Source organism: Aphis gossypii, unplaced genomic scaffold, assembly GCF_020184175.1.
Source record: "Aphis gossypii isolate Hap1 unplaced genomic scaffold, ASM2018417v2 Contig00460_ERROPOS81933+, whole genome shotgun sequence".
Classification (NCBI taxonomy): domain Eukaryota; kingdom Metazoa; phylum Arthropoda; class Insecta; order Hemiptera; family Aphididae; genus Aphis; species Aphis gossypii.
This window is the reverse complement of record NW_026083117.1, coordinates 1-64,669: the sequence shown is the minus strand read 5'-3', so window position 1 is coordinate 64,669 and position 64,669 is coordinate 1. Positions and strand designations below refer to the sequence as shown.

At 28.9% G+C, this 64,669-nt stretch overlaps 7 protein-coding genes, 1 long non-coding RNA gene and 1 pseudogene across 8 annotated transcripts; 3 read left to right on the top strand and 6 right to left on the bottom strand.

The window, feature by feature from the left end:
- Window positions 1-3,915: 3,915 nt before the first annotated feature.
- LOC126554297 (uncharacterized) lies at window positions 3,916-4,864 on the bottom strand. Its single transcript, XM_050209382.1, has 2 exons — window positions 4,097-4,864; window positions 3,916-3,963 (listed from the first exon to the last, which is right to left on the bottom strand). The coding sequence occupies exons 1-2, from the start codon at window positions 4,862-4,864 to the stop codon at window positions 3,916-3,918; spliced, it is 816 nt and encodes a 271-aa protein (XP_050065339.1).
- Window positions 4,865-18,784: 13,920 nt separating this feature from the next.
- On the bottom strand, window positions 18,785-19,537 carry LOC126554291 (uncharacterized; annotated as a pseudogene).
- Window positions 19,538-23,795: 4,258 nt separating this feature from the next.
- LOC126554293 (death-associated inhibitor of apoptosis 1-like) lies at window positions 23,796-25,112 on the top strand. The gene is made up of 2 exons (XM_050209377.1): window positions 23,796-24,157; window positions 25,013-25,112. Exons 1-2 carry the CDS (start codon window positions 23,815-23,817, stop codon window positions 25,042-25,044), a joined length of 375 nt encoding a protein of 124 aa, XP_050065334.1. The 5' UTR covers window positions 23,796-23,814; the 3' UTR covers window positions 25,045-25,112.
- Window positions 25,113-25,799: 687 nt separating this feature from the next.
- Window positions 25,800-26,527, bottom strand: LOC126554296 (uncharacterized). Its single transcript, XR_007606641.1, has 3 exons — window positions 26,294-26,527; window positions 26,057-26,149; window positions 25,800-25,965 (listed from the first exon to the last, which is right to left on the bottom strand). It is a non-coding gene; the product is annotated as an uncharacterized LOC126554296 (long non-coding RNA).
- Window positions 26,528-33,460: 6,933 nt separating this feature from the next.
- On the bottom strand, window positions 33,461-34,653 carry LOC126554294 (uncharacterized). Its single transcript, XM_050209379.1, has one exon. The coding sequence runs from the start codon at window positions 34,601-34,603 to the stop codon at window positions 33,470-33,472; it is 1,134 nt and encodes a 377-aa protein (XP_050065336.1). The 5' UTR covers window positions 34,604-34,653; the 3' UTR covers window positions 33,461-33,469.
- A 3,296-nt stretch (window positions 34,654-37,949) lies between these two features.
- Window positions 37,950-39,467, top strand: LOC126554292 (putative nuclease HARBI1). Its single transcript, XM_050209376.1, has 5 exons — window positions 37,950-38,139; window positions 38,199-38,337; window positions 38,414-38,733; window positions 38,826-39,000; window positions 39,156-39,467. The coding sequence occupies exons 1-5, from the start codon at window positions 37,985-37,987 to the stop codon at window positions 39,447-39,449; spliced, it is 1,083 nt and encodes a 360-aa protein (XP_050065333.1). The 5' UTR covers window positions 37,950-37,984; the 3' UTR covers window positions 39,450-39,467.
- Window positions 39,468-52,135: 12,668 nt separating this feature from the next.
- On the top strand, window positions 52,136-55,801 carry LOC114126207 (putative nuclease HARBI1). The gene is made up of 4 exons (XM_050209381.1): window positions 52,136-52,139; window positions 54,653-54,730; window positions 54,918-55,145; window positions 55,227-55,801. The coding sequence occupies exons 1-4, from the start codon at window positions 52,136-52,138 to the stop codon at window positions 55,799-55,801; spliced, it is 885 nt and encodes a 294-aa protein (XP_050065338.1).
- A 1,179-nt stretch (window positions 55,802-56,980) lies between these two features.
- LOC126554295 (uncharacterized) lies at window positions 56,981-58,628 on the bottom strand. Its single transcript, XM_050209380.1, has 4 exons — window positions 58,023-58,628; window positions 57,587-57,713; window positions 57,271-57,453; window positions 56,981-57,201 (listed from the first exon to the last, which is right to left on the bottom strand). Exons 1-4 carry the CDS (start codon window positions 58,626-58,628, stop codon window positions 56,981-56,983), a joined length of 1,137 nt encoding a protein of 378 aa, XP_050065337.1.
- A 33-nt stretch (window positions 58,629-58,661) lies between these two features.
- LOC126554290 (zinc finger MYM-type protein 5-like) lies at window positions 58,662-60,349 on the bottom strand. The gene is made up of 4 exons (XM_050209375.1): window positions 60,295-60,349; window positions 59,899-60,000; window positions 59,645-59,713; window positions 58,662-59,491 (listed from the first exon to the last, which is right to left on the bottom strand). Exons 1-4 carry the CDS (start codon window positions 60,347-60,349, stop codon window positions 58,662-58,664), a joined length of 1,056 nt encoding a protein of 351 aa, XP_050065332.1.
- Between the last annotated feature and the right edge of the window lie 4,320 nt (window positions 60,350-64,669).

Genomic DNA, 64,669 nt, shown 5'->3' with positions numbered 1-64,669 from the left:
AGTCAAATGGAGGTGGAGGAGGACCAGGAGGACCGGTTAATTTCTTTTGAATAAAAAAAAAAAAAAAAATCGTTTTAGTTTTTTTTTTTTTTTACATCCTACCTATCTACCTACATTCATCATGGATCATTAAAAAAAAAAAAAATTCTACCTATAAAAATTACAAAATTTTATAGTACCTGTTCTTATTATACGTTGACTAGTTGGTTGTGAATGAGTTGCTGGTTGAAGCAGGCAGATATGCTAGCCAGCATAACGTATGCAGACATGCACTAATAAATAAATACACTTTTTTAAATCTGCTTCCTCAGGGTTATAGGACCTGAAAATGTAGGTGAATTATGTTAATTAGTAAGTCAAAGACAAATGTGTCAAAAATTGTAACTCTCAGTGTATACCAATAAAGTTCTCACCGAAAAGAGTATAAAATTGTTAATAATACTTACCTATACATTGTGCTATTTCAATTATTGCATTGAAATGTCTAGTCCATAGTAAAGTTGCCCATAATCACATCGGTTGGAGTAGGAAATTTTTATTTTATTGGCCAAAATATATTTTATTTCGACAAAACAATTTCAATGAAAAAAAAAATAATAATAATAAAATAAAAAAATCACACGTGCAGGCTACAATTAATATTCGATTCACAACCAGATTACCAGAAACCACTATTAAACAAATTAAAATTTAAAAAGTAAACATACCTTGACGAAATGAGAGGTATTATAGGTTATTATATTAAATATAATATAATATTATAAGTCTATGAATATACCATTACAATTAACTAAATATTTTGATTTTTGATAATCACAATGTAGGTACACTATAAAAATAATTTGAGCATAGCGACTGTCAGTGAAATATTCAAATATCACGTACCTATAATATATAAACTTACTATAAATGTATAATAATATAACATTATTTTCGAAAATTTTAAATTACATATTGGTACCACTGTATAGATTATAATGTTCAAACCACGAATTAAAATATACTGGATACCCAACGAGAGGTGATAAGGAGCTCCCAAAGTGACTTTTCATGTACAAAGGACTACTAGCGCTTCAAGGGAATTCAAAATATACTAATGTCGTTGTAATCAGGAATTGAATTATATAATATATATATTTCCTAGAAGTTTTATTAATTAATTTAATTCGTGGAATTTAAACGTTGACGGTAAATTATCTTGAAAAAAGTCGCCACTAATATGATTACAAGTGCTAGGTGTAGTTTGCAACAGCTGTTTTAGCGAGTCAATTTGGGTCCCAGAAAAATGGTTGTTTGTATAGGTCGTTGGGTATCCACTATATTTTAATTCGAGGTTCAAACCACGGACTAAGCTGATATTATCCATGAACTCAACGTTTATAGATTATTCAAAATTTGAACTTCAAATGCTAATAAAAAAATAATTGTGCCTATAAGAAGATAATCCATGGATTGAACACTCAAGATGGAATCCGAAATGTGTTTTTGTATTATTATCAAAAGGAAACCATTTTGTTGAAAATGTAGTAAAAAAATATGGTAAGATTATCGATATTTGTGATTGTGATTGTGGATCTAGGTCATATGATACTGTTGTTTAGTTCATTTAATAAATAATTTTTTTAACTTTTTATATTTCAATAAAAAAAAAGCGGGCAAGTGGGTACCGTTCTGCTGTACATTAGGGGGTGAGGTTGACCTCGGACAAGGGTAGGTTAAATTTGAATGCAATGATAGGTATCATTGTATACGAAAAACGATTCTGAACGAAGATATTTGTCAGCCTAGGATATAATTTCCAGTGGTTGGTGAAAAAGGTGGTTTATGTTTATGGCCTGAATACACTAAAATTTAAGTTTTTTTATAATTATTGTAAGCTAACCTTATGAAAAATCTTGTATTAAATTTTCTACTCTTAGCTACCTATACAAACATTTTTATGAAATATACCTACAAAATAATTTGCAAATATTCGTCAAAATTTGAACTTCAAATGTTAATAAAAAAAATTGTGCCTATGTATTCTTATATTTTTTTAATCACTATAAGAATAACATATGAGGAACTTTGTATAAAATATTCAAGTATTTTGATAGGGCCAAAAAAATGTTTTCAGAAAAATTAAAAATTTCAGTTGTCTATAAATAGCTCAAAAAAACTCAAAATATTTTGAAAATTAAACCATATAAAGAAAATGCCAATCTTAATAACTGGTAAGATTTTCAAGTATATACGACTTATACTTTTTGAATAATAACAAAAATCAAGAATCGTTTGAGGCTAAACCGTTATTTAACGCGGTTTTGTAAAAATTTAAATTTCAAACACTCATAAAAATTTTTTGTCTGAATCCGGTAGAGTTTTTTTTACAGATATCTGAAGAAAAATTTATGGAGAACCTTGTACCAAATTTTCAAAACTTAGTTATAAAAGAAAAAAAATTTATGATTTTTCAACTTCAAAATTACTTGCAAATTTTCGCGTTTTCGACAGATTTCGTAAAAATTTGAACTATAAACACTTATAAAAAAAATTGTAACTAACGATTTTTAATTTTTTTAGCTCCAATAAAAACAACTCATAAGGAACCTTGTATTAAATTTTCAAAACTTTTTGGCATCCAACAATTTTTTATCGACACTTTAAAAAAAATTTCTCAAAAAAATCGAAAATTCAGTGGTCTATAAATAACTCAAAAAAAGCCAAAATTTTTTGAAAATTTAACTATATACAGATATCACAGACATTAACATTTGGTGAAAATTTCAAGTATTTTCAGCGATTAGTTTTTGAATTACAACCATAAAAAAAAATTGATTTGGTCGAAAACTGGATTTGCGTAAAAATTCCCGTTTTTCCGTCATTTTTTTTTTGTTTTTCTCGATTTTTTTGAAAACTGTTGGAAAATGTTAACTTTTTACCTCTATAATGCATCAAGGATATTCACTTTTACATCGGAAACCACCCCCATAGTTTGAAATTGGAGCATTATTTCGACTAGTTATGCTGTACACAGACACAAAAACAAAAAAAAAAAAAAAACACACATCATTGTAAAATCAATACATTCTTCACTTCGTTCAGAATCTAAAACCGCCTCGCGTCATCAGAGTTCCGAAAACGGGGGGCTCTTTAACTTTAATCCCGGTGTTGGCGGTTAGAACGATACGCGGTATTAGATCGGACGTCGGCACATCTGTGCATTTAGGCAAAGGCGTATATCTAAGGCCGTATAAAAGCGCGGGCTCGTATACTATAGAACGGAAATCTAGCGTCATTACACCGCGGACTAACAAACGAAAAAAAAAAATGGGCGACGCGAAAAAAACAAAATAATAAATCTCGAAAAATTAAATCTAATAAAAAGTCACCGAAATCAAAAAACTAACTCTGCCCAATCGTGCCCTTTACGATTTTGAAATTAGCGAATACACTAAACGCCTACTGTCTAGTTATTCACGATCGAGTGATGCTATACAATCCGTTTACCGGAGAAGTTCGGAAACTATAATATTTACTATTTATTAAAATGCATTCGACCCTTGTACGGTATATCTGTATTCACATTTTACCATAGAATGCATACGACACTTATATCGTAATATAACTATATAATATATATTATACATCCAATATTGAATATTTGTAATTATGTTTTTGTAATAAATGGAATAATAAAAAAAAATACATAACTTTTTTTTTTTTCTAAAATATAATATAATATGTAAGGAACAGTGCATTGTACAAATCTTATTTTATAACTATATTATGCTTATGACTAAAATAATAGCACCCTATACAAAACAGATGGTGCATATATATATATATTATATATATATATATATTTGTATATCATAATACATGTGTTTAATCTTAATATTATTCGGGATGTGGAGGTCAGACATATGGGCGTCGTTAATATGTGTACATGGCCGGCCCCTCGTTTTCGTGGAATCCAACAAGCTGTGAAAAATAATAAACGTATAAATGCATGTTATAAGATATATTTGTATACATAATATTACATATTTTATCGTAATAAGAAATAATATTATATTATTACATATATTTTAATACTGTACTGTATAATAATCACCTCTTCAATGTCACCGGCCCCGTCATTGCTCGGGATGTAATCTATTCCGTTATTTTGAATATTAGTCGCCCAACACATCGCCAACTGTTTGTTCGCATACAATTTTATCTGATTTACTAAACTATTCTCGCTATTCGGGAATATATTCAACGCGTGAAGATCGGGGTGGATATTGTGGGTGGCTGTTGAAATTTCTTCTGCGGTCGATGATTTATCGGCATAAACATAAGTACTTAGATAAGTAGCTATTTGATCGATCTGAACCATAACTGCACATCGCGTGACGTTAGATTTGCGAGAGATCGATTCGCCGATGGCCCATTGCATTTCGTGTATTCTTAATAGATCACTCCCGCTCAACACCATGCGACATCCTTGTTGTAAGTGCGATTCGACGGCTAGCATCCTTTCACCGCTATAAGTAGTTCTGGACAGCGTGTTATTTTCGTCTTTGAGAAAAAGTCTATTGCGGCTTTTAACCGTCGGGTCAGATATATTCGAGAGAATGTACGGCATTAGTGAGAAAATTCGTTGCAGAAAAACACTTGTTATGCATACATGTCGCGATGGCGTTATAATCTGTACGGTCACGTTGAAAACGTTCGCGGCGTCAAGTCCGATGTTTATGGATTTCCGTCCCGCAAAGTCTATGACGAAAGTTGTGGAGTCGATTAAATCGTTAGGCGGTTGCACTATTAACGAATGTTGTATATTTTTTCTCGCGCGTTTGCCGCAAGCCACAGAGATAGTTTCAATTTTGTCTGTCATATTTTGTCCTTTAGAATGAAACTCACTTTTTACACGTTAAGCTAATAGAGTGTTACTGATTTGTTTAAAATAATTATTGTACTTAGCTGGCCCGAAAATTCACGTAATTATTTAAACTTAACCTATTCACGAAATACGGTGCAAGTGGCGGGGGGATAACGTTATAACATGGAGATATCGTACGGATGCGAGGCGAAAAAACCGCGTCAGCCCCATGTACGGATAGATGGCGCCACCATCGAAGATAACATGATAGCGTGATAACACATATCGTATTTAGCAGCTGATACGGGGCAGAAGAACCGCGTCAGCCAAATGTTCGGACAGATGGCGCCACCGTCGACGACGTCGATAATAGGACATGATAATAGTGTGATGGGCGGAGCGACGGTGACGCGGTATGGGCGGCGGTGCTCAGATTACGTAGTGTATATGGTGCGGGAGGGGGAGGGGGTGGCGCAGTATGGGCGGCGGTGGCCCGATGACGTGGTGGATAGGACTGGTTGGTGAGGATAGGGGGTGGCGCGATGACGTAGTGTATATGGGGCGTGAGGGGAGGGGTGGCGCTGGGTGGCGCAGGGTGGCGCAATATAGGTGGGGGTGGTGAAGCGGGGGGGACCCAGTACCGGCTATTTCACCCTACTAATATCATAAAATAAAATATATACTTAAATGAAATAATATAACGTAAACTGATGTGGGAAAATATATTTATTGTATCATCGAAGTGTATAACAATAATACTTTATAAAAGAAATGTGTATACATATATTACAACTATTTTATTTATAACAATTTCTATAAAACTTATTATAATATAATCGTAAAATCTTATGGTATATTCTATTACACTGAAAATATTGACAATGTTTAAAATTATTATATATTTTTCTACTATCATCGAAATCCGATTTATCTTATATATTAGTCTTACTAGTGTAATATATTAGTGAAGTATACTGAGGAATATACAACAAATGAACTGACATTTGATAACCAAATTTTCAACATTAAATATGTTTCCAGTTAAACATTTATCTCATTTTTGATGATTATATTTGTATGGTCTATTAAGGACTCTACAACATATTAAAATATAATAAAATATAATAATATATAATTAGTTTAACGAAAAAATAACTATAATAATATAATTATACTAAAATAGATTTTGAATGAACCTAATAAAGTTTTTATTAGTATTTTTTAGTATTTTCACCTAAGTTTTTAAATATTCGTTATTTCGTTATCAACTCGAATGTCAATAAAATGCTTATTGATGTTGTAAACATATAGTATATCTAAATATCAGTAACCTATCGCGAATTATACCTTAAAACTGTTTATTTATAGATATGAATATATAATATATGTATATACTTATATAGTATAGGAAATAAATAATTTTATGTTATTTGATTATAAGATATATGGGTAGAAGCTAATTTAACATATAATATTATCTTCTCTATTACAATTGATTTGATACTATAACTGATATTCTCGCTGACGATAACATTAATATTGTATTCATTGCGTTATTCATTTATTTACTATAACATGTTATTAACACTATGATGTAAAGGTTGTGAGGCCGTTGTTGTTTTCGTCATCCTAATGATGGAAAGTAGACCGCTTCTAATGAGAGAGAGTTTTTAATGCCTTTTAATGAAAACGATACGTTGTTGACCATTTCCATACACCTTCAGGTTCATGTATATTTGTATAGCTAATAATTCGAGTAGGGTATTTTCAATCATATAAATACGGGCTATATCAGTATATTCGATATCACTCGTCTACTACTCGCAATCGATACAAGTGCTCTAAGTACGACTGTTGTAAGGATAAATACGAAAAGAACGACGACGACGACAACGATAACGACGATAAAAGCGAGAAAGGAGATCGTGACGTTTTTTTCAAGCAGATATATAGTTAAATAATTCTAAGTGAGTAATATTTTTTTTTTCCTATTCGATCCTAAACATAATATATATCATATCGTAGACATATAATGAACACATATGAGTATAATAATAATATGAAAGACGTATATTAAATGTGTAATTCATTTTCAGGACATCTATCATGGAAGGATTCAAGAAACAGCTGATCGTACAATCGAGCGTCCGTTTCATGTCGGTGGGCGATTTGACCGTGGGCCGGACATACCCAATAACGAAGATGTGCAATCAAGAAACGCAGTACGGTAGGACTGTGAGGTGTACCCTCGACAACAGTCTAGATGGTTTCATCGAAGTTTTCCTTCCATGATCAATAGTCATCAGCGACGAGCAAGAGGCGTTGTATAATATAGATGGGAATCAGACGCTAAGTCTGGTTTTCAACGGGCGACGGGGCAGATCGTTTGACATCAGCTTTAAGTGATATATAAATACAATGTATATTATTATTTATTCTATCATATTGTATTTTCACTACAATAAATCATCGAGTCTTATAATTTAATCCAAAATGTTTTATATTTATTAAAAAATATAAATTAAAATATTTATATTTATAATATATTTATTAATTATATTATATTTTAAATATTTATTAAAAATCTTAGTGAAATTAACGTATCCTATGTATTAATTATAGTACATACCTAGTCTCATATACATAAGTGGTATTACTACGTATTTAGTGAGGCATTCACATCCGACATATTATCCCCCATCAGATATTTCCATGGTAATATTGTGATATGTAGGAAAAGACACGTGTGCATGTATGTGTAATAGACATTATGAATTAATGTAATCTTCAGAGTCTTTACAAGTTTGGGGGGTATGACGTGCCAGCTATCTCAACCCACTGCGTGTGACACCGTACCGAGCCGAGCCGAGCTGTATTCCGATTCATGTCGGGCTACGCTAAACTGAGTCGATACCCCACTCTCCCCGTACAGGTATAAGTTATGTCGAGCAGTGGCCAGCTGACTCGACCCGAGCTGTGTCGGGGTTATGTCGGGGTATGCTAAAGTGAGTCGATACCCTCCACCTAGTATAGGTCAGTGTTGGGAATGTTAACTAGAGATAATTCCCACTATGTGCAACTTAATTTCCCTTTTCCCACAAAAATTTCCCTGCTCTGACTCAATTGTAAAAAAAAATTGAATTTACATGGATAGCTGATAATAACAATCACAATTGTTTATAAAGTTTATTATCTTTATGATAATACAGATAGTACGATTAAATATAATTATAATATAATAATATATTTTTCAGGAAATTTATAGTTAGTGCTAACTTCTAATAAAGATTATTATTATTCAAGTATAATTTTGGTATAGACTGAGTAGATAATTAATAAAGTCTGTCGTATTTTTAATGACCAAATATGTGTTTTATTTAAGTACAATTACAACAAATGTCAATTTTCAATTTATACATACTATTTATACATGGTAATATTGTGCAAATCTGTATGTGATTTAGTTATTTTGAAATCTGCAGATGAAATATTTTTATCTTGAAATGATGATCTGATCACAGTAACAGCATTTAATGTGTCATCAGATATACGGTTCCTTTTTTTGGTTTTGACATCGTTGACAACAGAAAATATCCTTTCCGCTTCTGCGTTACTATGTGGTAATGTCAATACCATTTTTGCCAGTTTAGAAATATTTAAAAAATTTTTTGTATCACTTGTAAAATCATTTACTTGTCCAATATTATGCCACATTTCATTAATGCTCATGTTTTTTTAAATTATTAATTTCTTCCTTGTTAAAAAAATATGACAATTCTCTCCACTCTTCAATTAGTTTAGTTGGACTTATATAATTTTCAAAAATATTTGAGAGAACTGGAAAATGTTTAACTCAGCTACGGTTGCTTACGTCTAAAGCTATAGATGAATCCAAAAATGTTATTTCTTTAAACATGTTATTATTTAATGGTAGTCTAATGCTTATTTCTTTGGCAGCTTTTATATAAAATTTAAGACATTGAGTTCTTACTTCAGAGACAATTGAGTCAGGTAAATTTTTTATCTCCATTTCACATTCTGCTCCAAAGAAAACCTCACTTTCAGGCAGTAAATTGTTAGGATCAGAATATACTAATTTAGATAAATCGTCTCTTAGTAATGATGGTTTAATAAAGTTTTGACATAGTAGTTTTAAAAGTTTAGTTGTGTTACTATACAAGTCCTGAATTATTATTGATCTTGTTTGAAACATGGCATTATAAGAATTGAAGTATTGTAATGAATACTTCAAAAATAAGAAATAGGATTTAATAACTTGATTTCTTAACATATCCAAAATTATTTCAGCACTTTTAAGATGGTCTTCTGTTACAGCAAGTGTAAAGTAGTGTGTAAGATTTACCCAACATTCCAGCATTCTAACAACACACTGATGTAACGCTAACCATCTTGTGTTTGCTAATTTTAATATTTTTTTCTTGTGACCATCAAAAAATTCCTGGATTTCTAATAATATTACTGTACGTTTAGCACTACCAGAAACGTATGAAGATACCAATCTTAATAAATCTTCTGGTGAACGAGGCAACTGTTGTGTAGCCTGCAGCAAGTGCAGCAATTAATATTAATATAATTTTCCTATATTACTCATTATATTATTGTTAATGGTTATGTCATTTAAACATCGCTCTATATTATATTCTATTTTAGAATATGTAAGTAAAATTATAACACTCAAAATTTAGTTGGCTATAAAATACTTATACTTTATTTGATATGAAACACGTATTTAAAAGGTGTATAATATTTTCTTTAACATATATTAATTATGCTCTTCGAGCTACAAATAAAAAAACATTTAACATGAATAACACATATATTATACTGTCCCGTAATATATGACACAAATCGGATACAGTAAGCTCGCGATGTATTTCTCGAGTGTGCAGGCGTTAATATCCACAAGTGATATTCCAGACACACTGCGAGAAATAGTGATCGTGCAAATAGTAAAAACTCACGGTTCCTGGAGATGGTGGCGGTGTCGTCGTGAAAATACCGTACTGTAGGCGGATGACGGCGGCAACACTTGCTAACGGCGATGATTTGACTGCGGCAATACTCCTTAACGGCGTGCACGGCTCGTTAAGAGTGTTTTTTTACGATGACGGCGAATTGACTGGACGGCGGCGAACTAACTTGATGACGGCGCGGATAGTCGGAAACTATAATCCGAATGCTGCCTGTAGTTACCAGGTCGACAGTTTATGTGTGAGGTCCAATATTGATTTACAATATTCCTGAGCAGGGATAAACTGTACGATCTGGCTTTCGAGTGCAGTAGTCGGACTGGATACCTTTCTGGTCGTCTGGGCGGTTATATTTATCACCTAGTATGGCGGTAGTGATAATGCAGAAGGCTCGATGGCACTTTCATGTTTTTCGGTGTTTTATATGTCTTCATTTGTCTTGGATCACGCTTGTGCGGTCTCATATTATTATATAGGTATTAATATATCTTTTGGTATTAATTATTATTATTTTACATATAATAATTAATACAAATTATACCTGACAAAGATATCTTTAATACGGGGGTCGTCAAAAGCGCGATCTATTGACGACATTATGTATCTCAAGCGGCCGGAATACTGATTACGACGACGCGCTCCGCGTGAAAATGTAAACATCGCGTATTGATATCTCGTTACAAATACATAGATGATTATGATTTAATAGTTCTGTATAGTGTAAGGTAAAAGATAAAATTTATAATAAAAATAATCAGAGGTCGTCAATGTTTCAGCAGTCATTAAAGGTTAATTAAAGTGAGACACTCACTTTTTATAATAACATTTTCAAGAGTTTTAACCAGTGCTAAACATTATTTCGATGAATAATATAATATTCATTTATTAATTAAATATATTTTTCTCTTAGGGATATATTATTATTTATTATCTTATTTTTTCGTATATTATATAACTCCAGTAGATGAAAGGAGTAGCTTGAAGAACAGTATGATTCCTTTGAGTGAAATCGGGTCTCTTATATATGATACATTTTCCGCATCCACATAGCTATAAAACGTATGATAAATATTTATTTTCCATACGTTGGAATGGAAAGTGATGTCCTACACATAAATAGCCTTTCCTAATGACTTTTAGTTGAAAGAGAAATAATATATAACTAATAACAACAAGGTGTTATAGAAATGTCAAGTTGTTATAATATTAATACTGCGGGTGATAATATATAACATAGATATGTGATAATCTTAATCGTTTTGTTTACCATAACTTTTAAATCGTTGTAGAGTTAATAGCTGTATTGAAATGTTATAGATGAAGAATGAAATTATACGTGACACTTTCATTTTTCACTTCTATAAAAGATAAATAAGTAATTATTGATGAGGTCTCATTATGTTGTATATTATATTATTAATCGGTTACTAACTCTCAATCAACTAAAATTAACTAATACACTGTTTCAAAACGAATGTATTCTACACATGATTTTAAATATCAGTAAACTTTTAACTAAATCGTATCGAGTATATTGAATTCGACTACTTATAATTTTCGGGGGGGGGGGCATGTAGTGGATAGGAATGGAGGGGAGGGGCATGGCCGGGCAGGTAATGGAATGGTGGGGAGGGGCAAGGCCGGGAACGGCATGGAGGGGCATGGCACGCGCACGATAGGGAGGGCGGGGTACCTGGATCTCCTGGATTTGTGGGGGATACAGAACCGACTAAAACATACTACTATCCAAGTATGCCGTATGACACAGAAAATCGATTGCAAAACTTCGTTCCAAAAAAGTATTTGAAACATTGAAATTAAATTGTACGTACGGTGACGACAAACGACGATGTCCAACGTTAACACTAATTGCATGCCCTTTAGAAAACATTCCGATACAAAAAGATACATTTAATTGTGGAGTTTATGTAATATATTACGCATTTACAATTATGGACAGCTCTAAGTTTAGTTTAGAGTTTGATCCTAACATTCACAGAGCATATTTAAAGACCTATCTCTTGGAAAATTCTGAAGACATGACAAACATATGCCTATACTGTAACTGTCACTCAGATAAACATCGTTGTCATCAGGAAGATGAATGCGTAGAATGGGTGTCGTGTTCTTTGTGTTGTCGCTGGATAGCCATCAGTTGCATTCTTAAAGAAGACAGAATTGTTAATTACGAAATTAATGATTTCTTCTGTTTGTTGTGTCAAAAATTATAAAATTAAAATATATTAAACATAGACTTCAATAAGTTGAACAAGTTCAACTTAGGTTAACTACCAATTTGTATAATAGTTGTCTATTTTAATAATTATAGTTAAAATGTCTGGAAATAACTATTTCGTCATACTAAAGGGCATTAAAAAATTATTTAACTAAATTTATTATTCAAAAGTATCACTATTTGTAGAGCTAAATGATTACTACAACATAAATAATTAATTAATGTTTGGTATTAGGAAGTAGTATGTGTGAATGTAAGACAAGATCACTTAAACAATTATGAAATATTTAATAATAACTATAAAAACATGTTACTATATTTAAAACAATAAACCAACTAGGTATCTAATAATATTATTATAAAAATATTTTGATAACTTAATAAGATATTTTTGCATGCTAAGAAAATATTTTACACGACACATAGATACCTAGTAGTATGTAAAAAAAAATAGCAATATTTTGTCAAGATGTAATTAAAAAATTAATAATTGTTTCTAATAGTAAACGAAAAAAATATATTTACAGAATAACCACAAGGCAGTAGGTACCTTAAATCATGTTTAAATTACTTTTCATTAAAAAATGCCCGGTTTAATTTAATTTTTAGTAGCTAGTCTTGTTACAATAACTTGTAAAATATTTTAATCCCAAGACTCATATACATAGGTATGTTAATCACTAGACATAATTTTAATACACAATTTGTAACCACACCAGTCATGCATTTCATACATCTGCATAACTGACAGTCCGCAGTCTGATATTTCAAAGTGGGACGTCATTAAGTGTTTTGATTTGTTTAATTTATATTCAATGAATAAAAATATACTCACTCAACATTTCAACGATGATCAATCCAATATAAAAGGTACAATCAATATGATCATCATGTTGTTGACCTCTCCGGAACAAAATTTTGATGAAATTAAATTTCTGAAATAAAGGTATAATTAGAATAATTTTTAGAAACTAGTTTCCATAGATAATCCAAATCAGTATTTAAAAAGATAAACTTTTTTACCATGTGTATCTGTTCATTAACACCTAAAGTTATAGTTTTTTCCGGGCAGTTATTCATTATTCTATAATGAAGTAATCAATGATTTAATTGAGTTGTATTTAAATTAAATTAAAACACTACATAATGGCATATCAAGATACTAGTTGTGCATGACATACATTTAGTATAAAGTTAGCAATAAGAACAAATTTTGCAAACTGTTTTAGTTGAATTGATTAATATTCCAACTTTGTCACTAGTCAACAACTCTGAAGACATACTCGCATCGCAATCATCTTTTCTATGAATATAAATAAAAACAAAAAGTGATTAAAAAACTATTGCTGTTCAATGTTACCTATATTAATTTTTACATACCTAGACATAGTGTAGATATAGCATGTGGACGTAACATGTTTTCCAAATCATTAAGAAACATTATATTTTTCTCCCTCAAAATGTTTTCCACACAACATATCAGCTGGTAGTTTGTAATCAAATTGCAAACCTAAAAGTGTAACAAAAAAAATAGGTAATTTATACTAAGAAACACAATTGACTTAGACAGATATATAAAAATACTAGATAGACGACTCCCTATTCTTACAATGTAAAAATTATGAAGCCTACAAAATGGTGGAAATTCTCTTATCTAAGAGGTTTTAGCTACCCTGTGATAGGTTGAGTTAAAACAATACCTAGTTCTGACTCAGGCAGGAGAAGGAAAATATATATAAAAAAAAAACTAAACGAACCAACACTTCTTTAGAAAAATGTTTGAAAACGTAATTTTTTTAAACAAATAAATAATACACAATGACAAGTGTTTAAACGGTCGATCGCGCGGCGAGACAAATTAAACGTCGTACGAGAGAATAAAAGTCGCGTGACAAAGGTTATGTTCAGGCGAACGAGTGGACAGTAGTGCGTCGAGTCGGATCGCGAAAACAGGAGTGAGTACTCGAGGCGAGCAAAAAGAGCTTGGAGCCCGTAACGGCGAAAACGTTAGCGCGCGAGGCGGGAAAAAAAGCTAAGATGGCGCGTCGTCATGCGATCAAAGACGATACAAAAAAAATACACAACAGAATACAATATAAACGTTTATAACATATACAATATAAATAAATCGACGTTAGGAACGGAAGACAAAATAGTGGCGACAATAATACGGCGGACGCGCTAGCGTAAGTGATGATAACACGTCGTAATCACCACAAGGTGAATGTTTACAAAATATATATTATGATAAAGTGATAAACCGTAATAATGTTATGGCGGGAAACAAAACTATTAAAAATGTATTATTAATATATAATTATAATAAATATAATTATTATCTTAAATTCTATTATTATTTTAGTTAATTAATAATAACATTAATACTATTATTTATTATAATAAACGAGAAATACAATGCAGATAAACATGTTTAATAAAAAAGTTTAAAACTTATCCAATACACACATGCTTGAATTTGGTTGATCTGAGTTCATTTAATAAATTAACTAAATATAAAAATAAACGTTTATGTTCCTAAGTCATACTACAACCTAATAATGTAAACAAAGAGAAAGAACAAATAATTTAATTTAATATAAAAGAAAATAAACTAGGTGAAGGCTGGAATTTACTTGTATTAACTCTAAACATAGGGTGTAATTAAATCTGCAGCTTATTATTATTTCGTATGGCGTATTAAGTCCGGGAGTAGGCCCGAAGGCCTAGTTCGGACGCCTATTTGGCAGAATTTCTAATGGGGCACCCGTAGGTTTCTGCAATGCCCCGGGGTGGGGGATGGCGGCACTTATTCTCCGGACACCGTGACTTGCCCGAAGAAAAATGCCACCCGGTGACCGCGGATCGAACCAACGACCGGCTGCGCCGCAACCGACGCCTTAGATCGCACGGCCACCTCGTCCCCAATCTGCAGCTCATACGTTTGACTAAAAGTTAAAACCTTAACTCATGATTCATTAAATTAGTAAAATTCAATTTGCTTATATTAAGAATGATTTTGATTAATTAATTTTTAGTTGTTACCCATGCCAAAATACAAATATTATAACCTATATGAATAAATCAATAATTATGCAAGACCAAAATAAATAATTATAATTATAATACCTAACATATTAAGGATATATATTTATAGATTGCTATATTATACACATTTTTATTATCATACCAATCTTTTAAAAGATGATGCACAATGATTAGCTCTCTTAAACAAGTAGGCATCTAATTAATAAATTTTAGTTTTTTATAGTAATGTGCCATAAGTAGTATTCTTTTTACAAAATGGTTTATTTTTGCTGTGTTTGGCAGTGCAACAGAAAAAGAGTTGCAAATAATGGTATCCATTTTTTTTCGTAAGTATCATTTTGAAAATTGTTTAAATAAAATGTATAGGTACATTATCTTTTGATTTTTAGTTTTCCTTTATTAAATAAAGAAATAACAAAAAAGTGGATAGATGCAATACAAATAAAAGGATTTGTTCCTACAAAATATAGCAGAGTATGCAGTAAACATTTCACTCACTCAGATTTCAAAAATATTAATGGGCAAAGTTTACACTTAAAAACTGATACAGTTCCATCAGTTTTTTCTTCTAAAAATTGTTTGAATTGCAAAAAATGTTTAATGTATACATAAACATTAAAATATATTTACTTCATTATAACTTACTTTGAAAAATTTAAACACATAAGGAAATAGTATTTCAAAAAGTAGGTAGGTACTTATTAATAATTTATATAACTGTTTAATGAGTCTAAAGTTAATAATATGAGTTATAAAAATTAAAAATCATGATCTTAGAATGTCTATTGTCTAATATTCATATGATAAATATTAAATTGATAACAATGATATTCTGTATCAGTGTTGTAAATATGTAAACATTTACCTCTTAGATAAGAGAATTTCGGCCATTTTGTGGGCTTCAAAATCATTTCCAAGTCGGCTATCTAGTATTTTTATATATCTGTGTAATAAAAATAAACAATATAAATGGTTTATCTATAACCGTAGTAAATAGTGGTGTTTTGTGATAATCGTTATCTTAATAAATAATCATAGATTATTTACAATTATGTAAATAATTCCATGTTTATTTTGTCATGAATAATTCAATAATAGTGAATTGTGATTTATAATTGTATACTGTAGTTGTGATATAACTAGTTAATAGTTGTGTTTGAAATATAACAATGGGTAAAATTAAATTATCTGAGTAGTATATATTTGTATGTTCTGAACACCTTTTGACTACATAGATTTCAAAATTTTAAGGGAGACTTTTCCCCTCAAACTTTTTTTTCTCCGCTGTACCAGTTAAAAACACTGATTTTCAAAAAACATAATGTATGTTCTGAGCACCTTTTTTACAAAGAGAGATTTCTACACACGTTCACTGTGTAACAAAAAAAAAAAAAATTTCAAATTTTTTTTTATTAAAATGTTACGCTAACTCAGATTTACCATGTAACACAATACGGTGTTAACACATATATTGTTCACCTACTGAAATAATTATTTCAAGACAACAACACAAATTATTAAATAAACTTTTTATTATTAAAAATTGTATTTACACAAGTTTTCTTACTTCTCTAGTAAAAGGTACATATTCTACAATACGATCATGAATCAATAAACAATAAGCAGTTACACCTGTAAGCGATTCTGAAGCTTCAATTTCTAATTGTACATCTACTGCTGAGGCTGTGGCTGAATCGTTCTGTTTCGAAGTATCAATGACTATAATTGGAGCGTTTGAAAGAAAAGTAGAAGGACTCAATATCGGATTCCGTATACTTTTTTCATAGTACGATTCTTGAAATGATGTATACATATCATATAATAAGGTAAAATTATTTTTTGTAAAATCTAAATTCAAATTATCGTACGGATAAGCTATTGAGTTCAGAAATACTCTAACGTTTGTTAGATTACAATGGTCAAATATACTACAGTCTTTTTCTAACGTATTTTTACGTCCTTTTTGCAATCCGATTATTATTTTTCTAATTTCGATGCAGTTTTAAAAAATTCCATACAACTTTTTTAGCGGTTCCTAGTTCAGGATATTCAAAAGTTTCAAAAGATCTGAAAGGAATAAACAAACTTTTTTCTTTTTCTACAAGTTTCAATAATTTCAACCTTTCTCCATCGTCAACAGTAATATGCGGAACCTTCCATACTATTTTGTTTAAAGTAACTTTGGCTGTAGTAGTATTTATACCACTTTTCAATTTTAATGCATTTAAATCACTATGACTTCGAGTTAATATTAATTCCAATCTAGAATTAACTAATATTTTTCTATAGTCTTCAAAAAAACCTAGCCAATATTTCAATGGAATGCAAGCACTAAATTCACCTTTATCATTTGCTGATTGTGTTGCGTTTTTAAAATTCCAGCCAGAATTTTCATAACAATTATAGTTGTCTGGTGTACCGGATAAGTATCCTTTCAACGAGCTAGTGATTCCAAGAACACGCGTGCTATCAATTTCTATACCATTCATTTCCAACCGTATTTGTTCAAAGAGATAAGAGTAACCGTTATTAGATAGTTTAACTTTGTCAGGTTCCGAAAACATTCCTTCCAGAAAAATAAAGCTTTCGTGTAGATACGGATAAACATCTGTTTGCTGAATTGATATACGTATTTCGTCGTTATTATTAAATGATGTAGTATACGGTGTGTATGAATGATATTCAATTTTTGTTATTTTAGAATCCGTTTCATACCGTGAACTTATATCTAAAATATCACTTTCAGGCATTTTGCTTTAATTGATAACCTAGAGCTTGTAAAATTTTTTTATTTGTCAACGTCAATTTTTTTACTTTATTTGATGTTACCGGTACCACTTTAGTCTTATGACTAGTTGAACTGATCCGAAGTAGCGGATTTATATTGAATTTTAATCCCATAAAAGATCCGTAACGTTTAATATGTAACACGATTGTCAATGCCTCACCAAAATTATCAATCGGATTATGATCTTGATCAACTAGCTGAACGGTTATCGAATCAATATTTGTTTTATTCAATTTGTAATATATTAAATTTGGCGGTGTCTGAATTACTTTAGATCCTGTCCTCTCACTCGGGAAAAATTCGTAAATCGAATGACTTTGTAGATGGTTGTTGAATGATCCTTGAGCTATATTACACATTACTTTTATAGAATTAATTGTGTTTAAATTTACTGCTTTTTCCGATCGATGAATTGCATACTCTGGTTTGTATTGTCTTTTGTCAAAACCAAATACAGGTGCCATACTAAATGGAATCTCAAAGTGTAGTATCCCATTACATTTTATATATGATCTGAAATCATTAGGATCAACCGAAATATCGAATGTTAATTTGGTTAAGTTTTCACTATTATAGTCATCTATTTGCTTCTTAACTCGTTGATTAATATCTTCAATTTCATAACATCCCTCTTCCAATTTAATATAACACATCATAGGAGTATTATTGTTTTCATCGTCAACTATTTGTATAGAAAATTTATTATTATTTTCATTAATATTTGGGAATGAATTAAATGACTGTAAACATAACAAAGCTATTTCTGAATCCTCGTAAAGGTTTATAGACGGAAAATAATTTACGGATAATATGGTAGCATTCCCAGTTAAACTTAAAGTAACTGACTCGTACATTACAAAATCTAAGATATAAATTTAATAATGAGATCCGTGACGTTTAATATGCAGAACAACTGTCAACGTCTCGTTAAAATTGTCAATTGGATTATTGTTTTGGTCAACTAACTGAACAGTTATTAAATTAATATCTGTTTTGTTTAATCTGTAATATATAAGGTTTAACGGAGATTGAACAACCTTTGTTCCTGTTCTCCCACTCGGGAAAAACTCTTATATCGAATGACTTTGAAGTTGGTTGTTGAATGACCCATGTGCTATATTGCACAATACTTTTATAGAGTTAATCGTGTTTAAATTGACCGCTTTATCCGATCGACGAGCTTCATGAAACGGTCCACATCTTATCTTTTTAAACCCAAAAACAGGTGCTATACTATATGGAGTATTGAACTGAAGTATTCCATTACATTTTATATACGTTTTAAAATCAACAGGATCAATACGTACACTGAATGTTAGCTGTGTTCCGTAGTTGTTATTAACTTGGGATAACTCTTTTGCAATTTTATTGTTAATATCTTCTATTTCATAGCATCCTTCTTCCAAACAAAATTCAAAAGTGTGCAATTTATATTTATTTCTCTTTGAAGGAATTACTTCTATTTTCAGTCGGTTATTAATTGCATTTATAATATTTGGAAATGAATTGAACGTTTGCAAAGATAACAAAGCTATTTCTGAATCCTCGTAAACATTTAGAGATGGAAAATAATTTGCAGTCAATACAGTCGACTTTCCATTTAAACTTAGTGTAAGAGATTCATGCATTGTAAAAATTTAAGACATAAATGTCCACAGTTGAATGTATTAAAGTCTTGATAGTTAGAATAGTTATATACTATTTTAAACTTTTTAAAATAACGTTGTAATTCAATTGGTGGAGGTAAATCGCCAAAACTATCGAAATATATGACTTTATCTTTATTTTTATGAAACGCTACCCAATGGCTCCCGTCACCTGAAGATATGTCTAAGTTTAATATGCCACATTCAATGACGTGCGGTTTTTTAGGCAAGCTATCACGTGAAAAGACTCCACGGAAATGATTGATTTTCAACTTTCTTACGTATTTTATAATATCTTGGGTCGAAAGCGGTCTGTCAGGTAGCGTAATCATTATTATTTTTTTTTTCTCAACCCATTATTGTTTAAATATAAACCATTGCCTTTTTTACTTTTTGAATTTTGAATTGCGTTGTACACACTAGCGCCTCCAGACATTAAGCTACCAAGTGCTGACAATCCTGCAAATATAGGTATTAAGGGAACTACACCTCCTGACTGTCCTGGGATGGGAATCAACCTTTTACCACTATTCTTTTTCTTCGAGGTTCTTTTTTTCTTCGCAGTTAGCATACTATTGTTTTTTGTAATACGTTTCCGTTTACCTTTACAACCCATACCTATTTTTCTTTTAGCTTTCATTACGTTTGTTACCGCGTACGCAACCAATTTCTCTTTCTAGGAGTGTCTTTTGCTTTAAATTTTTTTCAAGCACGATTTTCTAACACTTTATCAGCTTTATGTCTATCGTCTAATTTTTTACTCCTTTCATACACAATATCGTGATCACGATAAGCAGCATCCAATGGGTTTATTCTTTTATCACCACGATCTTGTCTTTTTTTTTTTAATTTCGTGCCAGGACCACAATACTGATAGCTTGAAACATGCTTCAACTGAGAGACTATTTATAAGAGAGTTTACAAATCTTTTGTCAGTCTCGTTTGATTTTATTTTACGAGTTGAACGCGTCATCAATAACTGATTAACAATTGAAAATTCTAGAGTATATATAAGAAAAAAAATGGATTTGATTGATCAAAAAGATAAATTAGAGGTTATAAATGTAGATGTTCAGATGGTAAAAAAACCATCAAGACACGGCTCGTTATTACCTGATACTATACGTGCTATACTAGTCGGTCCCAGTGGTTCAGGAAAAAAAAATATAATGTATAATCTGATCACTCATGCAAATGGGTTAAGATTTGAAAATATTTATTTATACTCTAAAACCTCGAATCAGGAAAAATATGTTTTATTAAAAAAATAATAGACGATGTAGAAGGTGCTAATTTTTTCATATTTACAAGCGTTGATAAGGTTATAAAACCGAACTTAACTAAGAAAAATTCTATTATAATTTTTGATGATGTTATATGTGGTCCACAATCTGTAATCAGAGAATACTTCAGCATTTGCAGACATTCAGGTGCTAGCTTTGTATTTTATTTGGCGCAAACGTATTCTAAAATACCAAAACAGTTAGTAAGAGATAACTCAAACTTTTTAATAATAATGAAACAAGATGATACAAATTTACGACATGTATTTAACGATCATTCGTCTGCAGATATGGATTTCTCAGAATTTCGGAAATTGTCTCATTTCTGTTGGAATCACAGTGATTATGGGTTTTTGGTTATCGATAAAACTCGGGAAATGAATGAAGGAAGATACAGATGGGGTTTCCATACGTTTATTAAAATAAAATAATTTATATATATATATATATACAGTGTAGTACTGTTATTCCGTATATAGTGCTATCAGTAGTCATCCGATACAGTTGTATTGGGTTTATAAATTTACAATGAACAAAGAAAAAGCTTTGTTAGAAAATTTAATAGTATCAAATAAAAATATTAAACGGAAAATAATGGAAATGAAACGTAGTGTTATAGATTCTGACAACTATTACCGTGATGTATTTAAGCCAATAATCGAACCATTAAGTGTAGTAACGCGGTTTATTGACGACCTCTGGCAATCTGATTTAATGGATATGCAATCTCATTCTAGACAGAATTATGGTTTTAAATATATTTTAGTTGTGATAAACACATATAGTAAGTACGTTTGGGTGGAAGCGTTGAAAAATAAAACATCAAAGGATTGTACAAATGGTATGTTTAATATATTGAAAAAAGCTCATCCAAAATTGTTACAGACAGATAATGGTACAGAATTTTATAATAATCAATTTCAAAATTTAATGAAAAAATATAAAATTGAACATTACAGTTCATACAGTGTTATTAAGTGTTCGATGGCTGAACGTGTCATACAAACTCTTAAAAATAATATATATAAACATTTTACTGCAACAGGTACATGGAATTGGTATAATACAATATCGAAAATTACGCATAACTATAATAACACAAAACATAGAACAATCAAATGTACACCGAATGAAGCTCGAGCGGATACAAACAAAATTAAATTTAATGATACATTATACAAACCAAAATTAAAAGTTAATGACAAAGTAAGAATATCTAAGTATAAACATATATTTAGTAAAGGATATACACCAAATTGGACAACGGAAATATTTACAGTTTCAAAAGTTTTACAGACAAATCCAGTAACTTATCAACTAAAAGATGGATCAGACAATATAATCTTCGGTGGTTTTTACTAGCAGGAAATTAAATTAACTGATTTTCCAGACACTTTCCTCGTTGAACGTATTATAAAAAAAGTTGGGAAAAAAATGTTTGTTAAATGGCTAGGTTTTGATTCGAGTCAAAATTCGTGGACAACATCATCAGATATTTTAAAATAAAGATTTTTTTTTTTTTTTTTTAATGTATGACACATTTTTATAATAAAAAAATATATACAAATTTTTTTATCAAGTAAAATTAATTATTTCACATGCTCTCCTAGTACTCCGTAGTCTTTTTTTAAAAAACTTAATACATCAACAATTGATATAAACAGAAAGCGCTATATAGTAATAAACTTATTCAATGAAAAATAATAAAGCTGTTGTATAATACCGCTCCTAGTGCTAAATTTATTCAATAAAAAATAATAAAGCTGTTGAATTTTGTATAATATTTCGCTAAATAACGCTGTTTATACCTACTGATTGTTGAATCATTAAGTTTTTAATTTAATTATTTTGTGAGTTTGTAATGACCATACGCCAATGTATTTATCCCATCATTCATTATATATCTTTTATCGTCATTAGCACTGAGAACAAGCTTGTTCATTGTTTTTGAATGAACAACATGTTTATTCGATTGAATGAAATTCATGTTTCTGTGAGATTATTTTTTCTCAACAGGTCTATGGTTGATAAAAGCATTTAATATCTCTATGTAATCAATAAATTTCATATGATTTTTTATTACATATTTTTTTACACCTTTTGCTTTTTTTTCTACAGTATCATCTATGGTTTTATAAGCGTATAATTTCGGTCTCAATGAAATGAATTCTTTAAGAATTATTGATTTAAGTTCGTCTTTGAAGAATCCTGGTTGGCTTTTATGAATTTCACTAAAGCAATAGTGGTCTTTAGGATAATTAGATGTGTCAAAATATGGCAATAAATCATTTTTTAAATCATCGAAAAAATGTTTTGTTTGAATGCTATATACCAAGGAATCTGTATCTGAATATAAAGAACTAATTTTTCTACCATATTTCTTTTTCATTACATTATAATGAAAATCATACATAAAAGTTTTTGAAACGTCTAAAATTGCAGATCCTACATAAATCAGTAGTATACATTTGTATGTTCTGCGCACTTTTGACTATGGAGATTGTAAAATTTTAAGAGGGATTTTTCCCCTCAAACTTTTTTTTTCTCCGCTGTACCAGACTGCGGTGATTGTAAAATTTTTAGGTGGATTTTCCCCCTCAAACTTTTTTTTCTCCGCTGTACCAGTAAAAAAACACTGATTTTCAAACACCATAATGTATGTTCTGCGCACTTTTGACTGCGGAGATTTTTAAAATTTAAGGTATAGTTTCCGCCTTAAACCAATTATTTTTTCCCCTGTTACACATAAAGTTTAAACAGTGTATACACACTTCAACACTATTTATTTCCCTTGTAAGTTAAACATTCAGGTTACACTGTAATTTCATTTTTAATAAATTATAGATAAAAGTCGTTTTATTTAATTCATTCCAGTTCAGACAGTTCAGTTAATATTCAACCATCGTTCAATCAGGTTCTGTTAGTTTTAATCAAGTTTAATTCATTTAAGTTTTTTTTATTTTTTTTTTATAAAAAATGAATTTTCAACAAATTAACAACAGTTTTTGTTCACTTGTTTCGTTAGTACGAAACAATGCATATCCTACATATCCAGAATTCACTACATTTATATCAAGATTGAAAACATTCAATTTATTTCCGTTGACTTCATCTCAAGATAAATACTCATTAGCTGAAAGCGGTTTTATATATTCAGGGAAAAAAGATATTGTTGAATGTTTTTGCTGCGGTATTATATTGCATCGTTGGGAAAAAGAAGATAATCCATGGATTGAACATTCAAGATGGAATCCGAAATGTGTTTTTGTATTATTATCAAAAGGAAATCAGTTTGTTGAAAATGTAGTAAAAAAATATGGTAAGATTATCGATATTTTGTGATTATGATTGTGGATCAAGGTCATATGATACTGTTGTTTAGTTCATTTAATAAATATTTATTTATTTATTTTTTTTTTTAAACTTTATATTTCAATAAAAAAAAATCTGAATTTAATAAACTTAAATGTGTTAATAACTTATTTAATACCTCTTGAACGTATAGCCTAGTGGGATAACGAGGCTAATTTAAATTTATTATGTTAATGATTTTTAAAAAATGTTTCAGGTTCTATCTAATTAGGTAGGTAAGTATAATAACTCTTTACTGTTTATAAAACTAGATACTATACGTTCACATTTTTTTTTATTTTTTTCTTTTTTAACCTTACATTTGTTTAGTATATAACATGTATGGATAAAGAAAACTTGTTAGTTTGAGCTAAGCTGTCTAGTGATCATATTCATATTTCTAGAAAAAAATACTGTTTACTGTTTTTTTTTATTTTATCAATATGAATCCATCAATCGTTGTATCAAAATCTGTGTTCGATATTCGTCCTTTTAGTAAGAAAAGTGTAACCGTTGGACTTCTAGTTAATAAGCAAATTTCAATTATTATATTATTAGAATGTAAATTAACTAAAAAAGTTGTAACGTTAGATCTTGATCAGTGGTGTTAATGTGCGAAAACAATTTTAATACAATTATCGAAAATTTGCATACTCGTTGTAAACGTGTTAAGATAGCTGATAATTTTTTCTACTCTGTTAATGTAAACCAATCAACTATAGTTTTATATTCTAATGATAATTATATAACATTATCTCATATTGATCTTCATCGTTTGAAACAATTACAACATTGTATTGACTTGTATATTGTTGAAAAACAGAAAAAATTGGAATCATACCAAAAAACGTTTGATACAGCTTATACGTTAATTAAGTCTGACGTAAATGGGTTACCATCATCTTGTCAACGAAACGAATTTACAAATCAATACATTCAAAATTATGATTTCAGCTACAGTAATATACAAAGTGAAGATTGTTCATTTATGTACGAGTTACTACAATTTCATTTTAATTCATTGTCGAACATGATATTACAAGATTTAGTGATGTAATATAAAAAAAAGTTTCTTAATTTATTTTAATTTATCGTTCTTGTTAAAAAAAAAAAAAATGTAAAATTAACACCACTTATATACCAACTTTCAATATTTTTATTTTTATTTTTTTATTTTTATTTATTTTTATTTTTATTTTAACCTATAAATGAATTATTATTATTTTTTTTTTTTTTTATCTAAATAATAAAAATAAATATAAATATAAAATTTTTTTTTTTTATTAAATAAAATTAATCCAACACCATATCCTATTACATACATTTTATAAGTTTATTTTTTTTTTGGTCTGTGTCTGAGAAGCTTCTTGGCGGGATGTCGCATCATTTTGTCGAAAACAGATTGAATGAGCGTCACCATTTCTTTGGCTGTAGTTAAATCATCCGGATGCTGTCCTGTTAAAGATATTTTGAGTGAGCATTCAACATGCTTCCATCTAAAAAAGTTAGGTTAGGTTAAATTAATTTTATTATAAATATTTCACTTTAGTTAAATATATATATATATATATATATATTATTATTATTATTATTACCTATCTTGCAGAGCAAAATTAGCAATTTTAGCACATTTATAATGTGCTATAGTCCAGTAATCTACAGCCGTATTGTCTACAGGTGTCTTAACCGTTAATGAACAATCATCCTTTTTTATATTCAAGGTGTTCTCTGCACCGGTTGGTATAGTTGGATCTGTTATTAAATCTAATATTTTGTCTGTATAACAAATAGCGGTGCTCTATAAAATAATAATTAAATTATATTTTTTTTACTTTTTCGTAATATGTCATAAATTTATATAACTCACCTTTTTCGTCTTTTTCGATACTGGTTTCTTCTCCGGTTTTACAGCTAACCTTTTCGATGTACCTTTTTTTTGAGATGTTGTTGCAATATTATCCTATAATTAAAATAGACGATAAGCTGATGACGGTTTACAAAATAAATTTTTCATAAAATATTTAATGTCTTTTAATTAAAATAATTATATATTATATTATAATAAAAAAAAAAATAAAAAATAAATGTTTTTTTTTTTACTTACTTCGGAAAATACAACCGACTCCTCGTCATCGCTTTTAAATGAGTAGCAGGACATTTTTTCAAAATTAAATTAATTTTATTAAAAAAAGTCTAGATTGTAAAATCTGTTGAAGTATACTGAATATACTGTATCGATGAATCTCTTATATATGTAACCACTTCTACTCCTCCTCTTAAGTCTAAAATAATCAGTTCAGCTAAAACACTAACTAGAATAAAATTTGAAAGGTACGTCTTTTCATAATCGAAAAAATAGAATGTAATAACAAGTGCGATTTTTATCTAAAAGAATGTAATTGACTTCTACATTTCAATGTCAGATTTGAAAGGTTATATAAAATTTAGCAAGGTACGTAAATTTAGCAAGGTAAGATTAAAATTAAATAATTGGTTATAGTAAACATGAAATAGAAACGTACGTATATTTTGGTGACTACGCCGCCCAAATAGTTTAATATAAAAGCGGTTGTGGTAGTATTAAGAATTAGACATACAGCTAGTTCAGTAGAAACACTATCTAGAAATCCGGCATATTACATTACTTCATTCCTGTTGCCCTGAGCTGATATTAGTTGGTTAGATTTAGAATAATGAATAATAATATATTAAATAATTGGATTATGAACATAGTTTTAATAATCGTTTATATATATATATATATATTTTTTAAAGATTAAAAAATATGTATTTAAATAATTGGTTATAGTAAAATATGAAATAGAAACGTATAGTCGAATTTCCTGTTTACCATGACACGTACGTATATTTTGGGGGACTACACCCAAATAGTTTAATATAAAATGGGTTGTGGTAGTATTAAGAATTAGACATAGTTAAGCCTCACTCACACATAGACCGATGACATTGTTCTATACTTAACAATACATCGGGCTTGCTTTTATTATATTCATCGTCTCAGTGAATAAATAACTTTTAATTCAAACTTCCTACACATACGACAAAGTGGACTTCGTCGTTAAATCGTGCTGAACCATCTTCACCAAGACCGGTTCACTACAACTAGAAGCCAGTATATTTTTTTCCAGAAATGTAAGTACTATTACTTTACTACTATTAACTAGCTTTAAATTAAACATTTACTATTATCATGTAGAATTTTAGTTTTATTATTTGAATCGGTTGACTATTATAATTTTCCACTATAAAAAATGATTACATTTAATAATGGTATTTTACACAATTTTCACCACAAATAGGTTCATTTAAATACATATGTAATTTGTATCAAAAATATAACATGTATTTGCGTTACATAAATAAATTAATTTTAGTTTATTTTTTTTTTTTACATCACGTTAGAAAACGAAATGAAAAATGTAATTTGTACCAGCCCTAAAATTGAGTATAGTACGAAACATTTTGAATAGTTCAAAAAGATTAGTGTGTAGTACAACATTTAAAAGTATGTCATTTATAATAATAATAATATGTATAATTTTATATCTTCACATTTTTAAAAATAAAAAATAAATATTTTAATAGTTTTTTCCAAACCACATATACACAGTCACACAGATACATCGTAAACAATATTTTGTGTTGTTACGTCTTATACATTTACTACAACTAAGCTGATTATAACGACTTAATTATAGTTATTATTATTTTTGTTATAATCAGCTTAGTTGTAGTAAATGTGCGGTATATACACGGAATATATTCTGTGGTATATATAAATATATATATATATATATTTATATATACCACATATATAAAAATAGTTACAAGCTTTTTCTCGTTTCTTACAGAGTTTAGTTGATATAAATAGTTATAAATTATGTTTTATTTTTTAAAAAATAGTATAATATACTTAACAAGAATTTACTTATTTAATATATATAGAGTTTGTTTTACTTATACATTTATTTATAATTAAAGTATGATTGATTTTATATGTTTTATGAATTATTGCTAAACAAAAATTTACTTATATATATATACATTTTATTATAATTATAATTTTAATAAGGTGAACAATGTTACAAATTATAATTTTAGTAGGTACAGATTAGATAATGCCCCTTTTTAAAATTTTATTTGGTGTGAATTATAAACTTGAAAAGTGGTACAAATTATTAAAAAAAAATACATTTTTTTTTAGATGTGGTGTAAATGAGATATAGTTTTTACATTACCTTTTTTATATTTAAAATAAAAAAATAAACGAATAAATATTTACCTATAATTTCAGATTTTTTTAAAAAAATGGAATCTCCTCAAATCATATATATCCAATCTTTGATAGAAGAATTAGAATTGAAAGTTTTAGAAAACGAAAAAAGTGTTGATCAAGATGAAGAAAGAAAAAAAATAGATATAAGAGTTTTAAATAAAAAGATTCATGGTTTATAAAAACAAAAAATAATAAACCTAATTGAAATAGACAAGTTAAGAAATGAAAAAAGAAACATTTTAGACGATTATAATTTTTCTTATTATATTGGTCTACAATGTAATAGACGTTTACGTTATCGTTCCTCAATTTTGAATAATCAACTAGAAGATTTAATAAATAAATTTGTTTAAATAAATCTATTTTCCATTTTTTCTTTTTTATACACCTACTTGTATAGAAGTATTACTTTGTTCACAATAGCTTTTCCAAAACATAAAAAAAATGTTTTTTTTTTTTAGAAAATGGATTTACTTAACCATATCTTAATTGAAATTCATCGATTGGATGAAGAAATCGATAATAATGATGAGAAGGAAGTACAAAGTAAACATGAACAAAGAAAAACCATAATTTTAATCAAAAGAAAAATTAAAATATTAAGATATGAAAAATACTTAGCTAAAACACTTTTACAAGATATAAAAAAAATAAAAATCTTAAAAGAGAATATAATAAATTTGAGAAATGAAATATTACTTGTTAATAAATATTATGATTTGTATGGTTATGTTAGATTTCGAAAACAGACGTTAGCTTTTAGCTTATCATCTGCATAGCGATTATTGTACATTATTGGATGATCTAAATTTATTAACAGAATCTTTTTGTTTGAATCTAAAATGATTTTTTTTTAAAAAAACTAAGTACTCATAGTTTATTTAAGAATGTTATTATTATTATTTTTTTAAAAATGTAAAACAAAAAAACATACATTTATATATAAATATTATGTGTTTTTTATTATTTCAGCTCATTATAAACAGAAATATAATAACAAAAAAACAGCGTATGAACACGATTGGAAGTGGACTTATTGAAATAGAAATATTTAGAAAAGGTTCAAAAACTTTCATAATTAAGAACTGTGAAAATTATATAGATTACAAATTATTTTTTAACTATATTTCACATGGGTTAATTTTAAAGTTAAAACAATCGTGTATTAAAACGTCGATCAAATTTAATTTACACGTTGACGCTACTTACACACGTCCTATAACACATGATAAACAAGATGTGGCTTTTAAAACTTCGAATGTTTTAGCATGTAATTCATCCGATTTCGCTAGTTTGTTAAACACAAAGTTTGATAAAATATTAGCTGAAGAATCTGAATTTATTGCTAAAGGTTCAGGATGGACACTTGTTTCAATAGATGGGTTACAGTTGAGAATCAATTTAGTAAATCCATTAAAAGGAGGTGCAGATTTACTTAAATTTATACGAAAAAAAAGGCTATTATAAACGTTAAAAATAAAGATAAATACTGTTTTAAATATTCTATACTGACCAAATATGATAAGCGTTCTAATAAATCACGATTTAACCAAAATATTTTGATTTTCTCGAAAAAAAGAGTGAGTTAGATTTTAAATGTATTGATTTCCCAACACCAATAAATCAAATTAAAAAATTTGAACGTTTAAATAATGTTTCAGTTAATGTTTATAGTTTAAATAATAAAGGTACTATTTTCCCTCTATTTATAAATAATAAAGAAGAAAAAAATCATTTTGATCTATTTTTTGTCAATAATCATAAAACATCGCATTATTGTTATATTAAAGATTTTTTAAGATTTATTAGAAGTCAGAAAACTAAAAATTGTTCTAAATTAATTATTTGCAAGAGGTGTTTTACAACTTTTGGAAATAAACCATGTAAAAGTAAACTTTGGGGTGAAACAGGATTAACTGAACATAAAAAAATGTGTAGTAAGAATAAATTAGGAAGACCGATAATGTTTGAAGAAGGAAAAGAAAATAAATTCATATTTTTTAAAAGTTATGAAAAAACTTCTAGAATACCATTTGTTATTTATGCTGACTTTTAATGTATTTTAAAACCTAAACAGACAAATGAATTCACTGAAACTAGTAAAACTTATATCACACATTTACATGAAATTATGAGTTATGCATTTTATGTAAAAGTCGACTATAATATTATCACAGAAAAGTTAATGCGACAGTTTAAAATTCCAACAAACATAATAATTTATAGAGGTATTGATGCGGCAAAAAAGTTTATGGAAAATATGATTGATATTTCAAAAAATATAAATGATATTTATCAAATTAATGTACAAATGATTACGTTGACTGAAAAGGAGGAAAAAGAATTTCAAATAGCAAAGGTTTGTAAAATATGTTTATTATCTTTTGAAGAAAATGAATTATATAAAGTTAGAGATCACTGTCATATTACTGATAAATATAGACAATGTATTTGTTTTAAATGTAATTTTGAAATAACCAACCCATCATTTGTTCCATTTTTTTTTCATAACTTATCATACGATAGTCACTTTATAATTCGAGAACTTGGTTTTGATGATAAGAATATACATGTTATTCCAAATTCTGTAGAAAAATATATATTTTTTAGTAAAGAGATTGCTCCGAGATTTAGTATAAAATTCGTTGATACATTCCGTTTTATGGCCTCCTCATTAAGCGAGCTTGCAAAAAATTTACTTGAAGATAAATCAAGGTTTAAAGAAACTTTAAAATTATTTTCTAATAAAACATTTGATTTAGTCACACGAAATGGGGTTTTCCCTTATGAGTATATTGATAGTTGGAGTAAATTAAACGAAACTCGATTACCTTCAAAATCTGCATTTTATAACTCTTTAAAAAATGAAGAAATTAATAATAATGATTATTCTCATGCTAAAAAAATTTGGAAAGGATTTAATATTAAAACTTTGGGTGAGTATAGTGATCTTTATTTGAAAACTGATGTCACCATACTAACGGATGTGTTCGAAAATTTTAGAGATTTATGTTTATCCACTCTTAGTCTAGATCCTGCTCATTATATGACTGCTCCAGGATTTGCTTTCGATTGTATGCTTAAATATACTAAGGTTAAATTAGAAAAATTGACTGATTATAACATGCTTTTATATTTTGAATCCTCAATCAGAGGGGGTATCTGTCAATCAGTTAAAAGATATGCTAAAGCAAACATACCAAACATTAAAGGTTTGAACTATAATCCTAATAAATCAATTTCATGGATTACATATCTTGATTGTGTAAATTTATATGGAAATTCGATGTTAACTGAGCTACCTTTCAAAGATTTCGAATGGGTTGATGACTTGAACATAGATGTTACTAAAATTCCTGATGATTCAAAAGTCGGATATATATTAGAAGTTGATATTGATTATCCTGAATATTTACATGAAAAACATAATGATTTCCCGTTTTTACCTTTAAACGAATGTCCTCCAAATTCAAAAGTTAAAAAATTATTAACTACTTTATCATCAAAAAAAAAAAATATATATTACACTATAAAAATTTAAAACAAGCAATTGCTAATGGTCTTAAATTAGTAAAAATTCATCGATAAATCAAATTTTCACAGAGTAAATGGATGGCCTCATATATCGAACTATGTACGAGAATGAGGAGAGAAGCTAAAAACAGATTTGAAAAAGATTTTTGGAAGTTATTAATTAATAGCGTTTTTGGTAAATGTATGGAGAATGTTCGAACTAGAGTTTCTTTAAAACTGGTTACATCAGATAAACAAGCAAATAAATTGATGATGAAAAATACTTTTAAAGATAGAACTATATACTCTGAAAATCTTATGGCTATTCACCAACATAAGGAAACTATCAAATTCGATAAAGCAATTTATGTAGGGTCTGCAATTTTAGATGTCTCGAAAACATTTATGTATGATTTTCATTATAATGTAATGAAAAATAAATATAATAATAAAATACGATTATTGTACTCGGATACAGATTCTTTGATATATAATATTCGAACATTTAATTTTTTTGATGATATTAGATGATACGGTTCGTCCGGATGGACGACCCGTTTCGTAAATAAATACACTTCTTTGTTTTGAGTATTACGTGTTTCTATTTCTATAAAATAATAATTATATTTGACAAAGCAAGGGCCGAGTAAAGCGTCGATTTGTTCCGACCAGACTTGCATAAGTGGGTCGACACAATCGGGGGCGCTTGGGTTTTAGCCGGGCAATTACCGGGCTCTAACTGTACAGTGGGTTAGTTTATATTACAAAATATATATACATAGGGCGTGGGATCCGGCCGATGTCGGTTAGGTTAGGTTTTGCCTGGTTTTTCACTAAATACTTCTGGGAAATCATGAATTAGTTTGTCTAACCTCTGTTGTAAATGACCTGGTAAGTTTTTTATTCTATTTTCCTTGTGAACTTCTGTGACAGTTTTCGTTGATATTGCCCTTAGGTGTACTGGATTTTCCTGTATTTTATCCATTAGTTGTATTTCGTGTATTTTATTATTAATTTTCAATACCAATGTTCTTCTCCCGAAATCGATTGATGCTTCGTGGTTTTCCAGGAAATCATTTCCTAATATTCCGTTTTCGTTAAGATTTTTTATTACCATAAATGGTGATTGCAATACATTTTCTCCAATTTGGATTGGTAGTAATATTTGAGTCTTTATCTTTGTCATTTTGTCCCCTATTGCGTTGTATATGTGTAGTCCGTTTACCGGGATTGTCGGTGTTTTAGGGTTTTCGTCTGTTATTACCTGTTGATAGTGCTCCGAAATTGCACTTATTTCTGCTCCGGAGTCTATTAACATTTCGTATGTTGTGTCCTTGATTTTGATTTTAACGTATGGGCATCCTTTTGATGTTGTCTTTTTTATTTCTTCGTCATATTCGTCGTCCTGTAGTAGGTCCGATGCTTTTAATATTGCTAATTTTTTTGTGGTTTGTATTTGGTCAGGGGTGTTTATGACAGTGGCTGATCCAGGTCCATCGTCCCCCATTTTTGGTTTTTTGACTCATCGCTGTTTTCAGTTTCTATATCGTTTTCCTCGTATGTCTCATTATCATCATCGTTGTATATTACCATTTGTTTTACTGCTTTCGGGACGTATTGGTTCTGTTGTGTTTTTTCTCCCGCTGATTGCCGCGTGTTTGGTTGGTATGGCGTTTGATTATTCCCAATCGGCTGTCGTGTCTGTTGTACTGCATTATATTGCCCCTGCCGATAGTTGAAGTTTCGTGGTTGTTGCTGCATATTATATCGACTTGCAAATTGTTGTGTTTGATTATTTTGTTTGATTGGTTCCTCTTCGTGATTTTTATTATTTTCTAATTCACCTAATTTTTCCCATATAGGTAAAAACTTCTTTTCTTTTGTTGTTTGTATATATGCTTGGATAGCTATCGGGAAATGTTTTGTAATTAAGTTGATTGCTTGTTCTTCATTCATCTTAGGTGAGTCTAAGTGTTTTAATTCCGCCATCCAATGATGAAAATGTTCCTGAAAATCCTTTTTAATAGGTTTTTTTCCCGCTTCTGTGCATTTAATGAAAATCTCCCATTGATGATTTTCAGAGAAAAAATGCTTGAGGAACAATTCACTGAATGTTACTTCGTCTAGAGCTGCATCTTTGATCATTGTGTACCATTTTGATGCTTTTCCACGAAGATTGTTTTCTATTACTATCATTTTTTCTCTTCTGGCAGTAATTTGTTTGTGATCCAGGTAATTATACATATCCTTAAGGAATTGTTTTGGGTGTTCTGTCTTGCTCTCTCCACTAAATGTTGGGGCTGTAATATCTACTGTTGATCTGGTGATAGTGTTAATAACATTACCATCGTTTTTTGTATTCTGTAATGAAGTAACATTGGTCTGTAATGTCTGGATATCTTTTTCTTGCCGTGCTGTCGTCACTAGTAGTTTGGTATCTGTGTCATTAATGAGTTGTCGTAACGCTTCATATTGATTTTCCATCATCTCTAGTTTCTTATGTAGCTGTTGTGTGGTCTTTTCTAATGCTGCTACCTTTCCCTCTAACTGTCGTGTTTTTTCCGTCGGGTCCTCCCCAGGCGTCGCCTGGTTCCGTCTAGTCATGTTGTCGTTTTAATAATTAATAACAAGTATATAATACTCCGAACCGACTAATAAGATCGACAGATATACGATTCTACCGTACCGACTAGTAAAATTGCCGGGTATATGATTCTACCGTACCAACTAGTAAATCCGTTTGTTGATTATATCTTTCAGACGTGCCAGCTAGGCAATGTGTTTGCAATGAATAATCGTATTGGTTATACGTTTCTAACGTACCGACTAGTAAACTCGACGAGTATATGCTTCTGCCGTACCGACTAGTAGATCCGTTTGTCAGCCGTGCCAGCTAGGCAATTTGTTTGCAAAGAATAACCGTACTGGTTATTATCGGGTATACGTTTCTGACTTACCGACTAGTAAACTCGACGAGTATACGCTTCTGCCGTACCGACTAGTAGATCCGTTTGTCAGCCGTGCCAGCTAGGCAATTTGTTTGCAAAGAATAACCGTACTGGTTATTATCGGGTATACGTTTCTGACGTACCGACTAGTAAACTCGACGAGTAGGTATATGCTTCTGCCGTACCGACTAGTAAACTCGACGAGTATATTGTTTTGCCGTATGTATTTGTTTCTCCTCTCTTCTGGTTGGTCGTGTTGAGTCACGGGTTGGGCGCCAGTTTATACGGTTCGTCCGGATGGTTAGGTTAGGTACAAACTGTACAGTGGGTTAGTTTATATTACAAAATATATATACATAGGGCGTGGGATCCGGCCGATGTCGGTACAAACTTATGTAAGCGGTATTCCGACAACGAGCCTGGATCGGATAGGACAGCTTAATTAAGCGCCTAGGTGGGTAGTGTGTTGGCCCTGAAAAGGGCCGTTTTATTGAAGCGTCGCCGGATTGCACGTCGACACAGGTCTTTTACCGTTGAACGGTAGCCACGGGGATAGTCAGCGCCGGGCGTCTGGACACGGCACCGTCTGTGGATCGTCGTCGCCGGATTACACGTCGACACGGGTCTTATACCGTTGAGCGGTAGCCAAGTGGATAGTCAGCGCCGGGTTGCACGTCGACACGGGTCTTATACCGTCGAGCGGTAGCCACGTGGATAGTCAGCGCCGGGCGTCTGGACACGGCACCGTCTGTGGATCGTCGTCGCCGGATTACACGTCGACACGGGTCTTATACCGTTGAGCGGTAGCCACGTGGATAGTCAGCGCCGGATTGCACGTCGACACGGGTCTTATACCGTCGAGCGGTAGCCACGTGGATAGTCAGCGCCGGGATTCTCAGGACGATGCTGGCAGCCGTAGAGCGGCGTTTCGTCGTTGTCGGTCAGCCGACACTGCAAGTTACTGCCGTGGAGCGGCAGTTTCGTCCGTAGTCCGCTGTTAAACGATACTTGAAGCCGTAGATCCGCGTTTCGTCGTTGTTGGTCAGCCGGTGAATCACGTTATTGCCGTGGAGCGGCAATTTCGTCCGTAGTCGGCTGCTGAACGATGATTGAGGTCGTTGAACGGTATTTCTATGGTGGTCCGGGTCTTCTTCTGTCTGGATTCTTTGGTTGATGTTGACAGTTTGAAGGTTTGGAAAAGACTGACTAGATGGTCGAAAGTGTCCGGTATTTATACCGTCTTCGGCCATCTAGTCCGTTATTGATTGGTCCGCGTGATTCGTTCTGACAGATAAAAATCACACCGTTGTTCTGCTATTTGTATTTACCCGGTGTGGTTTTTATCTGTCAGTCTTACTTGTCTTACCCAATTGATGTTGTTGGTCTTGAAAAAGACCTTTTTATACAGTTTATTCCGTAACATAGATATGATTTATTTCCGTATTTTGATACATCAAACTATCCAAAAGATCATTATTGTTTTAGCGAAAATCATAAAAACCAACCTGGTTATTTTAAAGATGAAATGGGAGGAAAAATTTTAAAAGAATTTGTTTCATTAAGACCGAAATTATATGCTTACAAGACTGAAAACAACGATGAGGTTAAAAAAGCTAAAGGTGTAAAAAAATATGTAATTAATCAACATATGTATTTTAAAAATTATATAGAAGTATTAAATGCGTACATAAACCAAATCTCTCTTGATAATAAACAAACTTGTAGAAACATGAATTTTATTCAATCGAATAAACATGTTGTTCATTCTAAAACAATGAATAAGCTTGTACTAAGTGGTAACGATGATAAACGTTTTATAACAAACGATGGGATTAATTCACTAGCATACGAACATTATAAATTAAAAAAATAATTATTCTAATATTCACTATGTTTAAGAAAATCGATATTTAGTATTTCTAAATTTAAATTATTATCATCAGTAGGTGTTTTTTCCACGCTATCTAGTGATAATAATTATTTCTAAATTTAAACAATTATCATCAGTGGGTGTCGTTCAAAGTGAAAGGAAAACATTATATGAATAACTAAAATAATTTAATTTAATACTTTTTTTTTTTTATTTTTATAAAAAGGTAAAATATGTATAAAAAAAAAAATTATTTAAAAATATCTTTCGATAATATCCATGAATTATGACTGGAATCAAAACCCATCCATTTAACAAGCATTTTATCTTTAACTTTTTTTATAATACGTTCAATTAGAAATGTGTTCGGAAAATCGGTCAATTTAATTTCTTGCTCATAAAAACCACTTAGAATTATATTGTTTGATCCATCCTATAGCTGATAAGTTATTGGTTCTGTATGTAAAACTTTTGAAACTGTGAAAATTTCTGTTGTCCAATTCGGTGTATATCCTTTACAAAATATATGCTTATATTTTGATATTCTTACTTTATCATTAATTTTAAATTTTGGTTTATATAATGTTTTATTTGTTTGTATATTTGATTTGATTTTACTTGTATTTATTCTAGCTTCATATGGTGTACATTTAATTGATCTATGTTTTGTATGATTATAATTATAAATAATTTTTGATATTTTGTTAAACCAATTACATGTACCTGCTATACGTACTATAATGTCTAATTTTATTTTTTTTTCATTAACTGTTGAAATTGATTATTATAAAATTCTGTACCATTATCTGTTTGTAATAATTTTGGATTAGCTTGTTTTATGCCGGGTTGCACCAAATATTTACACAGAGATAAACTCATTTAACTAAAGTTAAAATAAAATCTGTTGCATAAACCATGTTTTAAATGTTATCTGTAGTTAAAAATTTACTTTATCACCAGTTAAATTAGAGGGTGATTTATCGCCGTGTAAAATTTTATGTATGGTTAAATTTCGCTATCAATATTTTGTGGTCATTATTTAATATTGATAAATATATGATTCTATATTTTTATTTCATTGTAATATTATATTGTGTAATGTGTTGTGTTTTAATAGATTCTTAATTAGTTTTTAACTTAAATACTAATTTCTAACTTTAATTTTTTATGAGTAGTTCAGTAGAATTATCTTCATCAGATGATTCATCTGATGAAGAAATAGTTTTAGAAATAATTATGAGACTTCCAAAACCTAGAGTGGTTCGTGAGAGGTATAATCCTTTAAACAATTTTGACGATCATGAGTTTAAATGTCGGTTTAGGTGAGTACTTACATTATATATGTATATAATTATAATATATTTATTAAAATTGTATTCAGATTATCCAAACAAACGTTTTTGATATTGTTGCACATGATCGAAGATGAAATTATGCATCAAACGTGTCGCAATAATGCAATTTCACCAGTAAATCAATTGTTAGTGGCTCTTCGATATTATGCAACTGGAGCATTTCAGGTATGCTTTATAAATGATTATGAAATAACCTAATAATTAAATATATAACATATTAAATTCCTATAAACGAAATTAGGAAGTGATGGGAGATTTAATCCATATTCACAAATCTACTGTTTGCCGGATTATTAAACGTGTTTCTGTAGCAATTGCTAAACTTCGGCATCACTTTATTAAAATGCCAACCTCTCAAAATGAACAACAAGCTATACAGTTGGGATTTTATAGAATGAGAGGTTTTCCAACAGTAATAGGTGCTATTGATTGCTCACACGTTCGAATACAATCACCCAATAGTGATATAGGGGAACAATTTCGAAACAGAAAAGGATATTTCAGCATCAATGTACAAGCAGTATGTACTAGTAATCTTGTAATTACTAATTTAGTTGCTAGGTAAGTAGTTATATAAAACAGCATGTAAAAATTATGTGTGAACATAAATTTATGAATTTTTTTACAAAACTATGTCATTAAATTTGTATTAGATGGCCTGGTTCTGTCCATGATTCAACAATTTTTGATAATAGCATGCTTCGAGCACAATTTGAAAATAATGAGTTTGGCAAGTGTGTTTTGCTTGGGGATGGAGGATACCCATGTCGAAGCTATTTATTGACACCTTTACTAAATCCACGATCAGAATCTGAGAGAAGATATCAGGTAGCTTATAATTTTAATAAACTATTCAAATAGTTTTATTTTATATTATATTATTATTATTAATATTTATTAATATTATAATATTATATTATATTATATATATTTATTAATATTATATTATATTATATAATTCAAATGTAAAATTATGATTTCAGAAAGCACAAATAGGAACTAGAAATGTGATTGAGAGACTATTTGGAATTTGGAAAAGAAGGTTTCCAGTATTAGCTATTGGATTACGTACAAAGGAAGACACTACCATGGCTACAATTGTTGCAACAGCTGTTCTCCATAATTTATTAATCCAGGAAAATGATGTGATGCCACCAGAAGATATAGTTGATGATCAAGAATTGTTTCAAGAAATTACAACCTTACCAATAGCAAGGCAAAATGAAGTTGGGAATGCAGTGAGAACAAATTTAATAAACACTGTATTTCATATTTAAAAAAAAAAAAATATAAAGTAACAAAAAATAGAATACTCTTTTTCTTTAAAACAATAAACATAACATTTTACCTTTATAACATAAACAATAAACATAACATTTTATAAAATAAAATAACAATAAAGTAGTAAAACTATTGATGATAAAAATAATGTTTGTCAAATTAAAAAAAAATTAGTTGCTTCTTTTATTATTAAGTTCTAATAACAAAATTTGATTTTTTATTTCATTGTGTTGAACTTCTAAATTTTGTGTTATTAATTTTTTTTGCATAACTTCTTTTTCAATTTCTGTCGTTTCTAAAGAAATTTTAGCTTTTTTTATTTTAAGTTGATAGAGTTCTTTTTCCATATCCAACTTAGTACTTGATATTGTTGAACGTTGCTGAACAATCTTGTTTAATCCTTCATAAACTTTTTTTGAAGAGGATAGAACTGATATATCTTTCGCTGGTTGTTTCCTATTTTCTTTTTTAGATGTTGATTGAAATAAAAACGGATCAAACTCTTTAACCAAACAAAAAAATATTTTAATTATTTTGACAATATGTGTAACAATGATTAGGATTAAAATTAAAAATATCCAATTAATACCTGTATTGTTTTCATCCATTATATTTTTAATTTGATCTTCCACTAATGTTATGTCTTTGTAAACACCAGTGTCTAAAAAAAATAATTTAATTTATTGTATTTTAATGTATTAAAAAAAATTGAACAGATCATACCATCATACACAGGTTCAACGGTCAGAATTTTATAGCTATGATCTTCAACAGGACTACTTTCTTCAACAAGACTATTTTCTTCAATAGGACTATTTTCTTCAACAGTTATAGCTTATTTCAAACATTAGATAGAAATTGTATTTGTGCCCAATAAATAAAATTAAATGCAATTTTTAAATTACCTCTGTATTCAGTATCACAATCATAATTATTTTCTAATGGATCCATTTTATCACCAAGTATACTCATGACCTTTTCCTTAATTGATGTCAATGGAAGAGATGACTGCCCACCACCAGTTTTATATACTTCTTCCTAGTTTTAAAATTATTTTTATTATTTAAAATAAATTAAATAATTAATGTGGTTTGAAGAAGATACCTTGTGTTTACGTTTCGTTGTTTTTGCTTCTTTAATGTATGCTTTATACATATATTGTAGGTCTGATTTAGATTTATATCCAGTAGTAGTTTGACAGTTGTATGACTCTTGAATAGATTCCCAAATGCCATCAATTTTTTGTGGACACTCATTCTATTCATAGAAATTAAAAAAACAAATGATTAACTGTGGTTTTTAGAAAAGAGTGCTCCTTAAGAAAAAGTATTTAAGTACAATGTTTTAAATACTTTCCTAAAATTATAATCTATTTGTACCATAGGCACAAACAGGGGGGGGGCTTTATTATACCATTATACTATTTCTTACATAATTTATGATAAATCACAACATTTTCTTACAGAATTTAAGAATAACAATATTTATTTCTAAGTTAAATAAAATATTTACTTGTTCAATAGTATATTTATGTGGCATAATTAAATCAATTAATATATTGGCATCAATTTCATCTACAGAAGATAGTAAAGTTTTATTATAATGTTCCTTGTAAATTTCAACCTAAATAAAAATTCAAGTCTTAATAACACTCATATTAAATATTAAAAATATTATTTAAAATACAATAATGTTCATACGTTTTTATTTGATTTTTCTTTTTTGGTGTCTCTCTTTGTTGTAGCATAGCAAGTCTTTAACTGAGATACGTTTCGTATCCCAGAAAGTTGCCGTGTATTACTATTGTATTGTTTTAATATAATGTCCCATACTTCGTCCTTTTTGAATTTCCAAATATTATCAGTCTAAAATTTAGAACCCTTTTATAAATACAATGAAACTAATAACAATAATAATAATATAAATATATAATATGAGATATAACTTTACCTTAACATTTTCAACAATTTCTTTATATGGCACAACTAAATCTAACAAAAGTTTTCTCTCGTCTTCTGTAAAATTCTTCCCTCTATTTTTCTTGTACATGTTCAGAAATTATACACAATAAAGTAAAACTTAAAGCCACGAAGGCACGAAATAAACTTTAATTCGAGCTTATAACAGACATTTTTAAATTATACACAAGTATAAATCAGTTTATCATTGATAAGATTCGATGATATGATTATGATGATAATATCAATTATCAACTTGTATTGCAGGTACCATTTATTTGTTAACCAGTATTTTGGTAATAACCGAAATACAAAACAATGATTGTGCAACACTCTTAAATTTAACAAGTGTTAATTTAACAAACGTTTATTTATCATTAGATTAAAATTTAACACGAGGAAAAATAATTTACCGATAGATAACGATTAGTTTGGTGCAACCGGGTATTAATATATTAAACATACCTTTTGTACATTCTTTTCCTGTTTTATTTTTCAATGATTCTACCCATACATATTTCGTGTATGTATCTATAACAACTAAAATATACTTAAAACCAAGATTTTGTTTAGAATGAGATTGCATATCCATTAAATCAGCTTGCCAAAGGTCATCTTTAAATCGTGTTATTATACTACGTCTTGGAAATACTTTTCTTGCAGGTCGATGTAGCTCATTACCTAAACCCTCTAATGTAGACATTAAACTATAATATTCCTCTCACGTAATTCTTCTATAATAGATATGATTTCATTATTTACACCAGTATTATCAGCATTTTGGGACGATGTTAAAAGATTTAATCTAACAACTAATTCATTTGGATCATCATAATACACTAATTGTGTATGAGGTATTACATCTTTATATAAACCAGATCCTTTTCTTAACTGACGGTGATAAACTAAATTTAAATAGCTGAACAGTTGGAGGTTCTTCAAATTTAGAACTAATCACTGAAGAAGAAGGTGAAATGGTTCATTTGATATGGCTGTATCATCAATAATGTTTCTTCGTTTTGCGCCTGGGCTAGATAAAAAGTTATCAAATTCTTTTAATTTTAATTGAGAAGGAGTTTTAACTTTTGTGTTATTTATTTTCAATACTTCCTCATTTAATTGTTTTTCATCAATTTTCATTCGATCATATAGAGGTTTTACAACGTTCATCCATTTGAAATATCTTGAGGTTTTAGGTTTCCCGTCTGCCTTTAAATAAACTTTACTTGTTTTTAGAATATTATAATATGATTCCATATCTTTTATCGTCATATTTTTTGGTACTTTCTCATATAATAAAGACCAAAGTCCTTTAGTCCAAGGGTAGTAATTATCAAGCAAGCGTAAGTTACCATAATCAAAAGTGACAGGAATATCTGATATTTTAAGTTGATCATTAACCGAATCATAATGCATGCCATACGATTGATCATACCGTTGTAGTTTAGGATTAGAAATTAAAAAATTATCGAACGATGAATTTGATCCGTTTTCGCTATCTCCATCACTAGTGATCAAGGTATTTTTTTTTTTAGTAGTGTCAGAAATAAATGAAGTGTTTTTTTCTGGAATTGAAGTCAATGGTTTGAGTAAAGGTATAAATGTTTCGCGAAAATAGTTATCAGAATCTATAACACCACGCTTCATGTTCATTATTTTACGTTTGATATTTTTTTTTGATAATATCAAATTTTTTAACAAAACTTTATCTTTATTCATTGAAAATAATGAACTTAATATATCTGTTTCCTTCAACTAAAGATAATACTATGTAGATTTTGTCTATATTACAACTATATTTATATACTTATTTTTTTAATAAAAGTATGAAAACCACATCTATATCTACCTTCATTCATTTCACGTGTTTTATCAATAACCATAAATCCGTAATCACTATGATTCCAGCAGAAATGAGAAGTTTTCCGTAATTCTGAGAAATCCATATCCGCTGATGAATGATTATTGAATATATGTTTTAAATTTGTATCATCCTGTTTTAGAATTATTAATAAATTTGAATTATCTCTTACCAGTTGCTTCGGAATTTTAGAATATGTTTGTGCTAAATAGAATACAGAGCTAGCACCTGAATGTCTACACATTCCGAAATATTCTCTTATTATCGACTGCGGACCACATAAAACATCATCGAAAATTATTACAAAATTCTTTTTAGTTAAATTCGGTTTTATAACTTTATCAGCGTCTGAAAATATAAAAATGTTAGCACCTTTTATATCATCTATTATTTTTTTAAATAAAACATATTTTTCTTGATTAGAAGTTTTTGAGTATAAATAAATATTTTCAAATCTTATTCCGTTTTCATGAGTGATTAGATTATACATTATATTTGTTTTACCTGAACCACTAGGACCGACTATAATAGCACGTATAGTATCAGGTAATAACGGTCCATGTCTTGACGTTTTTTTTTATTATTTGAGTATCAACGTTTGAAATATCTAATTTATCTTTCTGTTCAATCAAATCCATTTTTTTTCTTATAAATACTCTGGATTTTTTAAATTTATAACCAGTGAAAGATAGTGTGCTCAACCTGTAAGTAGAAATCAGATAAGACTGGTGAAGGTTTTATAAACTTCTTTATAAATACTGAAATAAAGTATGATGAAGGTTAAACAGAAAATAGGTATGAGTTATAAAGGTAAACATAAAAGTAATAAAAAAATAAAAAAGAGAACACTAGCTGCAAAAAAAGGAAAGGTTAAGAAAAATCCTAATGGTAAAAGATTGTTTTTAACACCAGGTCAGACAGGAGGTGCGATTCCTCTAATTCCTATTTTCGCGGGGTTATCAGCTCTCGGTAGTTTAATGTCTGGGAGTGCTAGTGTTTATAATGCAATTCAAAATTCGAAAAAAAGAAAGGTAGCGGATTGAATTTAATCAATAATGGATCAAGGAAAAAAACTGATAAAAACGTTACCTGACAGACCACTCACATCTAGAGACATTATAAAATACATTGTAAAGTTTAATATCAATCATTTCCGAGGAGTCTTTTCACGAGATGACTTACCTAAAAGTCCACGACCAATTGAATGTGGTATATTAAACTTAGACGTATCTTCAGGTGATGGAAGTCATTGGGTAGCGTTTTACAAAATTAAAGATAAGGTTGTATATTTTGATAGCTTCGGTGATTTACCTCCACCAATTGAATTACAAAAGTATTTCAAAGGAAACACGATTTTATATAACTATTCAAATTATCAAGATTTTAATTCATTTAATTATGGACATTTATGTCTTGAATTATTACAATGTATTAATCAATTACATTAAGTTTAACTGGTAATACGACTACATTATCTGTACATTATTTTCCAGCAATTGATGAGTACGATGACTCGGAAATTGCTTTGTTAAATTTACAAACATATAATACATTTCCAAACATAAATGAAACTAATAACCAGTTTGAAATACATTTAGAAAACCCCGATCGTTTACTAAATAATAATAAATTTCCAACCTGTTATATCACACTGAAAAAGGGGTGTTACGGTATTGTAACGTGCCACGTACAATCAGTTGAATTGATGTCGAATCGGAAAGGTTGTTTTTGAAATAATGAAAACTCTCGAAATTATTCTAAGTGTTTTTATTTAAAAATTATTCTAAGTCCAATTAATTGAAGTTGTGAAAAATATTCTATGTCCAAATGACAAAACTATTGATCTGGGTGACGTGAAGGTGCTCGCTCTAACTCTGGTGGATCACGTCTGAATTGTGCCTAATCTGGACCCCCTTTTTTATCGTCTAGGGACTCCCACGGTACCCTCAGACTCCTGTTGGTCTTCTGCACCTGCATCCGCTTCTGCCCACGCTTTGCGTCATCCGGGCGATAGCGCGCGTCAATTATATGACTATAATATTCTATCGGGTGAGTGCTTCCGCAACTAATATACTCTACCGTGTGGTAATTACGTATCCATAATATGTCACCAGATTATTTGTTATTACCTTCCTGCGGGTAGAAAGCATACGGGCTATGATACTTTCGATTGGTTATTACCTTTTGTTTTTAGATTCGGTTTTATTATTGCTTGCTTGACTGCTCACCCTAACATAACTATAAGGATGTCCTCTATGCTCCCAATGTTTAGAGTATTGTTGGCTATGGTAATTTATATATTACATTTAACTATCAGAGATCGTTGCAGTATTAAGGATATTAAAAATCAAATTTTGACGCAAATAGATGACTTTTATAATGTTAACGAATACATTTTAATAAAACTAACAGAGAAAATAACTTTTGATATCGGAATTGATCCAGTAGATTTTAGGACAACCATATTCAGTAATGCAACAATACGTTTTAACGTAGCAAACAGTATAGGACATTTATTGGGATTTGAAAAAAAAAATTATGAACCAGACATGCAATACATTGATGGTCATCGTTCAAAGAAAGTGGTAAATTTAAACAGTGTTAATTCAATAAAAGTATTGTGCAATATAGCTCAAGGTTCATATAGAATAGAAGTAGATAGTACACGTGTACTTGGTATTTCTAGTTCGTTAAAAGGTTATCTATCAGGTACACCTGATAATTATAATTGTTATGAAAATGCTGGTTGGATTTTTAAAAATAGTTCAAACCCAGCAAATAATAATGGAAAATTTAGTGCATGCATTCCGTTGAAATATTGGTTAGGTCTATTTGAAGACTTTAAAAAGATATTAGTTAATTCTAGATTAGAACTAATATTAACTCGATGTCAACGATTTAAACGCTCTAAAGGTAATAACCAATGCAAGTACAAATTCTGGAAAAGTTGTTTTGAATAAAATAGTTTGGAAGGTTCCACATATTACTGTTGATGATGAATAAAGGTTAAAATTATTAAAACTTATTGAAAAAGAAAAAAGTTTGTTTATCCCGTTCAGATCTTTTGAAACTTTTGAATATCCTGAACTCGGAACCACAAAAAAAAATTGTGTCGAACTTGAAGACAGCATAAAAATTAGAAAAACCACGATTTAATATAATTGGATTACAAAAAGGACGTAAAAATTCGTTAGAAAAAGATTGTGGTGTATTCGATCATTGTAATATAACTAATGTAAAAGTATTTTTAAACTCAATAGCATATCCTTATGATAATTTGAATTTAGATTTTACGAAAAATAATTTCACCTTATTATATGATATGTATAAATCGTTTCAAGAATCGTACTATGAAAAAAGTATTCGGAACCCGATATTAAGCCCATCTACATTTTTAACGCAAGTTCCAATTATTGTTATCGATACGTCAAAACAGAATGATTCAGCTACAGCTTCATCAGTAGATGTTCAATTAGAAATTGAAGCATCAGAATCTCTTTCAGGTGTAACTGCTTATTGTATATTAATTCATGATCGCATTGTAGAATATGTACCTTTTACTAGGGAAGTAAGAAAACTAGTTTAATCAATTTAAAATTAATTTAGAATAATGAGACAATACATATAAATATATTTTTTTTATTTTGAACCAAAACGTATTATTTTTTATTTTTTAAAAAAAAAACATGACTAAAAAATATAATTAAGAAGTGTGTATATACACTGCTTAAACTTTATGTGTAACATAGAAAAAAATTTATTGGTTGTAGCGGAATACTCCGTCTGTGTTACACGGGAAATAAATAGTGTATAGTGTGAAATTTAAATCAGTGTTTTTTACTGGTACAGCGGAGAAAAAAAAAGTTTGAGGGGAAAAATCCCCCTTAAAATTTTACAATCTCCGCAGTCAAAAGTGCGCAGAACATACATTATGGTTTTTGAAAATCAGTGTTTTTTTACTGGTACAGCGGAGAAAAAAAAGTTTGAGGGGGAAAATCCACCTAAAAATTTTAAAATCACCGCATTCTGGTACAGCGGAGAAAAAAAAGTTTGAGGGGAAAAATCCCCCTTAAAAATTTGCAATCTCCGCAGTAAAAGTGCGCAGAACATACAAATGTATACTACTTAAATCGCCTTATCGAATTTAATAGTTTCCTTATGTTGATGAATAGCCATAAGATTCGTAGGGAATATAGTTCTATCTTTAAAATTAGTTTTTGCCATTAATTTATTAGCTTTTTTTCTGACGAAATCAGTTTTATAGAAATTCTTGTTCGAACATTCTCCATACATTTTCCAAAAACACTATTAATTAAAAGCTTCCAGAATTCTTTTTCAAACTCGTTTTTAGCTTCTGTTCTCATTTTAGTACATAATTCAATGTACGATGCCATCCATTTCTTTTGAGAAAATCGGATAGCTCGATGAATTTTTACAAGTTCAAAACCGTGAGAAATCGTTTGTTTTAAATTTTTGTAATGAACAATATAGTTTTTTTTCGGTAATTGTGTAGTTAACAATTTCTTAACATTAGAATTTTGTGGACATTCGTTTAACGGTAAAAACGGGAAATCATTATGAGTTTTATGCAAATTTTTAGGGTAGTCGACATCAACTTCTAATATATATCCAACTTCAGAATCATCAGCAATTTTAGTTACGTCTATATTTAAGTCATCAACCCATTCAAAATCTTTAAAAGGTAATTCTGTTGACAAGACTTTCCATATAAATTTACACAATCAAGATATGTTATCTATGTAATCGGTTCGTTAGAATTATAATTCAACCCATCAATATTTGGTATATTTGCTTTAGCATACCTTTTAGTTGATTGAGTTATTCCCCCACGAATTGAGTTCTCGATAAACAAAAGCATGTTAGGGCATTTCAACCTTTCTAATTCGATCTTAGTATATTTAAGCATACAGTCATACGCAAATCCTGGAGCAGTCATATAATAAGCAGGATCTAGCTCAACTGCGCAAGAGTAGACAAACATAAGTCTCTGAAATTTTCAAACACATTAGCTAGTATAGTAGTTTGACCATAATTATTTTATCCTAAAGGGGGACACTTAAAAAAAGAGGTGCGTAAAATGTAAATACATAATAATAGCAAATACATATACATTACATTTCATTTTATTTGAAATTTTTTTTTTTGATTATAAACAAATCAGACAAACATTAGATACAACATATTTTAAAATGTTAAAGTTTTTACTTAAACAAAGTTTAATTTACAATCACAATTACAGTTTTAATACTTATCCTTAGATACAATTTTTTTTAGTAACAAATTATTTTTTTTTAATAATTCATAAAATTCCAAACAAGTGTAATCAAAGTTTAACTTAATTATTACTAATGCCTTTAATGTAGACACGTTCAACTGAGTTTTTTCCTTGGTCCAAATTTTTGATATGTGACTGAAAACACGTTCAGTTGATGCATTGGAACCCGGCAGACATAACACATATTCTACTATTATTATCATTTTATCACATTGTATGTCTTTTTCTTTAAAATATTTGAAAATACAAACCCAGCGTTGATCCGTGGGTTTTTTTTCTAAGTTCCATTCATCAATTTTCTCTTGTGTAACATATTGTAATGTAAGCATAAATTGATCAAATAATGCAGTATCATTATTAGGATTGAAAAATCCTTTATTTGAAATGAACTCAGCAACCTTTTCTATTTCAGACCAATTTGGTACTTTTTTAAGGGTAATACATTCCATTATTTCTAGTTCTTCAAAATGAAAAGTCCAAGATGTTAAATATTGCTCAGAAGTACTATAAAAACTTTCAATTATAGTTAGAATGTCAGATTCTTGTACTAATCCATCATATTCTAGTTGCCTAATAAGCGTTCTTACAGACAAAGGAATGAATTTATTTTGTTTTTTATGCATCAAGTTGTTTTTAAGTTGTTTTATCTTATTAAATACTTCAACTGCAAGTATGTTTTGGCCTTCTATGTTCAAAACATGTTGATGGAATGTGGCAGCTTGACTGTGAATAAAGTTTAACCATAGCTCTGCACAAGGATTGCTAAAAAATGTTTTTAATATTAGAGGTAATTTATCTAGACTCAAAAAGTAAGATTTTAAAGCAGGAAACAGTTTTAAAATTCTTTCTAATGATGGCATAAGCGAAAGCCACCTTGTTTTACTGTAGCCAAGAGTAGCTTTATACTCAATTTCTACAAACATACAAAAATCTTTCAATTCTTCCACTCTAACAGTGTAAATGTAAAAAAAAAGAATAGATTTTTACTATTATACATTCTATATCAATAGGAAGACAGTCAGCAGCGGTTTGTATAGCATTGTGGATAATATGGGCAGCACAACCAACTCCAATTAATTGTTTTCCCAGCTTTCCTTGTAATTTATGAAACACATTATTAGTGCCACGTCTTGAAACACCACCAAAATTACAGTTGGTGTTGTCCCCACAAAATGCAGCTACTTTATTTCTAATGTTATTATCATCTATTGTTTTTACAATATAATTTATAATAATATCAGAAGTTTCACCTGGCTGAGACTCAACATTTAATATTTTTATCTGAATTCCATATAGGGGGTCAAACAATCTAACAAGCAAAGGAAACAACTTAATATTTCCATGGTTTGAAGCATCAGTTAAAATACTTATGCAATTTGCGTTTTTAAGCTGATTAGTTAGAATATCAATTGCATATGGAGCAAAAACATTGGTTACTATTTTTTCACACTTTGTTCTGGCACAATGAAATTTAGGTTCAAAACAAGCCTGTGTAAGTTTAGAAAAGCAGTCATGCGAACGAAAGCTCTGATTTTCAGAAACTGTATGGTATGCCCAAGCACCTTCTGCAGCTGCTATTCCCAAATCTCTTGAACTTGGTGCGCTACTTTTATAATATGTCGTTAATGACTTACTTGATGAAACGCCTATATCTGCAGATTTATGTTTAATTGATTGAATATGTCTTTCAATATCATATCCACCTCCGTGTGAAATACTGAAAGTTCGTTTACATTTTCCACATAGTAGTTCGGAATCAGATCCGTTGATTTCTTTTAGGAAACTGTACTTATTTCGAAGTTCAGGCGTAAATCGACACAAACGTTTAGGTTTACCCATTTTGGTTAAATATGATTTATGAATTGACACGGTCACTTTACGTTAAGGATTATTAATTATTATACGAAATACGAATACCGGTCACCGGAATTCTGAATGGGAATTATCCATGATAACAGCCTGCTCATATCACAGAATAGATGAAATTTCATCTAAGATAGTACTATCTTTAATTGTGTTTGTATCTATTCACTATAGCAGTGCCGCCAAATTGATAATAATTCTAATCAGTGACACAAGAATATATTATTATCAATTCATGATTGCAAGTCTGATACAATGTCCTGTAGAGTGTAGAATCATGATAAAATATATTATACACAAATACAATATACTTATACATTTCAATTTTCATATTTCATAAATGCGGGACAAAAGTGGGACATTTAGATAAGCGGGATGCTCCTCTGAAAAACGGGACAATCCCCCCAAATGGGGGACGTCTGGTCACACTATAGTATAGCAACATCAGTTTTTAAATAATGATCGCTATATTCACCTAATGTCTTTATATTAAACACGTTCCATACATTTTTCGCATATATATAATAGTCATCAGTAATATTTTCATCCGGTAAAATTCAAGCTTTGAAGGTAAAAAATAATCATTAAGTTTACTCCAACTATCAACATATTCATAAGGGAAGACTCCTTTTCGTGTAACTAAATCTAACACTTCAATAGAAAATATTTTAATAGTTTCTCTAAACCTCAACTTATCTTCGAATAAATTTTTTGCTAGTTTACTTAATTTTTCAGCCATAAAACGGTATGTATCAACAAACTTTATATTAAATTTTGGTGCGATTTCTTTACTAAATGATATATATTTTTCAGATGAATTAGGAATAACATGAATATCTTTATCGTTACATCCAAGTTCTCGAATTATAAAGTGACTGTCATATGCCAGATTATGAAAGAAGATTGGTACAAATGATGGATTAGTTAGCTGAAAATTACATTTTACACAATTACATCGTCTGTAATTTTCAGTTATATGACAGTGATCTCGAACTTTTAATAAATTATTATCTTTGAAAGTTAATAAACATTTTTCACAAACCTTAGCTTTTTGAAAATGTTTTTCTTCTTTTAAAGTCAATTTATTAACTGGTAAATTAGTTTTATAAATATCATTAATTTTATTTCCTATAATTATCATACTATTCATACATTTTTTTGCAGCATTTTTACCTCTGTATATTACTACTTTTCTAGAAATTTCAAACTTTTTTATTAATTTTTTCGAAATAATATTATAGTCAACTTTTACATAAAACCCGTAACTCATAAGTTTATGTAAATGTGTAAAATGAGTATTTTTTTTTTTACCATTTTGAAAGAATTTATCAGGTTGTTTAGGGTTTAAAATACATTCGAAGTCAGCGTATATAACAATTGGGATTCGTTGTGTATTTTTATAGTTTTTGAAATATATGAAATCGTCATCTCCTTTTTCAAACATTATAGATCTTCCTAATTTATTTTTAATACACATTTCTTTATGTCTAATTAATCCTGTTTCACCCCAAAGTTTGCTTTTACACGGTTTATTTCCAAAACTTGTAAAACATCTCTTACATCTAATCAATTTTGAACAATTTTTAGTTCTTTGGCTTCTAATAAACCTCGAGAAGTTGTTAATATAACAATAATGAGCTGTATTATTATCATCAAATAGAAAAAGATCAAAATGATTTTTTTTTTCAATATTGGTTATACGTAATGGGTAAATTACATTATTATCATCTAAGCTGTAAATATTTATTGATACATTGTTTATTTTTTCAAATTTTTTTAACTGAGTTATATGTATTGGAAAATCGATGCATTTAAAATTAAACCCACTTTTTTTCAACATACCAAAATATTTTTTGTTAAACCGAGATTAATTTAAACGATTATCGTACTTACTTAGTATTGAATACTTGAAACATTTGTTATCGTTATTTTTTACATTTATAACTGCCTGATTTTTTTGATATAAACTGTTCTTCCTCAGATAATAGTTTGTTATACATTTTGTTTAATAAACTATTAAAATTGGATGATTTGCATGCATGCTAATACGTTTGTTGTTTTAAATGACATATCTTGTACTTCATTCGTTAATAGTTGTTCATACGTGCTATCAATATGTAAACTAAATTTAATTGTTGACTGTTGGCTTGATTGTGTTAACCTAGAAATTAACATTTCAGAAACATAACTAAAAAATACATAGTAGTCTATTATTTCTTCCTTGTTTTTAACAATAAACGTTCTCGAACAGTTTTTAAATCGTTCAATTTCAACAAGTTCACCCTTAATAGCTGATTCCATCCGTCTACGTTTAGTAATTGTATTTCTTTTCATTATGTAACTGTAAATAAATTTATATTAAAAAAATAATAATAATAATACATTTGTTCATATTCCTAAGTGATTAATGTTTTAATTATTAGTGTATCAGATATTCAGCTTGTTGTAGTGTACGTTTTAATTATTATTTCACCAGAATATTACAGGAAATGTAATTAAAGTATGTTATTCAATGACATGTCACAGCCACCGAACGTGATCGGATTCAGATTATACGAACGCGTTGTAGGGTCATGATAGTGGTATGCGCAGTGAACAGCAACGATGGTGCGATTCATTCACAACTCTGGAACTTTGCCATTTACGCACATAGACCAAACATACGTACCGTACAATCACTTCTGTGGAATATAACTCAAAGCTGACATGTAGAATTATACATTATTGTGGTACGTGTCAACCTTGAATTTTTACGAAAATACTTTGTTACATTAAATTTCATTATATTATTTAATGTATATTATTATATGATAAATATAGCAAAGTTTTAGAATAGTTTTAGTCTAGATTCAAAGATTCTAATTGTTTGTGCAGTGAATTTAAACAATTGCATATACTTAATTCAGATTTAAATAATGCATATTGTGATTTTTCATAGTTAAGTTTAAGTTGTTTTTTTTCCTCTTTTAATTTTCTAATTATTTGGTTTATTATTCTTATTTTTTCTTTGTGTATCTTTTCTTCTTCGTCTGCATCGGTAAAATTTGTTTCACGCCGTTCATACATTTCTTCAATTTGTAGTTTGATGAACGTAGATGATTCCATTTTATTATTTTTATTTTTGAAACTGTAAATGGTAATATTTTATTCAATAATTAATATACAGTAGAAGCCTATTATTAGAAATACGGATTATTGATACAATCACGTTATTAAAACAAATTATACCGGGACGGATCACCCGTATATTAAAACATTTAAAATAAATCGGATTATTGAAACAGTACATCGGTTATTTGAATCAATTAGGGCCGGTTCTACCACCTTTAGATAACTCATAGTTAAACTTATCCATCGGATAATCTACAATGTCTAGTTATCCCTGAAGCTGTTGGTAAAGTTATTGGTAACTTGCCAAACAGTTTTACTACTGAATAAGTATTTTATCTGGAGGATAATCTATGGTTATATCGGATTATTATCATATGGTGAAAAGATGTTATAAAAACTGTACCTAATACCTATAGAGTTTTACTATACAATTGATTTAGTTTAATTTCGAGTCTTATATAAGCTTATAATCATTTTTAACTAAAAAAATGTTTTGCAATTTTGATATTATATCTGATGAAGATGAATACAATATTGAAGATTTGCCGAAACACAAAAAAAAAAAAAGTATTCGAAATCGAATGGACGATTTAGAAATGTGGGATGATGATGAATTTTTTATGAGATTTAGACTAAAAAAAACCACAGTTATTGAACTTTTATCTAAATTGAATTTCATTTAAAGTCAAAAACGAACAGGTAAGTAATTTATTGTATATATTTATATGAAGTTATTGTTATAGATATATTTATATCTAACTATTTCTAAAGTAAATTAGCCATCAGCAAGAGCAGATTAGGCAGTATTATAATTATAAAATTGGGAATTTTTCACATTACGTTAGCACTTAGCACGTTGACGGACAATCGATTAATTTTATTGCATATTAAATAGTAATCATCTATTTGTATCTATATTGACAATTTAAAATATTATTACTGCTATAGCAGAATTCTAAATACCTTCCAAAAAGTGGCATTACTGATGTGTCAGTAATATTTCCAATGGTTACTTATGAAATAAAAAGTTGAGTTGCCCATATTAAGCATATTATTGCGCATTTTGGCACTATTGATTATTATTGATAATTATTTCCGTTTTATATATAGGTTCACATAATCACATGGTAATTCCATGTGTCAATTTAAACTTTAAAGCATTCCTATTGAACAAAATGGTACTTCCAAGTGTCCAAGTGTCCAAGTGTGGGTGGTTAAAGCTCTAGAGTGGCTAAACGTTTGAGAGGGGGGGGGGGTATTCATATGTTTCTATATTAAAAATATAAATTAAAATTCTGTTTTAATTTACTTTTCAGAAACCGTGCCATATTGCCTATAACGAAATTGTTATTGACACTTAGGTTTTACGCATTAGGGACAATTTTGCTTGCTGCTGGAGACTTTGTAGGCGTGAGTAAAACTACAGCCTGTAATATTGTTCGAACAGTTACTGAAGCTATAGCTTCTTTAAGACCGTTGTATATTAAAATGCCAGACCATCATTGTAGTATTCAGGAAACTAGATTGAAATTTTACAATATAGCACGATTTCCAAGAATTATAGGTGCCATTGATTGTACTCATGTCAAACTTCAATCACCTGGTAATTTATTGAACTACTTCATCCATTATTTATTTTTAAATTATATTAAATTAGGCGACTTACTTTTGTTTATATTTTTAGGAGGAAATATAGCAGAAGTGTATAGAAATAGGAAAGGTTATTTTTCATTAAATGTCCAAGTAGTCGGAGGACCTTCACTTGAGATTCTTGATATAGTTGCGAGATGGCCTGGTTCGAACCATGACCAAGTCATATTTAACAACTCAACAATACATTTTAAATTTGAAACAAACGAAATGGGAGATAATATTTTATTAGGTGATGGAGGTTATGAGTGTCGTCCATATATACTAGTTCCATTAATCTCTCCAAATACAAATGCTGAATTATTATACAACGAATCTCAAATAAGAACTCGAAATACAATAGAACGTTTGTTTGGAGTATGGAAGAGGAGATTCCCAGTATTGTCACTTGGTATAAGAACAACACCAGATAGAGCTCAAGCAATAATAGTAGCTACAGCCGTACTACATAATTTGGCTTCAGTATTAGGAGAATCAATACCTCCAATAGACCCAAATATTATGAACCAAGAACCTATACATGAAGAGTGGAATGTACCATTAGCTGTAGAAGAAAGAGGAAATAATAAAACATCTGTTAGAACGAGTTTAATTAGAGACTATTTTTGAAACCTTTAAAATTTAAGAATATTTAAAACAACTAAATATATTTATATATTTTACTTTAAATGTATACTAGGAAATATTATTTTATTATAATTATATAATTATATCTTAAAATTATTAAATTCCAAAAAGAACTATTAAGTTAGTAAAAAATTTTAATTAGATCAATTATTTTTGAAGCATTTTCATTTTTAATTCATGTTCTTCTTTTAAAAATTGTATCTTAAGATTATGTTCTTCTTTGTTGTAGTCAATCATTTGTTGAAGATATTTTTTTTGCAGGTCTATAAGTTCTTTTTTACTATTAAGCATTTCTGTAGAGCTGGCTGATATCTGTTTTTGATCAGTAGAAGTAGAACTTTTGAATACTTTCTTATGGTTATTATAAGTTGTATTTTTTTTATTTCTATTATAACATAGTTTGTGTTAAATTTGTCACACTATAAATATATAAATCATATTATTAATAATATATACTATTACACAGTGGCGCCCAAACTCAATTTTTATTATGTAGCAAAGATAGAAATTCAAAACTACCACCCACCTCCGATATTTTTACATCCACCCATATATATATATAGATTCTCTGATCCCTACCCTAAAACATCAAGTCAAAATTTTTCTTATGATTTTAAGATATCAGTAAAAAAAGAAAAGCAAGTGCAATATGTTTTTTTTATAATTATAAGTAACATAGTATATATTATATAAATTATTTTGTATATTTGTATATTATATAGAAATATGATTATAGTATATATTTTAACTTGTATATATTTAATATAGGAATTTTCAAAAACATTATTTAAATATGCAATGTACTGTATATGTAAAAACAATTAAAGATAACAAATTATTGAAAACAGGTATATAAATATTGACTTACAACATAAATTTTTTTTTTTTAATATTAAAACGTTACGGCAATATATTATATACAAATTTATAAATTAAGTACATATGTAAGTCGGCTCAATTTGCAGATATTTAAATTTTTACATAAAAACTACCATCGATTGTAAATCCAAGTATTTAGAAAGATATGATAATAACTAGTTGTTGCTCTAATTTAAAATTTGCAATTAGGCACCTACATTTAGTACATGAATTTTAAAAATATATTATTTACAAGCAAAAAATAAATTGAGGAATACCTACTATGAATGTAATACATTGGAATTAAATAAGTTGATTTTTTAGATATGTACTTGAATTTGCAAAATTATCAAAAACTTTATCTTCGTCGATATGAATATCAGTCTCACAAGCTATCAACATTAGTCCGTCCAATCTTTCTGCACTCATTGTACTTCTCAATTTATTCTTAACCAATTTCAATTTAGAAAATATTCGTTCAGGTGATGCACTAGATGTAGGTAATGTTAGTGAAATTTTTAATGCTGTGTATAAATTAGGGAAAATTGTGTTTAGTCCACAAGAACAACATATATTGTATAATGATAGTATACTTCTTACATTTTCAAACACACTATTTTTAGTCTTGTTTTCTTGTTCTTCATCTTCACTATCACTACTATTTTCAATATCTGATAGTAAATAATCACTTGAATTGTAAAAATTTTCCGGAAGTTTTTTTATGCATTCAAAATTCCAATATTCATGTGAAAATTGTAAGTATTCTCTTTTGAGGTCTTCTAAATTTAAAAATTGTTTGTAATTATCACAGATTTCACTAAATGCATCAATTGGCAAAGAAGATGGAGATTGTTTAATTTTTTAAACGTTTTCTCGAAAACAAGGATAAATCTTTTAAAACGCCTTTACATCTTTCACTAAATCGATCTGAGATTTGTGTTATAGTTACATCTATTATGGGCAAAAATGTCTTTATCTTAAATGTTTTCACTGGATCTATAATTGGTTCTTCTATTGATTCTTCTGCATATCTTCTCTTGGAATATATTATTCTGGTTTGAGTTAAAGGTGAAATATTGTAAACTTTATAGTCTTTAACAGTTTTATTTAAAGTTTTAATAAATGTATGTGTAGTTTTAAAAATCTGATTAAATTCAATATCACAATTATCTCTTAATACATTTAACATTTTTAAGCATTCATTAACACTATTGATGGCACCTAACAAATCAATATCTTTACTTTGTAGAACTTTGTTCAATGGCTCTACAATTTCAAATATTTTTTTTAAAAACAAAAGCTGTAAGTAATATTTTTTCTGACAATATTAAATCAAAAATATTACTGGCTTGACTAATTTCTTTTCGATCACTAGCTTTCCAGGCTTCATAAGCTCTTCCAATGTTTCAAGAAGAGCATGATATGTAGATAAAATGTTATTTAATGCATAACTATGAGACATCCAACGGGTTGTTTCAACTCTCTTTGGTCGACGTATAGATTTACCAGGATACAACATTTTTTGGTGTTTTTCAAAAAGTGACACTATATTTTTGCTTGAACAAATAAAATCATATATAGTTTCAAGGATACCAAATAATTTAACTGAATCTGTACAACTATTAACTGCGTCTGTTATAATAAGATTTAGACGATGTGCCCAACACCATACATATAAGGCTGAAGAATTATGCTTTTTAATAAGAGCTTGTAGACCGTTGTAAGCTCCACGCATATTTGATGCACCATCATAGGCCTGACCGACAAGATATTTTTTCCAATTCAAATCTAATTCCAAACATATTTTTGTGAATACTTCTAATAAATTTTGACCTGTAGTGGAAGTGACTTCATGAACAGCAATAACACGTTCATAAACATTTAAATCTTTTATATAACGAACAACTAAAGAAAGTTGCTCTTTTCTTGAATAATCGAACGTTGTATCCATGCTTATAGAAAAAAAGTTGGCTGATTATATATCTTAGATTATTGATGATCTAATAAAGTAGGCAATGGAATCAATCAACTGATTTTGTCTATTCCAAGACAAGTAATTTCTTTTTTTGCCTGATGATTCTAGTTCTGTTATGTATGTGGTAATAACCGGGGAATATTTTGATAAAAGAATAGCTAAATCTTTAAAATTTCCATGGAGTTTTTCTTTCCAGCCTTCACGGTGTCCTCTAAAAGCTAAAGAATGTCTACCTAAAAAAATTGTTATATCAATAAGGTGTTTTACTATTTCTCTGTTTATCGCAATAACTTGTTTTTGCTTTTCATGTATCAATGGCAAAATTGGTAGTGAAGCTTCTCTATACATAGCACGAATTGAAGCTGTTAAATGAACTTCTGATGTTTCATGAACAATAATACTAGTTGTGCCTCTTGACCAAGTATTAAAACCGTTCGTTGTCCATGATGGTTTTGTATGTCTTCCAAAAAGTATACAATGAATACAATAAATCTTATTTGTTGTTTTCGAATAACTAAGCCAATTACGATTTACTTTATCACCACTAGGAAGTATTTTGTAGTACCAAGATGAATGAAAGGACCTATTATTTTCAGTTGGAAATTTATGATCTATAAAATCATCAGCCATTGGTTGAGATGGACCAGCTTTAAGAATCCAATTAATGAAATGTTGAGGAAAAGTTTTTAAGCTACAAAATGTAGCTGGATCGTTATTAAACACAGTATCTTCTCCAACTTTCAAAACTTGATTACCAATTGCCCTATGATCCTTATCATGACCTTCCAAAATCTGATTGTAATTTGAGTTTTCTTGACTTTGAATTTTCTCCAAAGAACCTAAAATAAATAAAAATAATGTTTTCAATATTAATGGTTTGGGATATGAATAGATTTGCCATTTAATAATATGATTCTATTCTGTATTTTTTAATTTTTAATTTTTATATTTTGATTTTTGAACAGGTTTATAGTATCAAAAGTAATATTTACCTATTTCACATTGTTCTACAGCATCAGCATGATCAGTAGTACCAGGCATATAAATTTCATCATTATGTACTGCAAAAATAATTAATGTTCTCAATGACAATATATTATTTTAATTTTATACAATTTAAAAAGTTGTTATACTTAGGTAGCTAATTTGTAAATAACTGTTCAATATTTAACAGTCAATATGCAGGTACATAAATAATATTGAATAAATTAATTAATTTACTTAAAAGTATAGGAAGATTAATTACCTGGCTTTAATTGATCAGTATTTAGTTCAAACGAACTAGATGAAGCAACATTTTGATGGCAATTTTCATAACAAGCAATAGCTGTAGTTGTATTTTTACTAACTGATTCAAGTTTATCAATAGGTACAAAATATGAAATTTGTATTTTAAAAAAAATAATACATAAATTTCAATATTAAATGCATAGTAGAAAATTCAGTTTACAATTAAAAAACATATGGTTTAATAATATTATGAGTTATGACATATTTTCTGAATATTCTCAACTAAGACACTTAGTACTCAGAATACACTTTCTATTACCTAGCCATTTCGTTTTAAGATGTCAGTACTTTTTAAATTGTACATACATTAATTGAAAAATATTAAACACAGGAATAATAATGAAGTACATACTTGGTGTTTTAAATGTGGATAGTAATGCTGAAGAGGACTTTGTGTCAACTAACATGTCACTAGTTCTATTAAAACAATTATAGAATTTTAAGAATTATTAAAAACTGAATTCATGTGGCTTGTAAATTGTTTTTCTGATTTAGAAAAAACTTATCATTTACCTTTTTTTTTTCCCCCGGTTGTAAATCGTGAGACAGGGAGGGAATTAGGTTTCCCCGTTGCTACCTCCCTGTACGCATCGTTTATTTACGAAAAAACAAATGGTTACAGAATCAGTGTTGGGAATTATCTAGATAAAATATTTTCAAATAAATTATCTAATAAAGTATCTAGATAATTATGTTACGATTTATCTAATGTTTAGCTTAGATAAAAATTGGGCTTATCTAGATAATTATTAATTTTATATTATACTGTCCTTACAAAATTATAAAACCAATGTTACTAAATTTAAAATAAAATATAAATTATTTATAAAATTAGAAGAATATATTTCTGGTTATTATTGTCAACCACGATTAAAAATATACTTTAATAATATACTTTAATTATATCTTTAATCGTGTTATCAACCGGCGATATTACGATAATACGAGAACCCGTGTGCGGGCGTGCACTATACACATTATCTACAAGCAATAATGGGTATAATTAAAATAAAATATTAGGTATTGGTTTATTTACCAATTCATTTTCAAAATACACCAAAATTAAATTCGTCGATACCATATTTGATAATGTAGGAGTCAAACACTCTCTGATGGCTGATTATTGAAAATAATAAAGAATTAAAAATAGTTTAAATAATTATACACATTACATCTTGGTTCTTATTTCATGAGACATGAGTACATGACACTATCGGAATATCGCAGTGTCTCAGTGAGACAGAGACAGACCCGACGGTTGTATATGGCATAATATTATAATAATTGATACAAATAATTTAAAAATAGAACAATACTATCCGTCACACACACACACACACACACACACACACACACACACACACACACACACACACACACACACACACACACACACATAATAGTATAATAATAATAATACATATACCTATATTACTGTAGATGTGGGATCGCTCGGTTGTCGGTGCGATAAGCACGAGATGACCGCCGAATAGCGTCCCACAGCCGTAGTTAAAAATACTAAAATAATAATAAAATCATACAAAAATGACTAAAGAGTAAAGAGTCTATCTATAGCCTATACACACAGTCAATAGTCATACATGTTAGTATGTTACCCGCTTAGTAGGTACATGCACATGCACATGAAATGTGATTATTGTGAATTATTATTTAGTATTTCTGTGTAATATCGATATTCAATACTTAATAGTCATGTACTCTTGTTTGCTACATGATTACTGAAAACTGATTGGTGATTAGTATTTTAGTAACGACGACTAACGATTTTTCATATTTGGCGACCGTTGTCTAGTAAAAGGTATAAACATTTTTATTACTAGTGACATGTGAGTTGTGCTAGTGCTTGTGATATTTAAGCAGTTATATCATGGATCAATTTATAACTTCCACATCATATAAAAAAATTCGTTTGGACCTCGAACCAGTAGAAGCTCAAAATGTGGACGACTCAACAACTCTAATTTCTACTCAAGTTTCTTATAAATATTTATTTGACAAATTTTACAAACTTCAAAATGTGGTAAACCTTAAAGTAACAGCTGTTTGTCAAAACTGTTCTAAAGTTGTTAGTGGGTCCACAAAATCAAGTGGTAATTTTTTAAGCCATATAAAGGTAAGATTAATTATTTAAATTTAATTTGATTTAAAAAAAAATTGATTAGGTAAATAGATAGATTAGTACACCTCGACTTCATAGTAGTATAAATTAATTTTGTTTTACCTATTGAAATCATAGTTTTTAATTTTTATTATGAAAACTTAATATAGGTGCATAAAAAAAAGTTATATGTCATGATTAATTAAAGTTCTTATTATAATCTATTAACTAAATACATAATATTAAAACAACTTTGGATAAAAATAATTTGATTTCATTTGTATTTAAATAATTGTATTACCTAAAATGTATCACAATTGAAATTTACTTGTCATAATAGTTATATTATTATTTAAAAACAAAATAGAACTTCATAATATCATACTTATCACCATTTAGCTTATTAAAGCTGATGTTTTATTGATAACTGAAAGTCTTGACTGTCTTGCAACCATGAAGTAATAAAAAATAAAAAATATTTTTAAAATATGTATAAAAATAAAAACCAACAAGCTACTTAATTTATCTAAGTAACTTAAACAAGGCTATATTACATATAATGACTCAAGTAGAGAACGCTAGAAAAAAAAAGACCTAGAAACATCAACAAAGATTCAAACAAAAATCTACGATACTCCAAAAGTTTCAAAAGAACTGGTTAGTATCTAGTAACTATCTATACTTAAATATACCTACCAACAACTTAAGTTTTAAGTATATCAACTTCATAACTCATTTTTATTTTTATTATTGTGGGATGATTTTGTGATAATTCCAAAATGTAAGTATGTTCTAAAATCACTTGAATAATTAACAACTATAATATCTTGGAATAAAATTGAAATAATTAAATCAGAAGTTACCTTAAAAAATAAGACTCAATATATAAATTAAAAACAAACTTTCTTGTTTAAAATAACTTGAACTTTTTGAATACTTAATGTTTAACTTTAAATATATAGGTATATATATAATATATAAAAAAATACAAAAAGCAATTATATAAATACAACTACCAATTTTATACACATTTTATGCTTTTATAAATTATAATTATTTATTACAGGTGAAGGATTTAGTTTTTAACTACATTGTTGAAGAAATGAAACCATTGGCGACGTGTGAAAAACCATCATTCAAACGGTTGATTCGAGGCCTAACATCAGATTCTATTGTCATAGGCGGAACTACGGCCTGGGCCAACTGGGCCATGGCCCAGGCTAATTGGTTCCGTAATAATGTATACATTTGCTAAGAATATATTATTTTAAATGTAATAAAAAAAATTAGGTATAAATACGAAAAAAATTTGAGAAATTAACTGTACGTAATAAATAGAATAGTTTAAATGTTTAAAATATAGTTAGTAGTATTATAACTAGCCATCGAAATCAAATCATTATCAAAAGTTTTTAAATTATTGATATTTATTTTTAGAAAATGTCATTTTGCGAGTCTCGCCATATTATTTTCATTGTTCATGCGTTCTGTGCGGGTTTTATCTTTTTTATTATTATTGTGTTTAAATTTCCTAATCGTCAATCGTTTATCGAATAATTCAAATATAGATATTATATAATTATTAGTTAATAGTTTAATATTTTTTACTTATTTGACGACCATACCTACTGGTGAACGGACTGAGGATACAGATGCTTGGTTAGCAAAATGGACAAGTAAATTAACAATTTTATATTTATTTTTAAGTGTTAAATTTAATTATTTGTATACTAAAGCATTACTACATGTAAGATCTAGGTATTTATTATCTAGTTATTAGTTTTCAAACTAAATGTACTTCGAAATCATTTATGAAAATCCGAGGGGCTACAACTTGGTGTATATTAGTGGGTGTGCAAGCAAATATTATAGAATATAGGACCCATGTAACCAAGTACCTAAATACCCAATAAATTCTTTAAAAATATCACTTGCTGTTTGTAGCTATAAACATTATTATACACAGATGGTTAGGTTAAGTTAACCAGTTAAACAGACTTAATAATTAATATTAATATTATATAAATATATAATATAATATATGTATCTAATTTATAATTTATACAATTAAACTACAATTAATATATTGTATTCGACAAAAATGTTATAACTACTAACTAGTGTGCGGATTTTTATGTAAAAAAAATATTTATTTATATTTATATATACATTTTTTTATAGGTAAATATATAATTTTATTGAATACAATTTCTAAATTCTGATTTAAAATAAGCACGTTTCATTACACCCTGAATAAAACGAGTCTTTTTTATTTTACATATTTTCACATATCACGTATTTTTAAATATTTCATTAATAGGTATTTACAATATATTTCGTAAATATTTCACTTTTTATACCTAGGTATACAGTTTTTATTTGTTCCTATCAAAATTATTATATTTAGAATTTAGAAATGTTGATCTATCAGTTTCTATTGATATATGGAGTGGTTATAAATAAGAAATAACTGATAAAGCTATTAATAGGAGATTACAATTTGTAATAATTTATACAATCTGTATATTGGTTGGTTTTTAGATATATTATCCGAAAAAGTCCAAATAAGGAATCAGTTAATTCCAATTTAAAAACTGTTGAAGTTCAA

Bases quoted from the DNA above. Each gene is read 5' to 3' on its own strand.
- LOC126554297 (XM_050209382.1), bottom strand. From the start codon at position 4,864: ATGACAGACAAAATTGAAACTATCTCTGTGGCTTGCGGCAAACGCGCG. The intron at 3,964-4,096 runs GTGATTATTATA...TATTTTTCACAG, and splicing joins GGGCCGGTGACATTGAAGAG to CTTGTTGGATTCCACGAAAA.
- LOC126554293 (XM_050209377.1), top strand. From the start codon at position 23,815: ATGAATTTTCAACAAATTAACAACAGTTTTTGTTCACTTGTTTCGTTA. The intron at 24,158-25,012 runs GTAAGATTATCG...GTTGAAAAACAG, and splicing joins AAATGTAGTAAAAAAATATG to AAAAAATTGGAATCATACCA.
- LOC126554294 (XM_050209379.1), bottom strand. From the start codon at position 34,603: ATGACTAGACGGAACCAGGCGACGCCTGGGGAGGACCCGACGGAAAAA.
- LOC126554292 (XM_050209376.1), top strand. From the start codon at position 37,985: ATGAGTAGTTCAGTAGAATTATCTTCATCAGATGATTCATCTGATGAA. The intron at 38,140-38,198 runs GTGAGTACTTAC...AATTGTATTCAG, and splicing joins GAGTTTAAATGTCGGTTTAG to ATTATCCAAACAAACGTTTT. The intron at 39,001-39,155 runs GTAGCTTATAAT...TTATGATTTCAG, and splicing joins AATCTGAGAGAAGATATCAG to AAAGCACAAATAGGAACTAG.
- LOC114126207 (XM_050209381.1), top strand. The intron at 54,731-54,917 runs GTGTCCAAGTGT...TTTACGCATTAG, and splicing joins GAACAAAATGGTACTTCCAA to GGACAATTTTGCTTGCTGCT. The intron at 55,146-55,226 runs GTAATTTATTGA...TTATATTTTTAG, and splicing joins TGTCAAACTTCAATCACCTG to GAGGAAATATAGCAGAAGTG.
- LOC126554295 (XM_050209380.1), bottom strand. From the start codon at position 58,628: ATGGATACAACGTTCGATTATTCAAGAAAAGAGCAACTTTCTTTAGTT. The intron at 57,454-57,586 runs GTAAAGGCGTTT...TAAATTTAGAAG, and splicing joins AGATCGATTTAGTGAAAGAT to ACCTCAAAAGAGAATACTTA. The intron at 57,202-57,270 runs GTATACTATCAT...ATTTATACACAG, and splicing joins TGTGTTTGAAAATGTAAGAA to CATTAAAAATTTCACTAACA.
- LOC126554290 (XM_050209375.1), bottom strand. From the start codon at position 60,349: ATGTTAGTTGACACAAAGTCCTCTTCAGCATTACTATCCACATTTAAA. The intron at 60,001-60,294 runs GTATGTACTTCA...AACTTGAATCAG, and splicing joins ATCCACATTTAAAACACCAA to TTAGTAAAAATACAACTACA. The intron at 59,714-59,898 runs GTAATTAATCTT...TTATTTTTGCAG, and splicing joins TACTGATCAATTAAAGCCAG to TACATAATGATGAAATTTAT.